Here is a 72,089-nt window from a genome sequence, read left to right as displayed (position 1 = left end):
TTGTTTATTTTTGCTTTTATTTCCAATATTCTGGGAGGTGGGTCATAGAGGATCCTGCTGTGATGTATGTCGGAGAGTGTTTTGCCTACGTTCTCCTCTAGGAGTTTTATAGTTTCTGGTCTTACGTTTAGATCTTTAATCCATTTTGAGTTTATTTTTGTGTATGGTGTTAGAAAGTGTTGTAGTTTCATTCTTTTACAAGTGGTTGACCAGTTTTCCCAGCACCACTTTGTTAAAGAGATTGTCTTTTCTCCATTGTATATTCTTGCCTCCTTTGTCAAAGATAAGGTGTCCATACGTGCGTGGATTTATCTCTGGGCTTTCTATTTTGTTCCCTTGATCTATGTTTCTGTCCTTGTGCCAGTACCATACTGTCTTGATGACTGTGGCTTTGTAGTAGAGCCTGAAGTCAGGCAGGTTGATTCCTCCAGTTCCAATCTTCTTTCTCAAGATTGCTTTGGCTATTCGAGGCTTTTTGTATTTCCATACAAATTGTGAAATTATTTGTTCTAGCTCTGTGAAGAATACCGTTGGTAGCTTGATAGGGATTGCATTGAATCTATAAATTGCTTTGGGTAGTATACTCATTTTCACTATATTGATTCTTCCAATCCATGAACATGGTATATTTCTCCATCTATTAGTGTCCTCTTTGATTTCTTTCACCAGTGTTATATGGTTTTCTATATATAGGTCTTTAGTTTGTTTAGGTAGATATATTCCTAAGTATTTTATTCCTTTCGTTGCAATGGTGAATGGAATTGTTTCCTTAATTTCTCTTTCTATTTTCTCATTATTAGTGTATAGGAATGCAAGGATTTCTGTGTGTTGATTTTATATCCTGCAACTTTACTATAGTCATTGATTAGTTCTAGTAATTTTCTGGTGGAGTCTTTAGGGTTTTCTATGTAGAGGATCATGTCATCTGCAAACAGTGAGAGTTTTACTTCTTCTTTTCCAATTTGGATTCCTTTTATTTCTTTTTCTGCTCTGATTGCTGTGGCCAAAACTTCCAAAACTATGTTGAATAGTAGTGGTGAAAGTGGGCACCCTTGTCTTGTTCCTGACTTTAGGGGAAATGCTTTCAATTTTTCACCATTGAGGATAATGTTTGCTGTGGGTTTGTCATATATAGCTTTTATTATGTTGAAGTATGTTCCTTCTATTCCTGCTTTCTGGAGAGTTTTTATCATAAATGGATGTTGAATTTTGTCAAAGGCTTTCTCTGCATCTATTTAGATAATCATATGGCTTTTATTTTTCAATTTGTTAATGTGGTGTATTATATTGATTGATTTACAGATATTGAAGAATCCTTGCATCCCTGGGATAAAGCCCACTTGGTCATGGTGTATGATCTTTTTAATGTGTTATTGGATTCTGATTGCTAGAATTTTGTTAAGGATTTTTGCATCTATGTTCATCCGTGATATTGGCCTGTAGTTTTCTTTTTTTGTGGGATCTTTGTCAGGTTTTGGTATTAGGGTGATGGTGGCCTCATAGAATGAGTTTGGAAGTTTACCTTCCTCTGCAGTTTTCTGGAAGACTTTGAGTAGGATAGGTGTTAGCTCTTCTCTAAATTTTTGGTAGAATTCAGCTGTGAAGCCGTCTGGACCTGGGCTTTTGTTTGCTGGAAGATTTCTGATTACAGTTTCAATTTCCGTGCTTGTGATGGGTGTGTTAAGATTTTCTATTTCTTCCTGGTCCAGTTTTGGAAAGTTGTACTTTTCTAAGAATTTGTCCATTTCTTCCACATTGTCCATTTTATTGGTATATAATTGCTGATAGTAGTCTCTTATGATCCTTTGTATTTCTGTGTTGCCTGTTGTGATCCCTCCATTTTCATTTCTAATTTTATTGATTTGATTTTTCTCCTGTTGTTTCTTGATGAGTCTGGCTAATGGTTTGTCAATTTTATTTATCATTTCAAAGAACCAGCTTTTGGCTTTGTTGATTTTTGCTCTGGTCTCTTTTGTTTCTTTTGCATTTATCTCTGCCCTAATTTTTAAGATTTCTTTCCTTCTACTAACCCTGGGGTTCTTCATTTCTTCCTTTTCTAGTTGCTTTAGGCGTAGAGTTAGGTTATTTATTTGACCTTTTTCTTGTTTCTTGAGGTATGCCTGTATTGTTATGAACTTTCTCCTTAACTGCTTTTACAGTGTCCCACAGGTTTGGGGTTGTTGTGTTTTCATTTTCATTCATTTCTATGCAAACTTTGATTTCTGTTTTGATTTCTTCTGTGATTTGTTGGTTTTTCAGCAGTGTGTTGTTCAGCCTCCATATGTTGGAATTTTAAATAGTTTTTCTCCTGTAATTGAGATCTAATCTTACTGCATTGTGGTCAGAAAAGATGCTTGGAATGATTTCAATTTTTTTGAATTTACCAAGGCTGGATTTATGGCCCAGGATGTGATCTATCCTGGAGAAGGTTCCGTGTGCACTTGAGAAAAAGGTGACATTCATTGTTTTGGGGTGAAATGTCCTATAGATATCAGTTAGGTCTAACTGGTCTATTGTATCGTTTAAAGTTTGTGTTTCTTTGTTAATTTTCTGTTTTGTTGATCTATCCATAGGTGTGAGTGGAGTATTAAAGTCTCCCATTATTATTGTGTTGTTGTTAACTTCCCCTTTCATACTTGTTAGCATTCGTGTTACATATTGCGGCACTCCTATGTTGGGTGCATATATATTTATAATTGTTATATCTTCTTCTTGGATTGATCCTTTGATCATTATGTAGTGACCTTCTTTGTCTCTTTTCACAGCCTTTGTTTTAAAGTCTATTTTATCTGATATGAGTATTGCTACTCCTGCTTTCTTTTGGTCTCTATTTGCATGAAAAATCTTTTACCAGCCCTTCACTTTCAGTCCGTATGTGTCCCCTGTTTTGAGGTGGGTCTCTTGTAGAGAACATATATAGGGGTCTTGTTTTTGTGTTCATTCAGCCAGTCTTTGTCTTTTGGTTGGGGCATTCAACCCATTTACATTTAAGATAATTATTGATAAGTATGATCCCGTTGCCATTTACTTTATTGTTTTGGGTTCGAGTTTATACACCCTTTTTGTGTTTCCTGTCTAGAGAATATCCTTTAATATTTGTTGGAGAGCTGGTTTGGTGGTGCTGAATTCTCTCAGCTTTTGCTTGTCTGTAAAGCTTTTGATATCTCCTTCATATTTGAATGAGATCCTTGCTTGGTACAGTAATCTGGGCTGTAGGTTATTTTCTTTCATCACTTTAAGTATGTCTTGCCATTCCCTCCTGGCTTGAAGAGTTTCTATTGAAAGATCAGCTGTTATCCTTATGGGAATTCCCTTGTGTGTTATTTGTTGTTTTTCCCTTGCTGCTTTTAATATTTGTTCTTTGTGTTTGATCTTTGTTAATTTGATTAATATGTGTCTTGGGGTGTTTCACCTTGGGCTTATCCTGTTTGGGACTCTCTGGGTTTCTTGAACTTGAGTGATTATTTCCTTCCCCATTTTAGGGAAGTTTTCCACTATTATCTCCTCAAGTATTTTCTCATGGTCTTTCTTTTTGTCTTCTTCTTCTGGGACTCCTATGATTCGAATGTTGTAGCGTTTAATATTGTCCTGGAGGTCTCTGAGATTGTCCTCATTTCTTTTAATTCGTTTTTCTTTTTTCCTCTCTGACTCATTTATTTGTACCATTCTATCTTCTAATTCACTAATCTTATCTTCTGCCTCTGTTATTCTACTATTTGTCGCCTCCAGAGTGTTTTTGATCTCATTTATTGCATTATTCATTATATATTGACTCTTTTTTATTTCTTCTAGGTCCTTGTTAAACCTTTCTTGCATCTTCTCAATCCTTGTCTCCAGGTTATTTATCTGTGATTCCATTTTGATTTCAAGATTTTGGATCAATTTCACTATCATTATTCAAATTCTTTATCAGGTAGATTCCCTATCTCTTCCTCTTTTGTTTTGTTTGGTGGGCATTTATCCTGCTCCTTTACCTGCTGGGTATTCCTCTGTCTCTTCATCTTGTTTATATTGCTGAGTTTGGGGTGTCCTTTCTGTATTCTGGCAGTTTGTGGAGTTCTCTTTATTGTGGAGTTTCCTCACTGTGTGTGGGTTTGTACAGGTGGCTTGTCAAGGTTTCTCGGTTAGGGAAGATTGTGTCCGTGTTCTGGTGGCTGGAGCTGGATTTCTTCTCTCTGGAGTGCAATGAAGTGTCCAGTAATGAGTTGTGAGATGTCTATGATTTTATAGTAACTTTGGGCAGCCTGTATATTGGAGCTCAGGGCTGTGTTCCTGTGTTGCTTGGTATGTCTTGCCCTGGAACTTGTTGGCCCTTGTGTGGTGCTTGGTTTCAGTGTAGGTATGGAGACGTTTGATGAGCTCCTGTCAATTAATGTTCCCTGGAGTCAGGAGTTCCCTGGAGTCAGGGTTTGTATTTAAGCCTCCTGCTTCCGGTTTTCAGTCTTATTTTTACAGTAGTCTCAAAACTTCTCCTTCTATACAGCACCATTGATAAAACATCTAGGTTAAAGATGAAAAGTTTTTCCACGGTGAGGGACATCCAGAGAGTTTCACAGAGTTACATGGAGAAGTGAGAGGGAGGCGGGAGTTAGAGGTGACCCAAATGAGATGAAGTGGAATCAATAGAGGAGACAGCAGGCTAGCCAGTAATCACTTCCTTATGTGCACTCCACAACTGGACCATTCAGAGATGTTCACGGAGTTATACCAAGAAGAGAAGAGGGAGGAAGGAGACAGAGGTGGCCAGGAGGATAAAAGGGGAGAATGAAAAGGAAAGAGACAGATCCAGCCAGTAATCAGTTCCCTAAGTGTTCTCCACCCTCTGGAACACACAGAAATTCACAGAGTTGGGTAGAACAGAGAGCGGTTAGGGATGGGACACAGGTGATCTGGTGGAGAAAAAGGAGAGTCCAAAGGGAGAGAGAGCAGTCAAGCCAGTAATCTCACTCCCAAGTAAAAATGGGTACCGAAGATTGGGTTCTTAAAGGTAGAAAATTAATAACAAATAACAAAAAGCAAAAGTTAAAAATCTAGAGTGGAGTTTGGAATTTCAAAAATACAATGTTAAAGAAAAGAAGAAGAAAAAGAAAGAGAGAAAAAAAGTCATAAAAAGTATAAAAAAATATAGGTACAATATTGATAACAAATACCAGAAAGCAAAAATTAAAAATCTAGAGTAGAGTTTGGAATTTCAGAAATACAATGTTAAAGAAAAGAAGAAAAAAAAAAGAAAGAGAAAAAAAAACATAGTCACAAAAATTATAAAAAAAAAATATATATATATATGAAGTTTGCTTTTAAAAAAAATAGGGTCTTTTTTTTTTTTGCAAAGTAATAGTAGGTTATAAAAGTGAAAATTAAAGGGGTAATAGAGGACTTAAAATTTTTCAAAAGAATTAAAGAAAGAAGGAAAGAAAGAAAGATCATAAAAATAGTAAAAATATATCTAGGACTTTCTCTGGTGTTGTTGTGGGTATTGTGGGGTCAGTTCATTTTTGGCTAGTTCCTTGGTCCGGCTTATATTTCTCAAGATCTATCGGTCCCTTCCTATGTAGTTGGTACTAACGACAGGGTTTTAATCTATTGCACCTGTCGCTTCCAAGGCGGTTCCCTCTGTTTTAGCTTCTGTTTGCTGGTCTCTTCAGTGTCTGATTTCTGCCCTGACACAAAGAGGGTGGTGGTGGTCACTTTTTTTTTTTTTTTTCTAGGCTCACTTGTTCAGTCGCGTTGTGGGGAAGGAGGGACGTTGCAAACAGATAACACTGGCGTGTGCTCACAGTGCCTCAGCCACACTGGGCCTGCCCCCACTCATGGTGCGTGTAACCTCCCTGCCCACACTACTCTAGGTTGCTCTGCTGGGAACCATGAGGCTGGCCCTGGGCTGCATGCACCTCCCAGGTCTAAGCCGCTCAGGTTCAGGCACTCGGGTAGTCCTCAGAGGCTCAGACTCGGTTGGGCCTGTGTTTTGTGCCCTTTCCAGGTCCGAGCAGCTCAGGTGATGAGGTGTTTGGCGAGCGCAGCCACTGCAACTTATCGCCTTCCCACCGCTTGGTTTTCTGGGTGTACAACCGGCGCACCTTCTCAGGCAGACGTTGACCATCCAGAACCCCAAGAAGTCTTAGTTAGCAAAGAAGCCTGCTTACAGTTTTGTAGATAATGTCTCTCTGGGGTTGTGATTGCCCCCTTCTGGCTCTGGCTGCCTGTCACTCGAGGGGGATTGTCTGCAGCCAGCTATCTCTATTCAGTCCTTTGTTCTGTGCGCTGCTGGCGGTGTCTTAGGTTAGGGCTGGCTTTTCACGTGGTAGTTATCCCACAGTCTGGTTTGTAGCCCAAGTTATTTCGCTCAGTTAGCGCTCGGGGCATTCAGGTAAGATCCTTACTCTAAGTGATGCAGCCCGTACCTCCCTGCCCAGCCCCGGCTTGCTAGTGGCGGGTGCAGGCGTCTGCGCTGCTCCTCTGCTGGGGGAGTTACCATTGGGCTCGTAATCTGTGGGTTTTAATTGTTTATTTATTTTTCCTCCCTGTTATGTTGCCTTTTGTGCTTCCAAGGCTTGGCACAGACTTGGCAGTGAGAGTGTTTCCTGGTGTTTGGAAACTTCTCTCTTTTTAAGACTCCCTTCCTGGGACAGAGCTCCATCTCTCCCTCTTTTGTCTCTTTTTTTGTATTTTATACTTTTTTCCTACCTCCTTTCGAAGACAATGGGCTGCTTTTCTGGGTGCCTGATGTCCTCTGCCAGCATTCAGAAGTTGTTTTGTGGAATTTACTCAGCGTTTAAATGTTCTTTTGATGAATTTGTGGGGGAGGAAGTGGTCTCCCCGTCCTATTCCTCTGCCATCTTAGCTCCCCAAGCTAGGTATAGATAATATTAAAGAAAACTTCATTTGAGCCCACATGTTGTAACAAAAAAGGTTACAAATGTCTATTCAGTTTGACATTATAATAAGAGATTTAAAATAAAGTAATACATAAAATAAAGTTTTAACCATTGGGGAATTCAAAGAACAATTATTTTGAAAAAAATTATAGAATTCAGGATTTATAAAATAATAAAGATAACTTTAGGTTTCAACAATGTTTTTAAATTATTTTCAAGGATTGAGTTACCAATTTTTATCAAATATACAAATATACTTGAAGTATACCTTGTTTTACTCTTGAGAAATTCAAACTCAAATCTTACCTATTTCATGTTATACAAGATTTCATCACCAAAATGTCATATCTGTACAATTAGAAATTGTATTTTATAAAGCACTGGAAATAATTTTATTCAGGTAATGAGTGAAATACTAAATGATTTTATTCATAAAATGATAAAGATTACAGTTCTATTCTTTTGTATATTAATCTTTTTCTCTCTTTGAAGATTGACAATTTTATTTTTTTTTAATTTAATTTTATTTTTAAACTTTACAATATTGTATTAGTTTTGCCAAATATCGAAATGAATCTGCCACAGGTATACCTGTGTTCCCCATCCTGAACCCTCCTCCCTCCTCCCTCCCCATACCATCCCTCTGGGTCGTCCCAGTGCACCAGCCCCAAGCATCCAGTATCGTGCATTGAACCTGGACTGGTGACTCGTTTCATACATGATATTATACATGTTTCAATGCCATTCTCCCAAATCTCCACACCCTCTCCCTCTCCCATAGAGTCCATAAGACTGATCTATACATCAGTGTCTCTTTTGCTGTCTCGTACACAGGGTTATTGTTACCATCTTTCTAAATTCCATATATACGTGTTAGTATACTGTATTGGTGTTTTTCTTTCTGGCTTACTTCACTCTGTATAATAGGTTCCAGTTTCATCATCTCATTAGAACTGATTCAAATGTATTCTTTTTGATGGCTGAGTAATACTCCATTGTGTATATGTACCACAGCTTTCTTATCCATTCATCTGCTGATGGACATCTAGGTTGCTTCCACGTCCTGGCTATTATAAACAGTGCTGCGATGAACATTGGGGTACACGTGTCTCTTTCCCTTCTGGTTTCCTCAGTGTGTATGCCCAGCAGTGGGATTGTTGGATCATAAGGCAGTTCTATTTCCAGTTTTTTAAGGAATCTCCACACTGTTCTCCATAGTGGCTGTACTAGTTTGCATTCCCACCAACAGTGTAAGAAGGTTCCCTTTTCTCCACACCCTCTCCAAGATTGACAATTTTAAATTAAAAGTGTCTGTTCCTTTACTCAATTTCAGAATCAAATAATGAACACTATATTAAGTAAACAAGCATTTTCTAAGATCTATATTGCTTTCAAGTAGGAAAAATAGGGCTATTTTTCTAGATCATGTAATAACTATTTTCCTAGATCTCAGTCCTTATGTTAGGTAGGTAGAATAGGGAAAAGGAGTCCAAAATGGCGGTGGCTAAAAGACAAGGAAGGTCCGAGGACCAGAGTGAAAACTTCAGGAAGAACAAACAGCACTCCTGGCTAAGCCCAATTTGCATAGAGCAGGCCCAGGTGGAGGAAAAAACATATAAAAGGAGGAGCCAAAGCGCTTTCTCTCGGACTCTCTCTCCCACGTGCATGCGCGTGCGCGCTCTTTCTCTCTCTTTCTCCCTCCCCATGCACTCCTCCACTCCCTTCTCTTCCAGTCTTGGATTCTCCTGCTATCTTCTAAATAAAATAGAGCTGTAACACTGATTTGCCTAAGAGCTGTAACAAGGTTTGTCCAAGACCCGAGAGCTGTGATGCGCCGAGGGCTTTAATGTCCGTTGCTTCAAATCTTTGTTGTGACGAGACAAAGAACCGAGGAACATACACTCATGTGACATCTATGGTGCCGTGACTCGGATTTAACCTGGCTGAAATAACCTCTTCATGGAAGAGGCCAAGCACAACAGGAGCCCAACTCAGCGAAGCTCCAGCGCTAGAAGTGGAAGGCGAAGAAACTCAGTGCAGGGGAAGGCCCATCGTGCTGGAAACCAGGACAGCAAAAAACGAACTCAGCAGAAAGTTCACGTGGCCCAGTCTCAGATTCCAGAAGACCTCTGGTTAAGGTAAGAGATCCTCGCTCCTATGGTTGGAGGGACCTTTACAATCTCTCGTTTCTTGTTTCTTCAAACCTCCCGCAAAAAGGCGGGCAGCAGGGGCACAATTGAGGGACTCTGGAGAGGCTACTCCTCAGCATGTCCCAAAGGCGCTATCTGCTGAGCCCCAATAGCTGTTACACAAGTCGGTGGGGGTTCTTCTGTCCTTTCTCTTCTCTGTGCCAAAGATTAGACCAATGAAACTGTGAGCACCGGTCAGATATTTAGCAAATTTTCCGGCGGGCTATGAAGGGGATTCGTTGGCATGTTTTTCCCACTGCTTTTTCCTCCTGTCCTTCAGCTCTCTCCCGGGACTCAAGCCCGGCCAAAACTAGTGAAACTCAGGCTCTGATGTCTCATTGCAAAAATTCATTGAGAGACAAAGCGATGAGGTAGATTTGTTAGGATCCAGAGAGAAGCCACCCTTCAGGGTGTGAACCACTGCTGAGGGCAAGGGCTGCAACCCTGGTATTAGGCCTAGCTAGGTTTTGTGAGGGGATGGAATTCATATGCTAATGAGTGAGAGGCTCATCCCAGCCATTGGGGAACCACCCTCTCCTCCCTCTTTTACTTTGTGCCTTGGAGCTGTCTTGCCACCTCTGGGTGTGTCTGTTGGCTTATAGATTGGGGATTAAGGTTTACTTGAAGTTGACTTGTCATCTTGGACCCAATTGATTTTAATTGGTTTATGTCGTTCTTCGAAAGTTTATGCTCTGCCCCCTTCCCTCCTGTTTCATGCTCTTTTCCTGAGCCCCACCCAGACCCACAAGGTCTCTACAATCTTCTGGAGAGACAACCAGAAAATAGCTGGCCTTGGGAGGGAAATACTCTATAATATCCAACCCCTAATCCTACCCAATACTGATCACACTGGAGATCTTGGGGACGCCCAAATTCCAGTCTGGGGGGTCCCAGGAGGTCATCACGCCTTGACCTGCCTAGGGATCGGTCTTCAAAAGGTTGTCACGCCTCAACCTGTTCGGGGACCCTTTAGTCCCAGGGGTCCCAGGAGGTCGTCATGCTTCGACCTGCCCAGGGACCCAATCCTCGGGAGGCCGTCACGCCTCAACCTGCCTGGGGATTCGATCTCTAGGAGGCTGTCATGCCTCAGTCTGCCTGGGGATCTGCACCCTGACCCGGGGACGCCTGGCTCTCAGGTTGCAACAGTTCTGGGTAGGATGAACTTACATCATACCTATTCCCGTCCACAGTGGGCAAAACAAACCTCTTAATTCTACCCAGCACTGGTCACACTGGAGATCTTGGGGACGCCCAAACTCCAGTCCGGGGGGTCCCAGGAGGTCATCACGCCTTAACCTGCCTAGGGATCGGTCTTCGAAAGGTTGTCACGCCTCAACCTGTTCAGGGATCCTTTAGTCCCAGGGGTCCCAGGAGGTCGTCCAGGCCTCGACCTGCCCAGGGACCCAATCCTCAGGAGGCTGTCATGCCTCAACCTGCCCGGGGATTTGATCTCTAGGAGGCTGTCACGCCTCAGTCTGCCTGGGGATCTGCACCCTGACCCAGGGATGACTGGCTCTCAGATTGCAACCGTTCTGGGTAGGATAAGCTTCAGGAAGACTCACCCCTAAGGAAGTCCACCAATGGAAACATAAAGAAGCCTATTACTTGTGGGACTGTGCCCAGTCTCAGCAATAACTCAGGAGCCCAATAAGAACCCCATTGCCTTTCTGGAGAGGCTAAAAGAGGCACTCCAAAAGTTTACCAACCTGGACTTAGACTCTTACGAGGGACGGGTGATTTTAAAGGACAAATTCCTGTCCCAATGTGCATCAGATATCAAAATTAAGTTATAGCAGCTACAACAGCAGGACCCTGCTGCCTCTTTAGATGAGATGGTCCAGACAGCCACCAATACCTTTTATAACAGAGAACAGGAGAGGGAGGCCAAGGCCCAGGAGAAGGAGAGAAAGAAAGAGACAAGGCATGCCCAGATGCTGGCCACCCTCCAGAGAAGCCCTATGGCAAACCCCGGGTCCTTGAGGGACAAGGCATGAGACAGATGCCTGATCTGTAGACAGGCGGGGCATTGGGCCAAAGAGTGTCCAAACCGTGACAAGTCTCCTAGAATGGCTTGCCACAAATGCCATCAATTGGGACATTGGGCGGCACTCTGCCCTCGGGACCCAAGAGCCTCAAGGTCAAGCACCAAGCCTACCTTTATGATGGTTCAAGAGGACTGAAGCGGCCCGCTCCAGCCAGCCCACCTGTCACAGATAACCATCACGGGGCTGGAGCTGAGGGTGCAACTGGATGTGGCAGGTAGGTCCGAGAATTTCTTGGTTGACACAGGGGCTACCTACTCTGTCTTGATCTCCTACTCCGGAACCTTCTCCTCCCAAACCTGTACCATTTAGGGTGCTACAGGAAAAGCAACTACTAAAAGATTCACCTGAGCACTTCTTTGTTGCTGGGATGGACAAATATTTTCCCACCAGTTTCTGGTGGTCCCTGAGTGTCCTACCCCTTTATTGGGAAGAGATATAACTAAACTGGGGACCACCCTTGTGATGGGAAGTTTTTCAGCCCCTAGAGCTCTACAGCTCCTGGTTACTACTGAAGAACCCATTACACCTTCAATAGAGAGGGACTAAAAACTATGGGAAGACAAAATTAACCCCCAGGTGTGGGACCAGGGGATTCCTGGGCAAGCCCACCAAGCTGAACCGGTCTCATTGTCCTCCGAGATCCCACTCGGTTTCCTAACTGGAAACAATATCCTCTCAAAAGAGAGGCTCAGGAAGGACTACAGCCTTTAATAAATAAATTCCTTACTTGTTGGCTATTGGTCCCTACCAGTTCGCCATGTAACACCCCAATCCTCTCAGTAAAGAAAAAAGATGGAACCTGGCGAATGGTTCAAGATCTCCGGATTATAAATGAAGCTGTAGTCCCCCTCCATCCCACAGTACCCAATCCCTATGTAATCTTGGGAGAAATCCCACCCAGTGCTAAATGGTTTAGTCTTGGATCTCAAAGATGCATTTTTTTGCATACCACTGGGTAAAGAATCCCAATACCTTTTTGCCTTTGAGTGGGAGGCCCCAGGAGAAAAACACCAACAGATGACTTGGACAGTATTACCTCAGGGGTTCAGAGATAGCCCCCACCTGTTTGGACAGGCCCTTAGCCGGGATCTCCTAGATCTGGACCTGGGACCTAATGGGAAAATATTATAATACATAGATGACCTACTAATCTGCTCTCCAGATGAGAAAAGTGCCCAACAACATGCAATTCAGGTTCTAAACTTCTTGGCAGAAAGGGGATATAAAGTCTCCCGTGCTAAGGCACAGATGGTCGAGACAAAGGTCACTTACCTGGGAGTTCAGATTACACACGGGTCCAGGAGGCTGTCCTCTGATCGGGTACAAGGAATTCTCCAGTTGCCCTCCCCCATGACTCGAAAACAATTGCGAGCTTTCCTGAGGCTAACTGGTTATTGTAGAATCTGGATACCCAATTATGGTCTAATTGCCCAGCCCTTAAATGAAAGCTTAAAGGGACGAGATGATTCAATCCCACTGATGTGGAGAACTCCTCAAAGGGAGGCAGAGGCTACACTAAAACAGGCCTTAACTCAGGCACCTGCCTTGAGGTTGCCAGACCCAGAAAAAGCATTCCAACTTTATGTCCATGAAAGAGAGGGAATAGCCTTGGGAGTGTTAACTCAAAGGTTGGGATCTGAGCCCCAGCCTGTAGCTTACTTATCCAAGAGGCTCGATCCAACTTCCCAAGGTTGGCGCCCCTGCCTTCGAAATCTTGCAGCTATTGCAATCATGATAGAAGATGCTTTAAAACTCTCCTTTGGGGGCAAACTAACTATTTTTACCAGCCACCAAGTAAAACAACTCCTAAATGGGAGAAGCCACTTATGGATGTCTGATCAAAGAATCTTCAGATATCAAGTAATGCTGATGGAAAATCCAGGCCTCACTATATCCCCTTGTGAGGTTCGTAACCCAGCCACCCTCCTACCTACCCCCGAGGGCTCTCTCCCATTTCACTCTTGTCTAGAAACCTTGGACCACTGGACAAAACCCCGAGAGGGATTGTCAGAAGATCCTCTGACCAATCCTGAGGAAATCTGGTACACTGATGGAAGCAGCTTTGTCTTGGATGGAAAAAGAGCTGTGTATGCAGTAGTCTCCAATTTTGAGACCATAGAGGCTAAGCCTCTGCCACCAGGTACTTCAGCCCAATTAGCTCAGCTCATAGCCCTGACTCGAGCTTTAGAGCTGGGAAAAGGAAAAAGAATAGCCATTTACACTGACTCCAAGTATGCCTTTCTGGTGCTACATGCACATGCGGCTGTTTCGAAAGAAAGGGGCCACTTGACCACCCAAGGGTCCCCAATCAAATATGGTGATCAGATTCTTCAACTCTTGGAGGCAGTCCATCTGCCTACTGAGGTTTCAGTCTCCCACTGTAAAGGATACCAAAAAGGGAACACGGAAGTGGCACGAGGGAACCAAGCAGCTGATCAGGCAGCTAGGAGAGCAGCATTACAGAACCATGACCTAATAGGGATTGCCACCTTAGTTCCACAGACTAATTTGCCAGAAACTCCTTCATATACTGAAGGTGAGACTCTTAAAGCTAAGAGCGAGGGCTTTCAAGAAGATCATATGGGGTGGTTCCAAAAGGAGGGACTCCTTTTTCTGCCTGGAAACCTCCAATGGAAGTTGGTTAACTCCTTACATGCCACTACTCATTTAGGAGAAAAGGCCCTCCAAAGATTACTAGAAAGGTCCTTCAGAGGAACAGGCCTCCAAACAACTATAAGACAGGTGGTCTCCTCTTGTCCCACTTGCCAATTAAACAAACCCCAAGGAGCTCGAAGACCCCAGCTGGCCCAGCCCATCCAAAGACGTGGGGCCTACCCAGGAGAGGACTGACAGATGGACTTCACCCAGATGCCAGTTTCTCAAGGGTATAAATACCTATTAGTTATGATAGATACATTCACAGGATGGATTGAAGGCTTTCCCACCTGGACTGAGGAGGCTGAGGAGGTGGTAAAAAAATTGCTCCATGAAATCATTCCAAGATTTGGCCTGCCCAGGTCATTACAAAGTGACAATGGGACATCATTTACTTCTAAGGTCACCCAAGGAGTCTCGAAAGCATTGGGCATTACTTATTATCTCCATTGTGCCTGGAGGCCTCAATCTTCAGGAAAAGTAGAAAGAGCCAATCAATTCTTAAAATTAGCGATAAAAAAGATAACCCAGGAGACCTCCCTGGGATGGAAGGAGGCTTTACCAATAGCTCTCCTCCACACCTGCATTGCCCCTAAGGAACAGGTTGGTCTTAGTCCTTATGAGATGCTATGTGGGAGACCTTTTGTTTATGTCAATGACCTCTTCCTAGATCCAGAGGTTCAGACCCTCCAGTCTTATACCATGGCCATTGGGCAATTCCAACAGGATATACGCTTGTGGGGTATGAACCAGGACCCAAAAGATTCTAAAGAGTCACCACTATGTGCTCCAGGAACTCAAGTCCTAATTAAAGTCTGGAAAGATGGGTCCCCAAAGGCTCAACTCCAGCCCACATGGAAGGGCCCCTACCCTGTAATACTTTCTACCCCCACAGCAGTCAAGGTACCAGGACATGACTCCTGGATTCACTACTCACGAGTCAAGCCATGGAAGAAAACAGAAGAGGACACTCAATACACCTGTGAGCCCCTGGGAGATCTCAGATACCTATTCAGAACTACCAATGAGTGTCATTCTAATGAACACCCCCAAAATCTGGTTTCTGGGGATAAGATTTCTCAGAATAACTCTAAGGAGTCAACACAGCTTGACAGAGACTGTACTCCAAGACAGACAGGAGATAGATCTTCTGATTCCTGAACAAGGAGGGACTTGATTTATCCTGGCAATGTGAATTTAAAATTGACCAATGTCCCTACTAGTCCTTGTTATGCTATATTGATGATGCTTATGATTATTCCATGTACTGTCAATTGTCTAACCTGTTTTGTCTCTGCCCAGGTCAACCAGCTACAACATGCAGTGCCAGTTCAACAAAGATATAAAACTACAGCTGACCACGGAAAATATCACACACCCTTGGACACCGCTATAAGGACTCTGAGGATTGAGACTAGCAAGAGGGGGAGGCCCAATACCCCTCGCCACCCCAGTTCAGCAGGAAGTAGCCAGAAAGACCTCGATGCCCCTATTCCCAAAGAATTGAGCCCCCCATCTCTTGAGGGGGGAATGTTAGGTAGGTAGAATAGGGAAAAGGAGTCCAAAATGGCGGTGGCTAAAAGACAAGGAAGGTCCGAGGACCAGAGTGAAAACTTCAGGAAGAACAAACAGCACTCCTGGCTAAGCCCAATTTGCATAGGGCAGGCCCAGGTGGAGGAAGAAACATATAAAAGGAGGAGCCAAAGCGCTTTCTCTCGGACTCTCTCTCCCGCGTGCATGCGCGCGCGCGCTCTCTCTCTCTTTCTCTCTCTCTCTCTCTTTCTCCCTCCCCACGCACTCCACCACTCCCTTCTCTTCCAGTCTTGGATTCTCCTGCTATCTTCTAAATAAAATAGAGCTGTAACACTGATTTGCCTAAGAGCTGTAACACAGTTTGTCCAAGACCAGAGAGCTGTGATGCGCCGAGGGCTTTAATGTCCGTTGCTCCAAATCTTTGTTGTGACGAGACAAAGAACCGAGGAACATACACTCGTGTGACACTTAGATCCTAGATCATGCAATATCAGTGGGAAAGAAAAACAGTATATGAAAGGAATGAGCGAAATTGCAACACTGTGTGCTCCAAAGTCATGGGTGCTCTCCCTGTTAGTTCTACAGAGTGGAGGTGATAATATTATTAAATTATTGGCAGAAAATTCATGGAGAATTCACATCTAAGAGTCTTGGATTTTTGTAACACTGTGATGATTGTTTTAATATCTTATTTAATTCCCACATTAACCATGTGATACCAAATCAAAGTAAATTAGAGAGCAGTTTTTCATACTGTTAAAGCAAAGAGTGAAATTTAGAAGAACAAAATTTAGCTTTTAATAAAAACAATAATAGCTAGCTTTCAAATAGATTTTCTATGAATGCCCAAACAACTTTAAGTTTCTTTACATGTATCAAATGAATTAATTCATATAGCAATCCTAACTGTTGGTACAACTGTTAGTCAGTTTTGCAGCCAAGTGATCTATGGCACATGGAGATTAAGCAGTTTGTTACACAGCTGGCAAGTGAAGCCGTGATTCGATTGCAGGCCATCTTGTCAGGTGCTGGAGTCCAGCTCCAGCAGCCAGGGATTCAACCTGAAAAGATGGACGGTGTTGGCGAATGAGACAGCCTCTCAGTTTTCTTTTGAACTGCCCATTTATTTCAAGTTTAAGATTCTTTTTTATACTTTTACAAAAACATTAGGTCAGAGGTTTGACATTTTCAGTTCCCACTCTCCCAGATTTATTACCTCCATAAATCATTGTTGCTCTTCAAACAGAGTTCCTGCTTCAGTGATTCTCTCGGAATCAGCCTTATTATTTATTATTTACCTCCTCTAATGTGCCCTATAGTTAACTTGTGATTACATTGTAACCCATGCTACATGAGTTCCCTGGTGGATTTCCCTGGTGGCTCAGAGGTTAAAGCTTCTGCCTGCAATGTGGGAGACCTGGGTTTGATCCCTGGGTTAGGAAGAGCCCCTGGAGAAGGAAATGGCAACCCACTCCAGTATTCCTGCCTGGAGAATCCCATGGACGGAGGAGCCTGGTGGGCTACAGTCCACGGGGTCGCAAAGAGTCGGACACAACTGAACGACTTCACTCACTCACTCACTCATGCTACATTCCTCAGTTTACTACTTATCTTCCTAAATCCTGTTTGCTGGTGACATCCTGAGCTCACTATCTCTTAAAAAGGCTTCTAGCTATAGTGTCTCTAAAATTCCTAACTTCTATAAGCTATAGTAAAATATGCTAACTTTACAACATTCCTTAAATCTTTAACTTCTAATTATTTTAATTATTTTTAAGCCCTAAATTCATTAAACTCCTTTGCCATAAACATTTTCCTCACAAATAGGCTTCAGATAGCAATCCCTCCCATGGCCTCAAGCTGTGGCCTCTGTGATCATCCTGGAACACTCTTTTGTAAAAGTCCTTAAACAAATGTCAGTGATTAACTTCATGAATTATTCTCTGAGCACAGCTGCAGAAGGCTTTGTGCCTTCTCATGCTCCTTTCAAGAACAATAAGAACCTTAATATTCTTTTTCAGTCAACTCAGCCGAGAAGAGGAAAAGACAAATCAGAATTACAAGGCCTAACTCCTTCATCCCGGGACCGTGCCTGCAGAATGAGGACAGGGGTCTGGGGCTGTGCCTCCATTTTGTCAGTAATGCCTAATGCGGCTCCCAACAGTCAGGATTGTATTTTTCGTCCATGACACTATGTTTAGACTATGCTTGCATGGAAAAACTTGAAACATAAAGGGTAGGGAAATGAGAAGCAGGGCTGGGACTCATGCTGAGTCAAGTGATGTCTGGAGTGCAATATTTAAGGAGGCATCAATTTAATAATGGTGCAATGCAGAGTTAGCCCTGAAACTGAGTGCATGCTCTGAGATTCTGTACTAGAGGAGTCTCATTCCTTATTTAGGTAACACCGTATCCTACTTCTGGCTCTGATGAAAGGAAAAAAAATGGAAAAAAGTAATCATCAGTGAGAAACTCATTAACTCTACAAAAAATAATTTTTCTAGGGAGTGTGTTACAACCCTGGCAACTAAAGATTTAAGAACATTATACCATATTAATAATTATAGGAGCATAATTTATGTATAAACATATTAAAAGTAATAGGTAATTTTATCAACAACATAATGTTTAATTATCTCAAGAAAGCAAACAGAAAATTTAAATAATTACTTAATATAACAGGTGATAAATAATGGAGTTAGGATTCAAACTTAAGTATGATTTAAAAAATAAACTCAAAATGGATTAAAGATCTCAATGTAAGACCAGAAACTATAAAACTCCTAGAGGAGAACACAGGCAAAACACTCTCCGACATACATCACAGCAGGATCCTCTATGACCCACCTCCCAGAATATTGGAAATAAAAGCAAAAATAAACAAATGGGACCTAATTAAACTTAAAAGCTTCTGCACAACAAAGGAAACTATTAGCAAGGTGAAAAGGCAGCCTTCAGAATGGGAGAAAATAATAACAAATGAAGCAACTGACAAACAACTAATCTCAAAAATATACAAGCAACTCCTACAGCTCAACTCCAGAAAAATAAATGACCCAATCAAAAAATGGGCCAAAGAACTAATAGACATTTCTCCAAAGAAGACATACAGATGGCTAACAAACACATGAAAAGATGCTCTAAAGCACTTATTATCAGAGAAATGCAAATCAAAATCACTATGAGGTACCATTTCATGCCAGTCAGAATGGCTGCAATCCATAAGTCTACAAGCAATAAATACTGGAGAGGGTGTGGAGAGAAGGGAACTCTCTTGCACTGTTGGTGGGAATGCAAACTAGTACAGCCACTATGGAGAACAGTGTGGAGATTCCTTAAAAAACTGGAAATAGAACTGCCTTATGATCCAGCAATCCCACTGCTGGGCATACACACTGAGGAAACCAGAAGGGAAAGAGACATGTGTACCCTAATGTTCATCGCAGCACTGTTTATAATAGCCAGGACATGGAAGCAACCTAGATGTCCATCAGCAGATGAATGGATAAGAAAGCTGTGGTACATATACACAATGGAGTATTACTCAGCCATCAAAAAGAATACATTTGAATCAGTTCTAATGAGATGGATGAAACTGGAACCTATTATACAGAGTGAAGTAAGCCAGAAAGAAAAACACCAATACAGTATACTAACGCATATATATGGAATTTAGAAAGATGGAAACAATAACCCTGTGTACAAGACAGCAAAAGAGACACCGATGTATAGATCAGTCTTATGGACTCTGTGGGAGAGGGAGAGGGTGGGGAGATTTGGGAAAATAGCATTGAAACATGTATAATATCATGTATGAAACGAGTCACCAGTCCAGGTTCGATGCACGGTACTGGATGCTTGGGGCTGGTGCACTGGGATGACCCAGAGGGAGGGGAGGGGAGGGAGGAGGGTGGAGGGTTCAGGATGGGGAACGCAGGTATACCTGTGGCGGATTCATTTCGATAAAACTAATACAATATTTTAAAGTTTAAAAATAAAATAAAATAAAAAAAAAGCACTGATTTGCAATCACAATACCAATGTGCAAATGATCAATGTATCCATCTTTGCTAAATCTCAATATCCTAGCTCAAGAAAAGTGAGTTTAGAAACTGTTATCTGAATTATTATTATTTTCGAGGGACAACAAAGACATCAGAGATGCATACAGAACACAGGGTAAAGCATGACAGGAAGTTACACAGCTAGTGAACACATTCCAGGTGACCCCTGTTTTCCCAAAGTGACCCTCTTAATTGCTTCTATCTGTATCTATTCCCACACAACTTTTCCGGAATGAAATTCTCTGATAGCCCCCACATAGTATCTTACTGAAATATATGTATTTTATTCCCCTATGTACAATCCAATATTCTCTAATTTTTTGCAAACCGCCTAATAATGTGAATTGTATATAACAACATGTATGATCAAGATCATCAAGTGAAGGAAGGGAAATGAAGAATTTAAATACGTAGCTGAAAATATATAAGGAAGATAATTTCTGTTATATTAATAGTTCTACTGAAGTACATAAAGTCGTAGAGAAATACAATAAAATTGTCAAAAAAATGTAAATATTTAAGGGAATTCCCTAGCAGCCCAATGGTTAGGACTCTGTACTTTCACTGCCATCAGCCTGAGGTTCAGTGTCTGGTTGGGGTACTGCTGCTGCTGCTGCTAAGTCGCTTCAGTCCTGTCCGACTCTGTGCGAGCCCATAGATGGCAGCCCACCAGGCTCCCCAGTCCCTGGGATTCTCCAGGCAAGAACACTGGAGTGGGTTGCCATTTCCTTCTCCAATGCATGAAAGTGAAAAGTGAAAGTGAAGTCGCTCAGTCATGCCCAACTCTTAGCGACCCCATGGACTGCAGCCTACCAGGCTCCTCCATCCATGGGATTTTCCAGGCAAGAGTACTGGAGCAGGGTGCCATTGCCTTCTCTGGATTGGGGTACTAAGATCCCGCAAACCATGAAACATGGCCACAAAATGATGTAAATATTTAAAACTGAGATCATATGGCAAAGTTGTGGTTCTATTTTCAATAACTATCAATTTGTCCAAAGCCTGTGCCAATCAGGGCATTTGGGGCTTCCCTGGTGGCTCAGGTAGTAAAGAATCCACCTGCAGTGCAGGAGACTGGGTTTGATCCCTGGGTAGGAAAGATCTCCTGGAGAAGGGAATGACAACCCACTCCAGTATTCTTGCCTATGAAATCCCATGGACAGAGGAGCCTGGCGGGCTACAGTCCATGGGATCAGAGAGTCAGACATGACTGAATAACTAACACTTTAACTTTTTTGACATTGGACTGTATTCGGAAAGAATGCCCTAAAAGATATTTCAAGGAAGAGTGTATGGTGATAACACATGGATTATAAACTGAGAAAGGGGAAATGCATACATAATAAAATTCTTAAATTAGAAACAATTGCATTGATCATGGAAATCAATCTGGATATCCTGATACAATTTATAAAACAGGCACTGACCCTTGATGGTAAAAATAAAAAGCAGATAATACATTTACCCTTTTTCACAGATGGATCACCAAGAAAAAGCACCAGAAGGTAATCTCACTAAACTGATGGAGTTTGTTCTCCTGGACTTTGCTGATGTTCCTCATCTCCAGGGGTTTTTATGTGGACGGTTCTTACTCATCTATATAATTATCTTGATGGGCAATGGCATCATATTTCTGATAACAAAACTAGACCCTGGTCTCCAGACCCCCATGTATTTTTTCCTTGGCAATTTTTCCCTTTTGGAAATCTGCTATGTGTCTGTTACACTCCCCAGAATGCTCACGAGTCTTTGGACACAAAGAAGAACAATTTCTTTAGTTGCGTGTGTCACATAAATGTGCTTCATTCTTATACTTGGGGCCACTGAGTGCTTCCTTCTGGCCGTGATGGAATTTGTAGCCCTCTGCGCTATCCTCTGGTCATAAACTACAGGGTGTTTATCCAGCTAGTGCCTGGCTCCTGGATCAGTGGAATCCCAATCCAAATAGGCCAGATAGGCTAGATTTTCTTTCTGCCCTTTTGTGGTTCTAACCTCATCAACCACTTCTTCTGTGACATCTCTCCCATACTCAAGCTGGCCTGTGGGGACACTTTTCTGAATGAAGTGTTGGTCTCCACAGTTGCTGTGCTGTTTGTTTTGGTTCCATTTCTGTTGATACTTGCCTCTTATGGCAAAATCATCTCCACAGTCTTTAAATTGCCATCAGCCATAGGTCAGGGCAAAGCCTTTTCTACCTGCTCCTCTCATCTTATGGTTGTGGCATTGTTCTTTGGATCAGGCCTTATCACATATTTAAGACCCAAGACCCAAGGCTCAGCAGGAACCGACTAAGTACTTTCCCTCTTCTACACGATTGTGATGCCTCTGTTTAATCCCATGATATACAGTCTAAGGAACAAGGATGTCATGATGGCACTGAGACAGTGGATGCAAATACCTTAGTTCCTTGAAAAACTAACTATTTCAGAAGTTGATTTCTTATATATTTATTATAAATTTTCAATATTTATCTTAAGCTCAATTTATCTGTCTATAAAGTGGTCAGTCAGTCAGTTCAGGCGCTCAGTCATGTCTGACTCTTTGTGATCCCATGATCTCCTTCAGAATGGACTGGTTGTATCTCCTTGCAGTCCAAGGGACTCTCAAGAGTCTTCTCCAACATCACAGTTCAAAAGCATCAGTTCTTCAGCACTCAGTCTTCTTCACAGTCCAACTCTCACATCAATACATGACCACTGGAAAAACCATAGCCTTGACTAGACGGAACTTTGTTGGCAAAGTAATGTCTCTGCTTTTGAATATGCTATCTAGGTTGGTCATAACTTTTCTTCCAAGGAGTAAGCATCTTTTAATTTCATGGCTGCAGTAACCATCTGCAGTGATTTTGGAGCCCCCAAAATAAAGTGTGACACCATTTCCACTGTTTCCCCATCTATTTCCCATGAAGTGATGGGACCAGATGCCATGATCTTTGTTTTCTGAATGTTCAGCTTTAGGCCAACTTTTTCACTCTTCTCTTTCACTTTCATCAAGAGGGTCTTCAGTTCCTCTTCACATTCTGCCATAAGGGTGGTGTCATCTGCATATCTGAGGTTATTGACATTTCTCCCAGCAATCTTGATTCCAGCTTGTGTTTCTTCCAGTCCAGCGTTTCTCATGATGTACTCTGCATAGAAGTTAAATAAGCAGGGTGACAATATACAGCCTTGAGATACTCCTTTTCCTATTTGGAACCAGTCTGTTGTTCCATGTCCAGTTCTAACTGTTGCTTCCTGAACTGCATACAGATTTCTCAAGAGGCAGGTCAGGTGTTCTGGTATTCCCATCTCTTTCAGAATTTTCCACAGTTTCTTGTGATCCACACAGTCAAAGGCTTTGACATAGTCAATAAAGCAGAAATAGATGTTTTTCTGGAACTCTCTTGATTTTTCCATGATCCAGCGGATGTTGACAATTTGGTCTCTGGTTCCTCTGCCTTTTCTAAAACCAGCTTGAACATCAGGAAGTTCATGGTTCACATATTGCTGAAGCCTGGCTTGGGGAATTTTGAGCATTACTTTACTAGCGTGTGAGATGAGTGCAATTATGCGGTAGTTTGAGCATTCTTTGGCATTGCCTTTCTTTGGGATTGGAATGAAAACTGACCTTCCTGTGCTGTGGCCACTGCTGAGTTTTCCAAATTTGCTGGCATACTGAGTGCAGCACTTTCACAGCATCATCTTTCAGGATTTGGAATAGTTCAACTGGAATTCCATCACCTCCACTAGCTTTGTTCGTAGTGATGCTTTCTAAGGCCCACTTGACTTCACATTCCAGGATATCTGGCTCTAGGTGAGTGATCACACCATCGTGATTATCTGGGTCATGGAGATTTTTTGGTACAGCTCTTCTGTGTATTCTTGCCACCTCTTCTTAATATCTTCTGCTTCTGTTAGGTCCATACCATTTCTGTCTTTTATCGAGCCCATCTTTGCATGAAATGTTCCCTTGGCATCGCTAATTTTCTCGAAGAGATCTCTAGTCTTTCCCATTCTGTTGTTTTCCTCTATTTCTTTGAACTGATCTCTGAGGAAGGCTTTCTTATCTCTTCTTGCTATTCTTTGGAACTCTGCATTCAGTGCTTATACCTTTCCTTTTCTCCTTTGCTTTTTGCTTCTCTTCTTTTCACAGCTATTTGTAAGGCCTCCCCAGACAGCCATTTTGCTTTTTTGCATTTCTTTTCCATGGCGATGGTCTTGATCCCTGTCTCCTGTACAATGTCATGAACCTCATTCCATAGTTCATCAGGCACTCTATCTATCAGATCTAGGCCCTTAAATCTATTTCTCACTTCCACTGTATAATCATAAGGGGTTTGATTTAGGTCATACCTGAATGGTCTAGTGGTTTTCCCTACTTTCTTCAATTTCAGTCTGAATTTGGCAATAAGGAGTTCATGATCTGAGCCACCATCAGCTCCTGGTCTTATTTTTGGTGACCATATAGAGCTTCTCGATCTTTGGCTGCAAACAATAAAATTAATCTGATTTTGGTGTTGACCACCTGGTGATATCCACATGTAGAGTCTTCTCTTGTGTTGTTGGAAGAGGGTGTTTGTTATGACCAGTCCATTTTCTTGGCAAAACTCTATTAGTCTTTGCTCTGCTTCATTCCATATTTCAAGGCCAAATTTGCCTGTTATTCCAGGTGTTTCTTGACTTCCTACTTTTGCATTCCAGTCCCCTATAATGAAAAGGACATCTTTTTTTGCATGTTAGTTCTAAAAGGTCTTGTAGGTCTTCATAGAACCATTCAACTTCAGCTTCTTCAGCATTACTGGTTGGTGCATAGAGTTGGATTACTGTGGTGTTGAATGTTTTGCCTTGGAAACGAACAGAGAGCATTCTGTCGTTTTTGAGATTGCATCCAAGTACTGCATTTCGGACTCTTTTGTTGACCATGATGGCTACTCCATTTCTTCTGAGGGATTCCTGCCCTCAGTAGTAGATATAATCGTCATCTGAGTTAAATTCACCCATTCCAGTCCATCTTAGTTTGCTGTTTCCCTAGAATGTTGACCTTCACTCTTGCCATCTCTTGTTTTACCACTTCCAATTTTCCTTGATTCAAAAAAGTGGTACTTATTACCAAAATAAAAATTACTTGTAACACTGAGAATCCTTTCTGTCTCAAGTTATACAGTTGTGTATGGGTCAACAAATAGCAAATCATTCACTTGGAATTCTATAACCTTATTGTGAAATGTTCTCTGTGCTTGTAGTAAGAACTTTAGACAAGAATTGCTATAATAGGCCCAGTAGTAATACAGATTCAGTTATATCACTTATTTGAAAGTATATTATTCAGTTCCATAGAGTTGTCACAGAAATTTTAAAAACTAAGTTAGTAATGGGCATTAATTAACATGTTATTATAGTTTGGCCTAGCAATTATTCTGCAGAGAAATAATTTCTTAGAGTGAAAAGTAGCTCTCATTGGGAATGTAGTTTAATAAATGATGTTGTACAATGATATTAGTAATTATTAGGCATCATTTATGTGTATATCAGGTTAAATCCATAATATGATTTGTTGAGTTGATAAAACAAAAGATATTATTGAAATCTTTACATATAATAAGATGAGCTTGGAAAAAGCAATGGGAATATTCACAAGTCTTGGTTTTTTAAAATATATTTTCCTAGAGACGATAGTGGGGATAGGAAAATTAGGGGGAAAGACAAAGGATTTAAATTTTTGTAAAAGTAAGTATCTGCTATAAAAGCACAAGTATTGTACACCTTAAACCTTACATACATACACATATTAGAAATGGTCAATACAAAAGTAATCATCATTGTTAATTATGGAAATCTCAGAGTAAATCATTCTATTTGCTTTATTGAAATTGTGCAGTTTATGACAATAAGCTTGTGCTATTCAGGTAATCAAAATAACAAACAATAAATTTGTATTCATTCTGGACAAGGAAAATCACAATTATTAGTTGTATGTGCTATTTCTGTAGTTATATAATTTTCAAAATTCCATGTATATATATTAATCCTTCATATAGACATGCAACAGATCATTGCAGAAGTATGACTTGTCACCAGTACTCAAAGTTAAAAAATATGATGAAGCTTGAACAGTTGCTTTTAAAGTTTATTCCCATAAATATATATGTCAGTTTTGTTCACATTTATATGGAGCTGGCTATATCCAGATGGATAGGGAGGTGCAGTACCACTTTCTCCTTGGGAGAAAGCAACCACATGACATGTGACCAATTCTGATAATAAAGTGAAGAAGGAAAAACCAACTCTTATTGAGAACCAAGTAAACAATAAATCACCAAGATTCTCAGATAATACAGCCATCATAATCTATTAAAATCTAATGGAAACGATTGAATACAGGAGGTTAAAAGAAAGAGAACTATAATAACAGCAACAACAAAATTCCAGGAAATTTTCTAGGCAGAAGTTGGATAAATCCTGAAACTATCATATGTTGAAAAGATTGAGACATAAATTAAGAAATCCTCTCTTTTTTCTCTCCGTCCTGCCTAATTTAAAAAAAAAAAACTTTTTTAGAGAGAAGAGATAACTAATGGGGGAGGAGGACAATGTTTAAAAATATTGATATATCAAATTGTGACTGGATCTCTCTCCTTTTATAGAGAAGGGCAAATAAGAGTGATATCTTGGAGCATTATGACTTTTTTGGGTAGATACTGAAGTTCCACAAGCTAAAAATGTCAGTGCACAGCTTCAGAAATTATTTTCTCTTTGATTTTGAAATTAACAAATCCTATCTAAACTAGTTATCACATTCAGTGGTAATAGCTTGCTAAAAATCTGTATCTGTATCACTTATTTTTAAAACACAGTGAATGTGTGCAAATACTACCACTGCTTTGTAAATTATAAATATCTTTATTAGCAAGATAATCTTTTGTTACTACTTTGCATTGTACTATTCCCAGATTAAGTCACTTATAATTCTGAGAAACTAAGCACATACAATTTTATTATTTAGAAACACAAAAACAGATATTCATTTATGTAGGTATACATGCTTGTCTGTGTGTGTCTGTGTGTGTACTTTAGGGGAATATTGCTCTTGTGGACTGAAGTCAACTGACAACAAAGGATAGGAAGGTCAATAATAGTGCAAAATCTTTCCAAGATTAATAGCCTGATTCGGCGAAAGTGAAAAGTGAATATGTCTTCATTGTGCATCTGGATTGTATTAATAGCTATGGATTATTTGCTAGAAAAGAATATTCAGGGAATAACAATAGACATGTTCTCTTTCTTTCCTTCTTTTAAAGGTATCTGCATATTTATATTTATATAGGTATCATACATATAAATGTTTCTTGGAATAGTGTTTTGCTATATGTATCCTTTATATTGATATACTATTTCTTTAGCTGTGACATGAAAGCATGTAAGCTTATTTCACCATCATATAATTAGTACAGAGAACATATATGGAAATAGAATAATAGAATTGGAAGATAAAGAGAAGGTGAACAGATGGTTTAAGGGAAGATTTGGAAAAAATATAAATTATGAAACAAACTTTAAGTGAGATGATTGAAGTTTCATAAAGGAAGATGATTGAGCTTTGACATAATAAGCTTTACACACAAAAGATATACATATTTATATATGTACATTTATATTTTGTGTTTAAAGAATTTAGATAGATGATAGATACATTGATAAATACAGTGTGTATATGTCCATGCAATAATGGATGCGAAATTTTCTCGGTGGATTCATTTAAGCAATTATATTTAGAATGATTATGAAACTAAGCCATGCCGTGTGGGGCTACCCAAAAGGGGAGGATCATGGTGGAGAGGTCTGACAGAATGTGGTCCACTGGAGAAGGGAATTTCAGTATTCTTGCCTTGAGAACCCCATGAACAGTATGAAAAGGCAAAATGATAGGATACTGAAAGAGGAACTCTCCAGGTCAGTAGGTGCCCAATATGCTACTGGAGATCAGTGTAGAAACAACTCCAGAAAGAATGAAGGGATGGAGCCAAAGCAAAAACAATACCCAGTTGTGGATGTGACTGGTGATAGAAGCAAGGTCCGATGCTGTAAAGAACAATATTGCATAGGAACCTGGAATGTCAGGTCCATGAATCAAGGCAAATTGGAAATGGTCAAACAGGAGATGGCAAGCGTGAATGTCGACATTCTAGGAATCAGCGAACTAAAAGGGACTGGAATGGGTGAATTAAACTCAGATGACCATTATATCTACTACTGTGGGCAGGAATCCCTTAGAAGAAATGGAGTAGCCATCATGGTCAACAAAAGAGTCGGAAATGCAGTACTTGAATGCAATCTCAAAAGCGACAGAATGATCTCTGTTCGTTTTCAAGGCAAAACATTCAGTATCATGGTAATCCAAGTCTATGACTCAACCAGTAATGCTGAACAAGCTGAAGTTGAACGGTTCTATGAAGACCTACAAGACCTTTTGGAACTAACACCCCCAAAAGATGTCCTTTTCATTATAGGGGACTGGAATGCAAAAGTAGGAAGTCAAGAAACACCTGGAGTAACAGGCAAATTTGGCCTTGGACTACGGAATGGAGCAGGGCAAAGGTTAATAGAGTTTTGCCAAGAGAATGCACTGGTCATGGCAAACACACTCTTCCAACAACACAAGAGAAGACTCTACACATGGACATGACCAGATGGTCAACACCAAAATCAGATTAATTATATTCTTTGCAGCCAAAGAACGAGAAGCTCTATATGGTCAGCAAAAACAAGACTGGGAGCTGACGGTGGCTCAGATCATGAGCCAAATTCAAAGTTATTGCCAAATTCAGACTTAAATTGAAGAAAGTGGGGGAAACCACTAGACCATTCAGGTATAGTGAAAGTGAAAGTGAAGTCGCTCAGTCGTGTCTGACTCTTTGCAACCCTGTGGACTGTAGCCTGCCAGGCTCCTTTGTCCATGGGATTCTCCAGGCAAGAATACAGGAGTGGATTGCCATTTCCTTCTCCAGAGGATCTTCCCCAACCCAGGGATCAAACCCTGGTCTCCTGCATTGCAGGCAGATGCTTTATCCTCTGAGCCACCATGATTGTACAGTGGAAATGAGAAATAGATTTAAGGGACTAGGTCTGATAGACAGAGTGCCTAATGAACTATGGATGGAGGTTTGTAAAATTGTACAGGAGACAGGGATCAAGACCATCTCCATGGAAAAGAAATGCAAAAAAGCAAAACAGCTGTCTGGGGAGGCCTTACAAATAGCTGTAAAGAAGAGAAGTGAAAAGTAAAGGAGACAAAGAAAGATATCAGCATCCAATGCAGAGTTCCTAAGAATAGCAAGAAGAGATAAGAAAGCCTTCCTCAGTGATCAATGCAAAGAAATAGAGGAAAACAACAGAATGGGAAAGACTAGAGATCTCTTCGAGAAAATTAGAGATACCAAGGAACATTTCATGCAAAGATGGGCTCGATAAAAGACAGAAATGGTATGGACCTAACAGAAGCAGAAGATATTAAGAAGAGGTGGCAAGAATACACAGAAGAACTGTACAAAAGAGATCTTCATGACCCAGATAATCACGATGGTGTGATCACTCACCTAGAGCCAGATTACCTGGAATGTGAAGTCAAGTGGGTCTTAAAAGCATCACTACGAACAAAGCTAGTGGAGGTGATGGAATTCCAGCTGAGCTATTTCAAATCCTGAAAGATGATGCTGTGAAAGTGCTGCACTCAATATGCCAGCAAATTTGGAAAACTCCGTAGTGGCCACAGCACTGGAAAAGGTCAGTTTTCATTCCAATCCCAAAGAAAGGCAATGCCAAAGAATGCTCAAACTACCACACAACTGCACTCATCTCACACGCTAGTAAATTAATGCTCAAAATTCTCCAAGCCAGACTTCAGCAATATGTGAACCGTGAACTTCCAGATGTTCAAGCTGGTTTTAGAAAAGGCAGAGGAACCAGATATCAAATTGCCAACATCTGCTGGATCATCGAAAAAACAAGAGAGTTCCAGAAAACATCTATTTCTGCTTTATTGACTATGTCAAAGCCTTTGACTGTATGGATCACAAGAAACTGTGGAAAATTCTGAAAGAGATGGGAATACCAGAACACCTGACCTGCCTCTTGAGAAATCTGTATGCAGGTCAGGAAGCAACAGTTAGAACTGGACATGGAACAACAGACTGGTTCCAAATAGGAAAAGGAGTACGTCAAGGCTGTGTATTGTCACTCTGCTTATTTAACTTATATGCAGAGTACATCATGAGAAACGCTGGAATGGAAGAAGCACAAGCTGGAATCAAGATTGCCAGGAGAAATATTAATAACCTCAGATATGCAGATGACACCACCCTTATGGCAGAAAGGGAAGAGGAACTCAAAAGCCTCTTGATGAAGGTGAAAGAGGAGAGTGAAAAAGTTGGCTTAAAGCTCAACATTCAGGAAACGAAGATCATGGCATCTGGTCCCATCACTTCATGGCAAATAGATGGGGAAACAGTGTCAGACTTTATTTTGGGGGGCTCCAAAATCACTGCAGATTGTGACTGCAGCCATGAAATTAAAAGATGCTTACTCCTTGGAAGAAAAGTTATGACCAACCTAGATAGCATATTCAAAAGCAGACACATTACTTTGCCAACAAAGGTCCGTCTAGTCAAGGCTATGGTTTTTCCAGTGGTCATGTATGGATGTGAGAGTTGGACTGTGAAGAAAGCTGAGCACCGAAGAATTGATGCTTTTGAACTGTGATGTTGGAGAAGACTCTTGAGAGTCCCTTGGACTGCAAGGAGATCCAACCAGTCCATTCTGAAGGAGATCAGCCCTGGGTGTTCTTTGGAAGGAATGATGCTAAAGCTGAAACTGCAGTACTTTGGCTACCTCATGTGAAGAGTTGACTCATTGGAAAAGACTCTGATGCTGGGAAGGATTGGGGGCAGGAGGAGAAGGGGACGACAGAGGATGAGATGGCTGGATGGCATCACTGACTATGGACACCAGTCTGAGTGAACTCCGGGAGTTGGTGATGGACAGGGAGGCCTGGCGTGCTGCATTTCATGGGGTCGCAAAGAGTCGGACACGACTGAGTGACTGAACTGAACTGAACTGAACTGAAAATCTTATTTAGAGCAACATCGTTGATTCTACCTCTCCTTTAGAAGTTACCTTTTAATTCTTTTAAATTCAATTTTGCTTAAATACCTGCCTATTCTCCCTTGCACAGTTCTACCCCGAATTGGCAGAAGCAGAGAGACGTGCACCAAAGAGTCTCAGGGCCCCTCTCTCCTCACTGCCAGGAAACACTTGTTCAGGACACTGCTATAAAGGAGTTCAGCTAAGCCAGGCCCTTCTACATATCTTTCAGGAAAATATGCACTTCTTGTTCCTGATATGTAACGTTTGCTGTGACTCAAAATTCCCCCAAGTGATTTCCCTCATGAAGAAATAACTGAAGCTAAGGTATCTATTAGATACCCTACATGGGACTGTGGGAAAGGCAGCCCCTCTCCGCCCTCCAGAGGACTTGTTGATTTACCGGGAAGGCTGAGTCCCATATGTCTCCTCCACTCTCTGTGGCACAAGGCCCTAGAGAGAATCCGTTTCCTTCCTCTTTAGAGGCTCAAAACAGGCAATTAAATATAATTATTGTTTTCTGATGCAATTTATATTTCTTGAAAACATGAGGAAAAATCAATAGCAGACTTAGAAACGTTGTATACGAAAGTAAGTCAAAAGTTTAACTGTCACCTTCTCACTAAGCCCCATTATCATTTCCAGAGACTCCAAAACTGTTGCATAATGACATCACAGCAAAAGTTACAGAGAAGGCAATGGCAACCCACTCCAGCACTCTTGCCTGGAAAATCCCATGGACGGAGGAGCCTGGTAGGCTGCAGTCCATGGGGTCACTAAGAGTCGGGCAGGACTGAGCGACTTCACTTTCACTTTTCACTTTCATGCATTGGAGAAGGAAATGGCAACCCACTCCAGTGTTCTTGCCTGGAGAGTCCCAGGGACAGGGGAGCCTGGTGAGCTGCCATCTCTGGGGTATCATAGAGTTGGACACAACTGAAGTGACTTAGCAGCAGCAGCAGCAGCAAAAGTTATCTAGATTGCACAGTAAACATTTCTCTTTTTAAAATATATTGTTTTATGCTTTTAACTTCTTTTAGATTTACCAAGGTATAATTGACAAACAGAATTTATATATATGTAAGGTATAAATTTGATGTTTCGATATATGTGTGTGTGTGTGTGTGTGTGTGTGTGTGTGTGTGTATATATATATATATGGTAGATTTGTTTAAAATCACATACAATGACACAGAAAAAATATGCAATAAAACTAGTGTTTTTCTTATTGCTTGCCTGTTTGCTTCTCAATTCATATATTTCTCAGCTAAATATTACCTAATGACCTAAAAAATTCAAAGGAAGCTAACAAAGAAACACTGAATTATAAGCTGTTGATGTTAGAATTATAAATTATAATTTTCTGTATGACAAAAATATCCTAAACAACTTCTAATTCCTGTAATTTGAAAGATAGTTCAGCTTAGAATGTATATTCCATCCAAAAACTCTAAAGGAATTAAACAAGTTACTGGAGTGGAACAGAATCTCAGAATATGCTCAGGCTCCCCTGTCCTTGGGATTATCCAGACAAGAACACTGGAATGGGTTGCCATTCCCTTCTCTAGGGGATCTTCTCCACTCAGAGATCTAAGCTGGGTCTCCCCATTGCAGGGAGACCCTTTACCATCTGAGCCACCAAGGACAACAAAGAGGTGAATATGAAATTAACAGAAATGCTTCTTGTTGCTCATTTATGAAATCAAAACTTAGAAATAGAGTGAAAATCTCAAAGAAATATCAAAGTTATGGTATACATTTATATACAGGACTTCCCTGGTGGCTCAGATGGTAGAGAATCTGCCTGCAATGTGGGAGGTCCAGGTTCCATCCCTGAGTTGTGAAGAATATTATAATATTAAAAATATTTTTAATATTTATAATATAATATCATTTAATATATAATTATATTATATATAATATATATGTATATATATAATATATATAATTATATAATATATATAACATGTATATGTCATATATATAATATACATATATATAATATCTATTATACATATAATATATAATATCTATATATAATACATATAAATATATAATAAATTATGAATATATAAATATATATAGTTATAAAAGTATATTTATAAATATAAACATTTATAAATATATAAATATATAAAATATGTGTATTTAAATATATAAATATATATACATAAACATAAATATATAATTATATTTAAAAATACATAATATATTAATATATTTCATATAAATTTTGTATTTTAATACATATTTAATGTATTATAATATATTAATATTATACCTTATATATTATTATATTATATATTATTATAATATATTATATATTAATATACATAATATATAAATATAATATATAATATATATAAATATAAACATGATAGGTATTATGTTATTATATGTATTATGTATGTATTATGTATATGTACATTATATGTATTATTATATGTATTATACTATATATATAATATGTATACAATATATATGTATATATGTATATATTATAATATATTATATATTATATATATTATATGATAAATAATGTATAATATATATAATAAATTATTTATATACTATTATAATATATTATATTATTATAATAATATATAATTATAAATATAATATATAATATAATTACATTATATTATAATATATATAATAATATATATTATATATATTACATATTATACTATATTTTATATATATTATATTATATTTTGTTATATATTATATATATTATATATAATATATATGTAACATATATTATATAATGTAATATATATAATATGTATAATATATATATGATACATAATATATAATATATATATAATATTATATACTATGATATAATTATAATTATATATATACTTATATATAGTATATATAATATATATAATAAATATAAATAAATATAACTATTATGTATAATTTAATAAAATATAATATATAATATATAATATATAATGCTATATATTATAAACATACTTATATAATATATATTTTTATATATTTATATATTAATATAATTAACATGATATAATCTTTAATATAATAATATATATAATATACTATATATATTATATATATAAAATAATGTTAATCATGTCTTAATAAAAACAATAATTCTTATTTAATGCTGGAAATATTTGAATATCATCATGTTGGATACAGAATGAGATCTCAAGAAATAACAAAGCAACATAACAGTCTTAGTTAAGCATAGTGGTATTTGTATTTTTAGTCAGTCCTTCATTCACATATTCACTCATTTATTCATTTGATAAATGCTCATGAGAATTCATTTATATCATTTAGCCACAGGGTATATACCTTTCATATAATAAGAAATATAGTAGGATAATGTTTCATTTATCTTTGGAAACAGCTACAGTACATGTGGAACTATAAAGGACTATCAAACCATGTTATGGTCGGTGAACAGTTTGGCCATTTAAAGAATTTCTTATATTTTGTTATAAGAAATATAAGAATTTCTTATATTTTGATATCAATTTAAATCTTTACTTTCTTGAACATGCTGCTGCTGCTAAGTCACTTCAGTCTTGTCCGACTCTGTGAGACCCCATAGATGGCAGCCCACCAGGCTCCCCATCCCTGGGATTATCCAGGCAAGAACACTGGAGTGGGTTCAGTTGGGCACAGGGAGCACGCCACGCCTCCCTGTCCATCAACAACTCCCGGAATTCACTCAGACTCACGTCCATCGAGTCAGTGATGCCATCCAGCCATCTCACTCTCTGTCGTCCCCTTCTCCTCCGGCCCCCAATCTCTCCCAGCATCAGAGTCCTTTCCAATGAGTCAACTCTTTGCATGAGGTGGCCAAAGTACTGGAGTTTCAGCTTTAGCATCATTCCTTCCAAAGAAATCCTATGGCTGATCTCCTTCAGAATGGACTGGTTGGATCTCCTTGCAGTCCAAGGGACTCTCAAGAGTCTTCTCCAACACCACAGTTCAAAAGCATCAATTCTTTGGCGCTCAGCCTTCTTCACAGTCCAACTCTCACATCCATACATGACCACAGGAAAAACCATAGCCTTGACTAAATGAACCTTTGTTGGAAAAGTAGTGTCTCTGCTTTTGAATATGCTATCTAGGTTGGTCATAACTTTCCTTCCAAGGAGTAAGCGTCTTTTAATTTCATGGCTGCAGTCACCATCTGCAGTGATTTTGGAGCCCCCCAAAATAAAGTCTGACACTGTTTCCACTGTTTCCCCATCTATTTCCCATGAAGTGATGGGACCAGATGCCATGATCTTCGTTTTCTGAGTGTTGAGTTTAAGCCAACTTTTTCACTCTCCACTTTCACTTTCATCAAGAGGCTTTTTAGTTCCTCTTCCCTTTCTGCCATAAGGGTGGTGTCATCTGCATATCTGAGGTTATTGATATTTCTCCTGGCAATCTTGATTCCAGCTTGTGTTTCTTCCAGTCCAGCATTTCTCATGATGTACTCTGCACATAAGTTAAATAAACAGGGTGACAATATACAGCCTTGATGAATTCCTTTTCCTATTTGGAAACAGTCTGTTGTTCCATGTCCAGTTCTAACTGTTGCTTCCTGACCTGCATACAGATTTCTCAAGAGGCAGATCAGGTGGTCTGGTATTCCAATCTTTTTCAGAATTTTCCACAGTTCATTGTGATCCACACAGTCAAAGGCTTTGGCATAGTCAATAAAGCAGAAATACATGTTCTGGAACTCTCTTGCTTTTTTGATGATCCAGCAGATGTTGGCAATTTGATGTCTGGTTCCTCTGCCTTTTCTAAAACCAGCTTGAACATCTGGAAGTTCATGGTTCACATATTGCTGAAGTCTGGCTTGCAGAATTTTGAGCATTACTTTACTAGCGTGTGAGATGAGTGCAGTTGTGTGGTAGTTTGAGCATTCTTTGGCATTGCCTTTCTTTGGGATTGGAATGAAAACTGCCCTTTTCCAGTCCTGTGGCCACTGCTGAGTTTTCCAAATTTGCTGGCATATTGAGTGCAGCACTTTCACAGCATCATCTTTCAGGATTTGGAATAGTTCAACTGGAATTCCATCACTTCCACTCGCTTTGCTCGTAGTGACGCTTTCTAAGGCCCACTTGACTTCACATTCCAGAATGTCTGGCTCTAGGTCAGTGATCACACCCTCGTGATTATCTGGGTCATGAAGATCTTTTTTGTACAGTTCTTCTGTGTATTCTTGCCATCTCTTCTTAATATCTTCTGCTTCTGTTATGTCCATACGATTTCTGTCCTTTATCGAGCCCATCTTTGCATGAAATGTTCCTTTGGTATCTCTGATTTTCTTGAAGAGATCCCTAGTCTTTCCCATTCTGTTGTTTTCCTCTATTTCTTTGCATTGATCACTGAAGAAGGCTTTCTTATCTCTTCTTGCTATTCTTTGGAACTCTGCATTCAGACGCTTTTATCTTTTCTTTTCTCCTTTGATTTTCACTTCTCTTCTTTTCACAGCTATTTGTAAGGCCTCCCCAGACAGCCATTTTGCTTTTTTGCATTTCTTTTCCATGGGGATGGTCTTGATCCCTGTCTCCTATACAATGTCACGAACCTCATTCCATAGTTCATCAGGCACTCTATCTATCAGATCTAGGTCCTTAAATCTATTTCTCACTTCCAGTGTATAATCATAAGGGATTTGATTTAGGTCATACCTACTTTTTTCAATTTCAGTCTGAATTTGGCAATAAGGAGTTCATGGTCTGAGCCACAGTCAGCTCCTGGTCTTGTTTTTGCTGACTGTATAGAGCTTCTCCATCTTTGGCTGCAAATAATATAATCAATCTGATTTCGGTGTTGACCATCTGGTGATGTCCACGTATAGAGTCTTCTCTTGTGTTGTTGGAAGAGGGTGTTTGTTATGACCAGTGCATTTTCTTGGCAAAACTCTATTAGTCTTTGCCCTGCTTCATTCCATATTCCAAGGCCAAATTTGCCTGTTACTCCAGGTGTTTCTTGACTTCCTACTTTTGCATTCCAGTCCCCTATAATGAAAAGGACATCTTTTTTGGGTGTTAGTTCTAAAAGGTCTTGTAGGTCTTCGTAGGTCTTCATAGGTCTTGTAGGTCTTCATTCAACTTCAGCTTCTTCAGCATTACTGGTTGGGGCATAGACTTGGATTACTGTGATATTGCATGGTTTGCCCTGGAAACGAACAGAGATCATTCTGTCGTTTTTGAGATTGCATCCAAGTACTGCATTTTGGACTCTTTTGTTGACCATGATGGCCACTCCATTTCTTTTGAGGGATTCCTGCCCACAGTAGTAGATATAATGGTCATCTGAGTTAAATTCACCCATTCCAGTCCATTTCAGTTCGCTGATTCCTAGAATGTCAACATTCACTCTTGCCATCTCTTGTTTGACCACTTCCAATTTGCCTTGATTCATGGACCTGACATTCCAAGTTCCTATGCAATACTGCTCTTTACAGCATCAGACGTTTCTTCTATCACCAGTCACATCCACAGCTGGGTATTCTTTTTGCTTTGGCTCTATTCCTTCATTCTTTCTGGAGTTATTTCTCCACTGGTCTCCAGTAGCATATTGGGCACCTACTGACCTGGGGAGTTTCTCTTTCAGTATCCTATCATTTTGCCTTTTCATACTGTTCATGGGGTTTTCAAGGCAAGAATACTGAAGTGGTTTGCCATTACCTTCTCCAGTGGACCACATTCTGTCAGATCTCTCCACCATGACCCGCCCGTCTTGGGTTGCCCCACGGGCATGGCTTAGTTTCATTGAGTTAGACAAGGCTGTGGTCCTAATGTGATTAGATTGACTAGTTTTCTGTGAGTATGGTTTCTGTTTGTTTGCCCTCTGATGCCCTCTTGCAACACCTACCGTCTTACTTGGGTTTCTCTTACCTCGGGCGTGGGGTATCTCTTCACGGCTGCTCCAGCAAAGCGCAGCCATTGCTCCTTACCTTGGACGAGGGGTATCTCCTCACCACTCCCCTTCCTGACTTTCAACGTGGGATAGCCATCTAGGCCCACCTGCGCCCGCGCAGCCACGGCTCCTTGGACGTCGGGTTGGTCCTCCTGGCCACCGCCCCTGGCCTTGGGCATGGGGTTGCTCCTCCCTGCCGCCGCCCTTGGCCTTGGGCATGGGGTATCTCCTCCCGGCCACCGCCCCTGACCTCGGATATGGGGTAGCTCCTCTTGGCAGTTCCTGCGCCGTCGCAGTCTGGTACTCTCGGCCGCTGCCCCTGACCTCGTACCTGGGATAACTCCTCTTGGGTGCCGCCCTTCGGGCATGGGGTCCTCCTGGCTTCTGCCCCTGACCTCAGATGTGGGGTGGCTCCTCTCGGCGGTGCTTAGCGTGCCCGTCGCAGCCGCCTGCGCTTTAGCGCGCCCGTCGCAGCCTACAAGGCATATATTATTACACAAGGCATCTCTTATTTATAAGGGGTGCTTTAAGTTCCTCTACTGAAGATGGTGATCAAAACAATCCAGAATATTCCCACCTAAACCAGTATCACTGTGAACCACTCCTACCACAAAATGATTGTTTTCCTGACACAGTGAAAGTCTGAACCATCAGATTTAATGACACCAACAATATAAAGAAAACCACAAATGTAACCAGTTCCAGTTGGTGCTGGTTCTCCTTTCATGGAGTACGATGGTAAGAAATTCTGGGTAGCTATCTGGTTTTTCCACAGTCAGAAATTTCTATTTTGTGAAGTTACTTTACTTTAAAGGCAAAAATCTCCCCCCAAAAAATACTCTGCTGCTGCTGCTAAGTCACTTCAGTTGTGTCTGACTCTGTGTTACCCCATAGATGGCAGCCCACCAGGCTCCCCCATCCCTGGGATTCTCCAGGCAAGAACGCTAGAGTGGGTTGCCATTTCCTTCTCCAGAAAATACTGCAAAATAAACTCTCCTTATAAATACAGTTGTCCCCAATGTTCTGTTTTTTTTTTTTTTCTGTATATGTTTCTGCACATGGATCAGATCAGATCAGTCGCTCAGTCATGTCTGATTCTTTGAGACCCCATGAATCGCAGCATGCCAGGCCTCCCTGTCCATCACCAACTCCCAGAGCTCACCCAGACTTACGTCCATCAAGTCAGTGATGCCATCCAGCCATCTCATCCTCTGTCGTCCCCTTCTCCTCCTGCCCCCAATCCCTCCCAGCATCAGAATTTTTCTAATGAGTCAACTCTTCGCATGAGGTGGCCAAAGTACTGGAGTTTCAGCTTTAGCATCATTCCTTCCAAAGAAATCCCAGGGCTGATCTCCTTCAGAATGGACTGGTTGGATCTCCTTGCAGTCCAAGGGACTCTCAAGAGTCTTCTCCAACACCACAGTTCAAAAGCATCAATTCTTCAGCGCTCAGCCTTCTTCACAATCCAGCTCTCACATCCATACATGACCACAGGAAAAACCATAGCCTTGACTAGACGAACCTTTGTTGGAAAAGTAGTGTCTCTGCTTTTGAATATGCTATCTAGGTTGGTCATAACTTTCCTTCCAAGGAGTAAGCGTCTTTTAATTTCATGGCTGCAGTCACCATCTGTAGTGATTTGGGAGCCCAGAAAAATAAAGTCTGACACTGTTTCCACTGTTTCCCCATCTATTTCCCATGAAGTGGTGGGACCGGATGCCATGATCTTTGTTTTCTGAATGTTGAGCTTTAAGCCAACTTTTTCACTCTCCACTTTCACTTTCATCAAGAGGCTTTTGAGTTCCTCTTCACTTTCTGCTATAAGGGTGGTGTCATCTGCATATCTGAGGTTATTGGTATTTCTCCCGGCAATCTTGATTCCAGCCTGCACATGGATATACCAGCTTAAAATAAAACATTCATGCCTTCATATGTATCTGCAGATAGACATGTACATAAGTACATGGAATATGTGTATGAGATCCAGTTATACATACACCAGTGAAGTCTGACATGGTTACAACCTGTTGAAGACATTGTTCTCCCTGGTGTTTCCTTGTTTCCTCCACATGGTTCTTGGTTGAGAGCAGGTTGGCAGGAAGGATGAGGGAAATGAAAGCTCTGTATACCTCTAAACAGTTCCATTTTTTCCAAGTTTTCCATCATGTAGTGACCACCAGGTAACAAAACACTCATGCTTACCTCTCCAGTTCATTAATGCGTCACACACCTGTGCCCACAATGGGCACCAGATGCCAGCACTGCGTTCACCACAGCTGTGTATTTCACCTGTGGACTGGGTGATGCTTCATGGGAAATACCTGCCCATGAAGGTTCTGGCCTCACAGGGACATCATGTGGACATGTGCTTTAAAAGTACCGAATCTAAGAATAGACATACAGGTGGAACACACTGTCCTCAAAGGAGAGGTTGAGGAAGAGGGTCAGAAAAGCCCAGGAGCAACCAAATCAGGTCCCATTTAAACACAGAGGCTTAAATACCCGGCAGACCATAGGCAAGAACAGAAACCAAGGAAGAAAACGGCCACACTGAGACTTTCCTAGATTCAATCAAGCACATTGAAGAGAGAATCGCTTTCTTACTACATGAATCAATGTTACTTAATGCCAAGCCCCAGCAAAAGTCATTTCACACAGCTCCCCCCAGACTGTACTTCCCCAGAGCACATGCCCTGGTCGGTTCTCCTCATGCCAGTTGCCTGCCACCTTTTTAAGAGAAAGTGGTACTAGGAGAAAGATACCATGTCCTGATGCTCAGTGAAGGAAACTGTGGCAGACAGAGAAACAGAGACAGAATGAAATCACATCCCACTTCACCACAACACAGAATGTGTGACTTGGGCAGATGGTATGGACTCTCTCTGCCAAGTTTCCTTATCTGTAAAATAGAGCAATAATAGCAGCTACTGAGAGTTTTCACATCAAGAGTAAATGCATCAGCATACCACAAAATGTTCCTCTTAAATTACCTTCTGCCTAAGCATTGATTATATTTCAAAAGAAGGAATCTGAAAGACTGCACATACAACATGTTTTGAATCACAATTTTTAAAACTATGAGACCATGCATTTATTCAATACATTTCTACAAAGTATAAATTTAAACAAATCCAGACTTATGTAAATTCAGTGCCCCCGTATCAAACTTCCTCAGAGGACATGGAGGCAATGAGCCCAGATGTGGACATTGACAAGAACTGTGCATGTGTCATTTTCACACAGAAAACCTCCTGTTACTCACATTCTCATACAGAGCTTCAAAGGTCTTCAGGTCAAGCACAGAATTGTCCAAGTTCACCACAGCTGTGTGAAAAAGACAAAACAGAAAGTATAAATTGCCATAAAACATCTGTGAAAAGTGTCTGACCACCTCAAACAATAGTGACCATCCACAGAGCAGATTTCATGTCCTGAAGGCAGCAGGTGAAGCTCTGCCTTCACTGCAGCTTCTCCTCTCATCGACAAAGACTGAGCTGAGCTGGGAATTTCAATGCGGCAGGTGTCAAGTGTCACAGCTTTCACACACTCCACAAACACAAAATCCCAAGAATAGGCCTCCACAGCTAGAGAGAAACCCACAGTCTGTCTCTTTCATGACTCACCTGAATAAATTTGAAAAATCTGCTTATTACCAGAAAAATAGACAACTCACTCATGTTACTGCCACATCCTAGTTCTATGCCAGTAAGTGCACATATCTGCCAATTTATCTAAAGACATTTGGCAACGACTATATCTAATCACTAAATTGATAGACTTAATATGGAAACAGGTGCATTTCCTGTTACAACCCTTTAAATTGTAATAATCAAAGGATAATTCTCCACTTGAAATCAAAGCTCCACCTGAAGCTTTCTGCACACTCATGCCAGTATTCTGTTTCACAGTTTGCATGGATTGCCAGTGATCAAGGATGTTAAGAGCCCTGACAATAAAAAGTTCTTTAATTAAAAAAATCTTACAAGCCATGAGACAAGTGAGTGTATCTTGATTGATTAACTCAGTTAGAGGACTGTTGCAGTTTCAGAAGTGGTGAAAGCACCGGATACTCAAAGTATTAAAGGTAGAGGGGACTGGGAGAAGCAGAGGCCATAGTCTCTTCCACCAGAGTCAAGCTGTGCGCTTAGTCCTGCTGGGCCAAGAGGATGTGACTCCAGCTGGGCTTTCCCTCCCCCATACAGCTGGCTATGAGTAGTTAAAGCTCAGAAACAACAGGGGATGGATTAGAACAGAGGCAGTGCCATCTTATATTTGAAAAGCTTGTATCTTTTTAGAAGCAATTTTTTATGCATTAAAGTCACATTAGAGAGACTTCCCTGTTGGTCCAGTGGTAAAGAATCCACCTGCCAATGCAGGAGACATGGGTTTGATCCTTGATCCAGGAACTAAAGTCTCACATGCCACGGGGCAACTAAGCTGCAGCTACTGAGTCCATGCACCACAACTAGAGAGTCTGTGAGCTGCAATACGAGATCCTGAATGATGCAGAGAAGATTCTGTGTGTCACACCTGAGACCTGGGGCAGTCAACTTAATTAGTTAAAAGAAATCACATCAGAGAAATCCTAATGTCCTCCATGATTATTGGTTATTTTATTCCTCTGGACAATGAGCCATCAAACTAACCCTTACATACGAATATATATATATATATATATATATATATATATATATATATATAAACAGAGAAAACAGAAAACCTTCATAACTGAACAAATGACCAAGCATGACTTAATATACACCTAAACCAGCCCACCACATTTTATACATATTAACAAGATGTTGAGTAGACCACAAAATTATTCCAAGTTGATCATGATAAATATGTGTGCTCTTTAGATTTTTGTACATTTAAATATTTTGGAAGAAGTTTTTGTGAGACCCAAGTTTTTAGTCAAAACCATCTGTAATACAAAGAAAGGAACATGCCAAGTTTCAGTGTGTAAACTCTGATTTTCTCTGTCATAGGTTATAAGTTCACAACTGTTTTTTTTTAATCCATTAATAGTTTAATGCATGAGATGAGGAAATAAGTTTGTGTTATGACATTGTTTGACATTTTTGTTGCGACTTAATAGTCATAAATAGTTCATGTACCTTGAGAAGACAGGATATAACTATACATTATACATTCTTTTCTGTTTATATATTCTAAATCCTTATTTGTATTTTTCTTCTTGATCTCTTTTGACCAAAGTGGTTTAAAGTTACTCTTATCAATGTGCTTGTCTCTCCTTGTAAGTACTATGTAGTTTCTTTCTTACATAGTTGCATCTGTATTTTGAGGGACAAAATTAAAATCTATTATAATTTCATTGTGAATGGTAGCTGTTAGCATTAAGAATATGTTTTCATTGTTTTGTTGTTGTTCACATAATGTTCCTGGCCTGAATTTTAAGTTGTCACATGTCAAGATCATAACCCTTGCTTTTCGGATTTGCATGTGTTGGGCCTAATTTCACTTCTCTTCATACTTTAGCCTTTCTGAAATATTTTGTTATAGCTAAATTTTATTTAGAAGCAGAAGATATTAAGAAGAGGTGGCAAGAATATACAGAAGAACTATACAAAAAAGATCTTCATGACCCAGATAATCATGATGGTATGATCACTCACCTAGAGGCAGACATCCTGGAATGAAAAAGTCAAGTGGGCCTTAGGAAGCATCAGTATGAACAAAGCTAGTGCCAGGTGATGGAACTGCAGTTGAACTAGTTCAAATCCTAAAAGATGATGCTGTGAAAGTGTTGCACTCAATAGGCCAGCAAATTTGGAAAACTCAGCAGTGGCCAAAGGACTGGAAAAGGTCAGTTTTCATTCCAATCCCAAAGAAAGGCAATGCCAAAGAATGCTCAAACTACCGCACAATTGCAGTTGTCTCACATGCTAGCAAAGTAATGCTCAAAATTCTGCAAGCCAGACTTCAACAGTACATGAACCATGAACTTCCAGATGTTCAAGCTGGATTTAGAAAAGACAGAGGAACCAGAGATCAAACTGCCAACATCCACTTGATAATCAAACAAAGCAAGAGAGTTCCAGAAAAGCACCTGCTTCTGCATTACTGACTATGCCAAAGCCTTTGACTGTGTGGATCACAATACACTGTGGAAAATTCTTTAAGAGATGGGAACGCCTGACCACCTGACCTGCCTTTTGAGAAATCTGTATGCAGGTCAGTACGCAACAGTTAGAACTGGACATGGAACAACAGACTGATTCCAAAAAGGGAAATGAGCACATCAAGGATGTATATTGTCACCCTACTTATTTAACTTATATACAGAGTACATCATGAGAAATGCTCAGCTGGATGAAGCACAAGCTGGAATCAAGATTGTTGGAAGAAACAACAATAACCTCAGATATGCAGATGACACCACCCTTATGGCAGAGAGCGAAGAAGAACTAAAGAGCCTCTTGATGAAAGTGAAAAAGGAGAGTGAAAAAGTTGGCTTAAAACTCAACATTCAGAAAACTAAGCTCATGGCATCAGGTTCCATCATTTCATGTCAAATAGATGGAGAAACAGTGGAAAGAGTGACAGACTATTTTGGGGGCTCCAAAATTACTGCAGATGGTGACTGCAGCCAGGAAGTTATAAGGTGATTGCTCCTTTGAAGAAAAGTTATGACCAACCTAGACAGCATATTAAAAAGCAGAGACATTACTTTGCCAACAAAGGCCCGTCTAGTCAAAGCTATGGTTTCCAGTGGTCATGTATGGATGTGAGAGTTGGACAATGCAGAAAGCTGAGCACCGAAGAATTGATGCTTTTGAACTGTGGTGTTGAGAGTTTCTTGGACTGAAAGGAGATCAAACCAGTTAATCTTAAAGGAAATCAGTTCTGAATAGTCACTGGAAGGACTGATGCTGAAGCTGAAGCTCCAATACTGTGGCCACCTGATACAAAAAAACTGACTCATTAGAAAAGACCCTGATGGTAGGAGGACAAGGGGAAGACAGAGGATGAGATGGTTGGATGGCAATGCCAAACCAATGGACATGAGTTTGAGTAAGTCAGGGGAGAAGTCCGCCTGGCTCTCCCGACCAGCAGGCAGGTCAGACCAAAATGGAGACGCAGCGCAGGGCTTTCAGGGCGCCTGGCAGCAGCTTCCTCTGTCCACAACCATACCACTCTGAACAGGCCCGATCTCGTCTGATCTCAGAAGCTAAGCAGGGTCTGGCCTGGTTAGTACTTGAGTGTGAGACCGCTTGGGAATACTGGGTGCTGTCGTCTTTTTGCCCCCCTCTCCTTTTGCCCCCAGGCCCCAGGCATGGTTAGCACTGCAAAACCCACCTGCCCCTGACCCCTGGCACCCCACCACGCTCAGAGCTGTCGCCTGACTTTAGGTTGGCCAGCCGGCTGGCCAGCCAGCCAGTCAACCGGCGGGCCTGGAAGGCACCAGTATCCCTACTATTGGGTCCCTGAAACCCCAGCCCCTCCCTGGGTGGGTGGCAGGGTCTCCAACTCCCGCGGCACACCTGGGTTGCCCTTGCACAGCCTGGGAGCCCCTCCACATTCAGCTCCCAGGAACCCAGATGACCACCTGGTCTCTGTCTGAGACTCCCTGGGCAAGCAGGGCACAGACTAATAGAGTTTTGCCAAGAAAATGCACTGGTCATAAGAAACACCCTTTTCCAACAACACAAGAGATGACTCTATACATGGACACCACCAGATGGTCGACACCAAAATCAGATTGATTATATTCTTTGCAGCCGAAGATGGAGAAGCTCTATACAGTCAGCAAAAACAAGACCAGGAGCTGACTGTGGTTCAGATCATGAACTCCTTATTGCCAAATTCAGACTGAAATTGAAGAAAGTAGGGAAAACCACTAGACCATTCAGGTATGACCTAAATCAAATCCCTTATGATTATACAGTGGAAGTGAGAAATAGATTTAAGGGCCTAGATCTGATAGGTTTGTGACATTGTACAGGAGACAGGGATCAAGACAATCTCCATGGAAAAGAAATGCAGAAAAACAAAATGGTTGTCTGGGGAGGCCTTACAAATAGCTGTGAAAAGAAGAGAAGTGAAAAGCAAAGGAGAAAAGGAAAGATATAAGCATCTGAATGCAGAGTTCCAAAGAATATCAAGAAGAGATAAGAAAGACTTCTTCAGCGATCAATGCAAAGAAATAGAGGAAAACAACAGAATGGGAAAGACTAGGGATCTCTTCAAGAAAATCAGAGATACCAAAGGAACATTTCACGCAAAGATGGGCTCAATAAAGGACAGAAATGGTATGGACTTAACAGAAGCAGAAGATACTAAGAAGAGATGGCAAGAATACACAGAAGAGTTGTACAAAAAAGATCTTCACGACCCAGATAATCACAATGGTGTGATCACTGACCTAGAGCCAGACATCCTGGAATGTGAAGTCAAGTGGGCCTTAGAAAGAATCACTACAAACAAAGCTAGTGGAGGTGATAGAATTCCAGTTGAGCTATTACAAATCCTGAAAGATGATGCTGTGAAAGTGCTGCACTCAATATGCCAGCACATTTGGAAAACTCAGCAGTGGCCACAGCACTGGAAAAGGTCAGTTTTCATTCCAATCCCAAAGAAAGGCAATGCCAAAGAATGCTCAAACTACCAAACAACTGCACTCATCTCACATGCTAGTAAAGTAATGCTCAAAATTCTACAAGCCAGACTTCAGCAATATGTGAACTGTGAACTTCCTGATGTTCAAGCTGGTTTTAGAAAAGGCAGAGGAACCAGAGATCAAATTGCCAACATCCACAAGATCATGGAAAAAGCAAGAGAGTTACAGAAAACATCTATTTCTGCTTTATTGACTATGCCAAAGCCTTTGACTGTGTGGATCACAAGAAACTGTGGAAAATTCTGAAAGAGATGGGAATACCAGAACACCTGATCTGCCTCTTGAGAAATTTGTATGCAGGTCAGGAAGCAATAGTTACAACTGGACGTGGAACAACAGACTGGTTCCAAATAGGAAAAGGAGTACGTCAAGGCTGTATATTGTCACCCTGCTTATTTAACTTATATGCAGAGAACATCATGAGACACGCTGGAATGGAAGAAGCACAAGCTGGAATCAAGGTTGCTGGGAGAAATATCGATAACCTCAGATATGCAGATGACACCACTCTTATGGCAGAAAGGGAAGAGGATGCACTGATCACCTGGCTGATCATGCACTGATCACGTGGCTATCATGCAATGATCACGTGGCTATCATGCACTGATCACGTGGCTGATCATGCACTGATACCGTGACTGAGCATGGACTGATCACATGACTATCATGTAGTGATCACGTGACTTAATGGCGCTGATCATGTGACTGATCATGCGCTGATCATGTTTCCTATCATACACTGATCATGTGCCTCTGGAGGCAATAAACAAAGAGCTGAGTAGGCACGAATCAAACAGTCAGCAAGCAATAATCATGGAACTCAGCTGTGAGGAATCATGCTGCTCAGCTGGCAATAATCAAGCAGCTGAGCAGCCAGGAATTACGCAGCACAGCTGGCAATTGTCAAGCAGATGACAGGCAGGAATCGTGTAGCTCAGCTGGCAATTGTCAAGCAGATGAGCAGACAGTAATCACGCAGCTCAGCAGGCCCTGATCACGTGACTGAGCATGCACTGTTCACGTGGCTGATCACACACTGCTCACGTAACTGATCCTGCACTGATCACGTGGCTGATCATACACTGTTCACGTGTCTGAACATGCACTGATCACGTGGCTGATCATACACTGCTCACGTAGCTGATCATGCACTGATCATGTGTCTATCATGCAGTGCTCACGTGGTTGATCCTGCAATGATCACGTAGCTAACATGTACTGGTCAAGTGACTGATCATGCAATGGTAACGTAATTGATCATGCACTGATCACGTGACTGATCATGCACTGATCACGTGACTGATCATGCACTGATCACGTAGCTATCATGCACTGCATACGTGGCTGATCATACAAAGTTCACATAGCTACCATGTACTGGTCACGTGACTGATCATGCACTGATCACGTGTCTGATCATACACTGATCACCTGACTGATCATGCACTGTTCATGTGACTGATCATGCACTGACCACGTGGCTATCAGGCACTGCTCACGTGGCTGATCATACAATGATCACGTAGCTACCATGTACTGGTCACGTGAGTGATCATGCACTGATCAGGTAATTGATCATGCAATGATCAGGTGACTTATCATGAACTGTTCACGTGACTGATCATGCACTGATCACGTGACTGATCATGCACTGATCACGTGACTGATAATGCACTGATCACGTGACTGATCATGCACTGATCACGTGACTGATCATGCACTGATCACGTGGCTATCATGCACTGATCACTTGGCTGGTCATACACTGATCACGTGCCTGGTCATGCACAGATCACGTGACTGATCATGCAATGATCATGTAGCTACCATGTACCGTTCATGTGACTGATCATACACCAATCAGGTGACTGATCATGCACTGATCACGTGGCTGTCATGCACTGATCACCTGCCTGGTCATGCACAGATCACGTGACTAATCATGAACTGATCACGTAGCTATCATGCACTGATCACCTGGCTGATCATGCACTGATCACGTGGCCTTCATGCAATGATCACGTGTCTATCATGCACTGATCACGTGGCTGATCATGCACTGATACCGTGACGGAGCATGGACTGATCACATGACTATCATGTAGTGATCACGTGACTTAATGGCGCTGATCATGTGACTGATCATGCGCTGATCATGTTTCCTATCATACACTGATCATGTGCCTCTGGAAGCAATAAACAAAGAGCTGAGTAGGCACGAATCAAACAGTCAGCAGGCAATAATCATGGAACTCAGCTGTGAGGATTCATGCTGCTCAGCTGGCAATAATCAAGCAGCTGAGCAGGCAGGAATTACGCTGCACAGCTGGCAATTATCAAGCAGATGACAGGCAGGAATCCTGCAGCTCAGCTGGCAATTGTCAAGCAGAAGAGCAGACAGTAATCACGCAGCTCAGCAGGCCATGATCACGTGACTGAGCATGCACTGTTCACGTGGCTGATCATACACTGATCACGTGATTGATCATGCACTGATCACTTGGATATCATGCAATGATCACGTGGCTAATCATACACTGTTCACGTGTCTGACCATGCACTGATCACGTGGCTGATCATACACTGCTCACGTAACTGATCCTGCACTGATCACGTGGCTATCATGCACTGATCACGTGGCTGAACGTGCAATGTTCACGTGGCTGATCACACAACTGTCACGTGACTGATCATGCACTGATCACGTGGAACTCATGCACTGATCACGTGGCTGATCATACAATGTTCACATAGCTACCATGTACTGGTCACATGACTGATCATGCACTGATCACGTAATTGATCATGCACTGATCACGTGGCTGATCATACACTGATAACCTGACTGATCATGCACTGTTCACCTGACTGATCATGCACTGATCACGTGGCTATCATGCACTGATCACGTGGCTGATCATACACTGATCACGTGCCTGGTCATGCACAGATCACGTGACTAATCATGAAGTGATCACGTGGCTATCATGTAGTGATCAAGTGACTTAATGGCGCTGATCATGTGACTGATCATGCGCTGATCATGTTTGCTATCATACACTGATCATGTGCCTCTGGAGGCAATAAACAAAGAGCTGAGTAGGCACGAATCAAACAGTCAGCAGGCAATAATCATGGAACTCAGCTGTGAGGAATCATGCTGCTCAGCTGGCAATAATCAAGCAGCTGAGCAGGCAGGAATTACGCAGCACAGCTGGCAATTGTCAAGCAGATGACAGGCAGGAATCGTGCAGCTCAGCTGGCAATTGTCAAGCAGATGAGCAGACAGTAATCACGCAGCTCAGCAGGCCCTGATCATGTGACTGAGCATGTACCGTTCACGTGACTGATCATACACCCCTCAGGTGACTGATCATGCACTGATCACGTGGCTATCATGCACTGATCACCTGCCTGGTCATACATAGATCACGTGACTAATCATGAACTGATCACGTAGCTATCATGCACTGATCACCTGGCTGATCATGCACTGATCACGTGGCTATCATGGACTGATCACGTGGCTGATCATGCAATGATCCCGTAGCTACCATGTACTGGTCAAGTGACTGATCTTGCACTGATCACGTAATTGATCATGCACTGTTCACGTGGCTGATCATGCACTGATTACGTGACTGATCATGCACTGATCAGGGGACTGATCGTGCACTGAGCATGTGGCTATCTTGCACTGCTCCCGTGGCTGATCATGCAATGATCCCGCAGCTACCATATACTGGTCACATGACTGATCATGCACTAATCACGTAATTGATCATGCATTGATCACCTGGCTTATCATGCATTGATCATGTGACTGATCATGTGCTGATCATGTTTGGTGTCATACACTGATCATGTGCCTCTGGAGGCAATGAACAAAGAGCTGAGTAGGCACGAATCAAACAGTCAGCAGGCAATAATCATGGAACTCAGCTGTGAGGAATCATGCTGCTCAGCTGGCAATAATCAAGCAGCTGAGCAGGCAGGAATTACGCAGCACAGCTGGCAATTGTCAAGCAGATGACAGGCAGGAATCGTGCAGCTCAGCTGGCAATTGTCAAGCAGATGAGCAGACAGTAATCACGCAGCTCAGCAGGCCCTGATCACGTGACTGAGCATGCACTGCTCACGTGGCTGATCATACACTGATCACGTGATTGATCATGCACTGATCACTTGGATATCATGCAATGATCACGTGGCTAATCATACACTGTTCACGGGTCTGACCATGCACTGATCACGTGACTGATCATGCACTGCTCACGTAGCTATCATGCACTGCATACGTGGCTGATCATACAAAGTTCACATAGCTACCATGTACTGGTCACGTGACTGATCATGCACTGATCACGTGTCTGATCATACACTGATCACCTGACTGATCATGCACTGTTCATGTGACTGATCATGCACTGACCACGTGGCTATCAGGCACTGCTCACGTGGCTGATCATACAATGATCACGTAGCTACCATGTACTGGTCACGTGAGTGATCATGCACTGATCAGGTAATTGATCATGCAATGATCAGGTGACTTATCATGCACTGTTCACGTGACTGATCATGCACTGATCACGTGACTGATCATGCACTGATCACGTGACTGATAATGCACTGATCACGTGACTGATCATGCACTGATCACGTGACTGATCATGCACTGATCACGTGGCTATCATGCACTGATCACTTGGCTGGTCATACACTGATCACGTGCCTGGTCATGCACAGATCACGTGACTGATCATGCAATGATCATGTAGCTACCATGTACCGTTCATGTGACTGATCATACACCCATCAGGTGACTGATCATGCACTGATCACGTGGCTGTCATGCACTGATCACCTGCCTGGTCATGCACAGATCACGTGACTAATCATGAACTGATCACGTAGCTATCATGCACTGATCACCTGGCTGATCATGCACTGATCACGTGGCCTTCATGCAATGATCACGTGTCTATCATGCACTGATCACGTGGCTGATCATGCACTGATACCGTGACGGAGCATGGACTGATCACATGACTATCATGTAGTGATCATGTGACTTAATGGCGCTGATCATGTGACTGATCATGCTCTGATCATGTTTCCTATCATACACTGATCATGTGCCTCTGGAAGCAATAAACAAAGAGCTGAGTAGGCACGAATCAAACAGTCAGCAGGCAATAATCATGGAACTCAGCTGTGAGGAATCATGCTGCTCAGCTGGCAATAATCAAGCAGCTGAGCAGGCAGGAATTACGCAGCACAGCTGGCAATTGTCAAGCAGATGACAGGCAGGAATCCTGCAGCTCAGCTGGCAATTGTCAAGCAGAAGAGCAGACAGTAATCACGCAGCTCAGCAGGCCATGATCACGTGACTGAGCATGCACTGTTCACGTGGCTGATCATGCAATGATCCCATAGCTACCATGTACTGGTCACGTGGGTGATCATGCACTGATCACGTGACTGATCATGCACTGATCACGTGACTGATCATGCACTGATTACGTGGCTATCATGCACTGCTCCCGTGGCTGATCATGCAATGATCACGCAGCTACCATGTACTCGTCACATGACTGATCATGCACTGATCACGTAATTGATCATGCACTGATCACCTGGCTTATCATGCATTGATCATGTGACTGATCATGTGCTGATCATGTTTGGTGTCATACACTGATCATGTGCCTCTGGAGCCATTGAACAAAGAGCTGAGTAGGCAGGAATCAATCAGCAGGCAATAATCATGGAACTCAGCTCTGAGAAATCATGCTGCTCAGCTGGCAATAATCAAGTAGATGAGCAGGCAGGAATTACGCAGCACAGCTGGCAATTGTCAAGCAGATGACAGGCAGGAATCGTGCAGCTCAGCTGGCAATTGTCAAGCAGATGAGCAGACAGTAATCACGCACCTCAGCAGGACCTGATCACGTGACTGAGCATGCACTGTTCACGTGGCTGATCACACACCTATTACTTGACTGATCGTGCACTGATCACGTAGCTCTCATGCACTGATCACGTGATTGCACATGCACTGATCACGTAATTGTATGCACTGATCACGTGGCTATCATGCACTGATGACATGGCTGATCATGCACTGATCACGTGACTGATCATGCACTGATCACGTAGCTATCTTGCACTGGTCACTTGGCTGATCATACACTCATCACAGGAGTGATCGTGCACTGATCACGGCGCTATCATGCATTGATTACATGACTCCACATGCACTGATCACGTGGATGATCATACACTGATTACGTGACTGATCATGCACTGATCACGTGACTGACCATGCACTGATCACGTGACTGATCATGCACTGATCAGTTGGCTATCATGCACTGATTACTTGGCTGATCATACACTGATCACGTGACTGATAATGCACTCATCATCTGGCTATCATCCACTCATTACCTGGCTATCGTCCACTGATCACGTGGTTGATCATACACTGATCACGAGACTGATCATGCACTGATCACGTCTATATCATGCACTGATCACATGACTGCCCATGCACTGATCACATGGATGATCATACACTGTTCATGTGACAGATCATGCAGTGATCAAGTGGCTATCATGCACTGATCAAGTGGCTGATGATACTCTGCTCCCGAAATTGATCATGCACTGATCACGTGGCTATCATGCACTTCTCAAGTGGCTGATCATGCAATGATCACGTAGCTACCATGTACTGGTCACGTGAGTGATCATGCGCTGATCACGTAATTGATCATGCACTGATCAGGTGACTTATCATGCACTGTTCACGTGACTGATCATGCACTTATCACGTGACTGATCATGCACTGATCACGTGGCTATCATGCACTGATCAGTTGGCTGGTCATACACTGATCACGTGCCTGGTCATGCACAGATCACGTGACTGATCATGCAATGATCATGTAGCTACCATGTACCGTTCACGTGACTGATCATACACCCATCAGGTGACTGATCATGCACTGATCACGTGGCTATCATGCACTGATACCGTGACTGAGCATGGACTGATCACATGACTATCATGTAGTGATCAAGTGACTTAATGGCGCTGATCATGTGACTGATCATGCGCTGATCATGTTTGCTATCATACACTGATCATGTGCCTCTGGAGGCAATAAACAAAGAGCTGAGTAGGCACGAATCAAACAGTCAGCAGGCAATAATCATGGAACTCAGCTGTGAGGAATCATGCTGCTCAGCTGGCAATAATCAAGCAGCTGAGCAGGCAGGAATTACGCAGCACAGCTGGCAATTGTCAAGCAGATGACAGGCAGGAATCGTGCAGCTCAGCTGGCAATTGTCAAGCAGATGAGCAGACAGTAATCACGCAGCTCAGCAGGCCCTGATCATGTGACTGAGCATGTACCGTTCACGTGACTGATCATACACCCCTCAGGTGACTGATCATGCACTGATCACGTGGCTATCATGCACTGATCACCTGCCTGGTCATACATAGATCACGTGACTAATCATGAACTGATCACGTAGCTATCATGCACTGATCACCTGGCTGATCATGCACTGATCACGTGGCTATCATGGACTGATCACGTGGCTGATCATGCAATGATCCCGTAGCTACCATGTACTGGTCAAGTGACTGATCTTGCACTGATCACGTAATTGATCATGCACTGTTCACGTGGCTGATCATGCACTGATTACGTGACTGATCATGCACTGATCAGGGGACTGATCGTGCACTGAGCATGTGGCTATCTTGCACTGCTCCCGTGGCTGATCATGCAATGATCCCGCAGCTACCATATACTGGTCACATGACTGATCATGCACTAATCACGTAATTGATCATGCATTGATCACCTGGCTTATCATGCATTGATCATGTGACTGATCATGTGCTGATCATGTTTGGTGTCATACACTGATCATGTGCCTCTGGAGGCAATGAACAAAGAGCTGAGTAGGCACGAATCAAACAGTCAGCAGGCAATAATCATGGAACTCAGGTGTGAGGAATCATGCTGCTCAGCTGGCAATAATCAAGCAGCTGAGCAGGCAGGAATTACGCAGCACAGCTGGCAATTGTCAAGCAGATGACAGGCAGGAATCGTGCAGCTCAGCTGGCAATTGTCAAGCAGATGAGCAGACAGTAATCACGCACCTCAGCAGGACCTGATCACGTGACTGAGCATGCACTGTTCACGTGGCTGATCACACACCTATTACTTGACTGATCGTGCACTGATCACGTAGCTCTCATGCACTGATCACGTGATTGCACATGCACTGATCACGTAATTGTATGCACTGATCACGTGGCTATCATGCACTGATGACGTGGCTGATCATGCACTGATCACGTGACTGATCATGCACTGATCACGTAGCTATCTTGCACTGGTCACTTGGCTGATCATACACTCATCACAGGAGTGATCGTGCACTGATCACGGCGCTATCATGCATTGATTACATGACTCCACATGCACTGATCACGTGGATGATCATACACTGATTACGTGACTGATCATGCACTGATCACGTGACTGACCATGCACTGATCACGTGACTGATCATGCACTGATCAGTTGGCTATCATGCACTGATTACTTGGCTGATCATACACTGATCACGTGACTGATAATGCACTCATCATCTGGCTATCATCCACTCATTACCTGGCTATCGTCCACTGATCACGTGGTTGATCATACACTGATCACGAGACTGATCATGCACTGATCACGTCTATATCATGCACTGATCACATGACTGCCCATGCACTGATCACATGGATGATCATACACTGTTCATGTGACAGATCATGCAGTGATCAAGTGGCTATCATGCACTGATCAAGTGGCTGATGATACTCTGCTCCCGAAATTGATCATGCACTGATCACGTGGCTATCATGCACTTCTCAAGTGGCTGATCATGCAATGATCACGTAGCTACCATGTACTGGTCACGTGAGTGATCATGCGCTGATCACGTAATTGATCATGCACTGATCAGGTGACTTATCATGCACTGTTCACGTGACTGATCATGCACTTATCACGTGACTGATCATGCACTGATCACGTGGCTATCATGCACTGATCAGTTGGCTGGTCATACACTGATCACGTGCCTGGTCATGCACAGATCACGTGACTGATCATGCAATGATCATGTAGCTACCATGTACCGTTCACGTGACTGATCATACACCCATCAGGTGACTGATCATGCACTGATCACGTGGCTATCATGCACTGATACCGTGACTGAGCATGGACTGATCACATGACTATCATGTAGTGATCAAGTGACTTAATGGCGCTGATCATGTGACTGATCATGCGCTGATCATGTTTGCTATCATACACTGATCATGTGCCTCTGGAGGCAATAAACAAAGAGCTGAGTAGGCACGAATCAAACAGTCAGCAGGCAATAATCATGGAACTCAGCTGTGAGGAATCATGCTGCTCAGCTGGCAATAATCAAGCAGCTGAGCAGGCAGGAATTACGCAGCACAGCTGGCAATTGTCAAGCAGATGACAGGCAGGAATCGTGCAGCTCAGCTGGCAATTGTCAAGCAGATGAGCAGACAGTAATCACGCAGCTCAGCAGGCCCTGATCATGTGACTGAGCATGTACCGTTCACGTGACTGATCATACACCCCTCAGGTGACTGATCATGCACTGATCACGTGGCTATCATGCACTGATCACCTGCCTGGTCATACATAGATCACGTGACTAATCATGAACTGATCACGTAGCTATCATGCACTGATCACCTGGCTGATCATGCACTGATCACGTGGCTATCATGGACTGATCACGTGGCTGATCATGCAATGATCCCGTAGCTACCATGTACTGGTCAAGTGACTGATCTTGCACTGATCACGTAATTGATCATGCACTGTTCACGTGGCTGATCATGCACTGATTACGTGACTGATCATGCACTGATCAGGGGACTGATCGTGCACTGAGCATGTGGCTATCTTGCACTGCTCCCGTGGCTGATCATGCAATGATCCCGCAGCTACCATATACTGGTCACATGACTGATCATGCACTGATCACGTAATTGATCATGCATTGATCACCTGGCTTATCATGCATTGATCATGTGACTGATCATGTGCTGATCATGTTTGGTGTCATACACTGATCATGTGCCTCTGGAGGCAATGAACAAAGAGCTGAGTAGGCACGAATCAAACAGTCAGCAGGCAATAATCATGGAACTCAGCTGTGAGGAATCATGCTGCTCAGCTGGCAATAATCAAGCAGCTGAGCAGGCAGGAATTACGCAGCACAGCTGGCAATTGTCAAGCAGATGACAGGCAGGAATCGTGCAGCTCAGCTGGCAATTGTCAAGCAGATGAGCAGACAGTAATCACGCACCTCAGCAGGACCTGATCACGTGACTGAGCATGCACTGTTCACGTGGCTGATCACACACCTATTACTTGACTGATCGTGCACTGATCACGTAGCTCTCATGCACTGATCACGTGATTGCACATGCACTGATCACGTAATTGTATGCACTGATCACGTGGCTATCATGCACTGATGACGTGGCTGATCATGCACTGATCACGTGACTGATCATGCACTGATCACGTAGCTATCTTGCACTGGTCACTTGGCTGATCATACACTCATCACAGGAGTGATCGTGCACTGATCACGGCGCTATCATGCATTGATTACATGACTCCACATGCACTGATCACGTGGATGATCATACACTGATTACGTGACTGATCATGCACTGATCACGTGACTGACCATGCACTGATCACGTGACTGATCATGCACTGATCAGTTGGCTATCATGCACTGATTACTTGGCTGATCATACACTGATCACGTGACTGATAATGCACTCATCATCTGGCTATCATCCACTCATTACCTGGCTATCGTCCACTGATCACGTGGTTGATCATACACTGATCACGAGACTGATCATGCACTGATCACGTCTATATCATGCACTGATCACATGACTGCCCATGCACTGATCACATGGATGATCATACACTGTTCATGTGACAGATCATGCAGTGATCAAGTGGCTATCATGCACTGATCAAGTGGCTGATGATACTCTGCTCCCGAAATTGATCATGCACTGATCACGTGGCTATCATGCACTTCTCAAGTGGCTGATCATGCAATGATCACGTAGCTACCATGTACTGGTCACGTGAGTGATCATGCGCTGATCACGTAATTGATCATGCACTGATCAGGTGACTTATCATGCACTGTTCACGTGACTGATCATGCACTTATCACGTGACTGATCATGCACTGATCACGTGGCTATCATGCACTGATCAGTTGGCTGGTCATACACTGATCACGTGCCTGGTCATGCACAGATCACGTGACTGATCATGCAATGATCATGTAGCTACCATGTACCGTTCACGTGACTGATCATACACCCATCAGGTGACTGATCATGCACTGATCACGTGGCTATCATGCACTGATGCTGTGACTGAGCATGGACTGATCAAATGACTATCATGTAGTGATCAAGTGACTTAATGGCGCTGATCATGTGACTGATCATGCGCTGATCATGTTTGCTATCATACACTGATCATGTGCCTCTGGAGGCAATAAACAAAGAGCTGAGTAGGCACGAATCAAACAGTCAGCAGGCAATAATCATGGAACTCAGCTGTGAGGAATCATGCTGCTCAGCTGGCAATAATCAAGCAGCTGAGCAGGCAGGAATTACGCAGCACAGCTGGCAATTGTCAAGCAGATGACAGGCAGGAATCGTGCAGCTCAGCTGGCAATTGTCAAGCAGATGAGCAGACAGTAATCACGCAGCTCAGCAGGCCCTGATCATGTGACTGAGCATGTACCGTTCACGTGACTGATCATACACCCCTCAGGTGACTGATCATGCACTGATCACGTGGCTATCATGCACTGATCACCTGCCTGGTCATACATAGATCACGTGACTAATCATGAACTGATCACGTAGCTATCATGCACTGATCACCTGGCTGATCATGCACTGATCACGTGGCTATCATGGACTGATCACGTGGCTGATCATGCAATGATCCCGTAGCTACCATGTACTGGTCAAGTGACTGATCTTGCACTGATCACGTAATTGATCATGCACTGTTCACGTGGCTGATCATGCACTGATTACGTGACTGATCATGCACTGATCAGGGGACTGATCGTGCACTGAGCATGTGGCTATCTTGCACTGCTCCCGTGGCTGATCATGCAATGATCCCGCAGCTACCATATACTGGTCACATGACTGATCATGCACTAATCACGTAATTGATCATGCATTGATCACCTGGCTTATCATGCATTGATCATGTGACTGATCATGTGCTGATCATGTTTGGTGTCATACACTGATCATGTGCCTCTGGAGGCAATGAACAAAGAGCTGAGTAGGCACGAATCAAACAGTCAGCAGGCAATAATCATGGAACTCAGCTGTGAGGAATCATGCTGCTCAGCTGGCAATAATCAAGCAGCTGAGCAGGCAGGAATTACGCAGCACAGCTGGCAATTGTCAAGCAGATGACAGGCAGGAATCGTGCAGCTCAGCTGGCAATTGTCAAGCAGATGAGCAGACAGTAATCACGCACCTCAGCAGGACCTGATCACGTGACTGAGCATGCACTGTTCACGTGGCTGATCACACACCTATTACTTGACTGATCGTGCACTGATCACGTAGCTCTCATGCACTGATCACGTGATTGCACATGCACTGATCACGTAATTGTATGCACTGATCACGTGGCTATCATGCACTGATGACGTGGCTGATCATGCACTGATCACGTGACTGATCATGCACTGATCACGTAGCTATCTTGCACTGGTCACTTGGCTGATCATACACTCATCACAGGAGTGATCGTGCACTGATCACGGCGCTATCATGCATTGATTACATGACTCCACATGCACTGATCACGTGGATGATCATACACTGATTACGTGACTGATCATGCACTGATCACGTGACTGACCATGCACTGATCACGTGACTGATCATGCACTGATCAGTTGGCTATCATGCACTGATTACTTGGCTGATCATACACTGATCACGTGACTGATAATGCACTCATCATCTGGCTATCATCCACTCATTACCTGGCTATCGTCCACTGATCACGTGGTTGATCATACACTGATCACGAGACTGATCATGCACTGATCACGTCTATATCATGCACTGATCACATGACTGCCCATGCACTGATCACATGGATGATCATACACTGTTCATGTGACAGATCATGCAGTGATCAAGTGGCTATCATGCACTGATCAAGTGGCTGATGATACTCTGCTCCCGAAATTGATCATGCACTGATCACGTGGCTATCATGCACTTCTCAAGTGGCTGATCATGCAATGATCACGTAGCTACCATGTACTGGTCACGTGAGTGATCATGCGCTGATCACGTAATTGATCATGCACTGATCAGGTGACTTATCATGCACTGTTCACGTGACTGATCATGCACTTATCACGTGACTGATCATGCACTGATCACGTGGCTATCATGCACTGATCAGTTGGCTGGTCATACACTGATCACGTGCCTGGTCATGCACAGATCACGTGACTGATCATGCAATGATCATGTAGCTACCATGTACCGTTCACGTGACTGATCATACACCCATCAGGTGACTGATCATGCACTGATCACGTGGCTATCATGCACTGATACCGTGACTGAGCATGGACTGATCACATGACTATCATGTAGTGATCAAGTGACTTAATGGCGCTGATCATGTGACTGATCATGCGCTGATCATGTTTGCTATCATACACTGATCATGTGCCTCTGGAGGCAATAAACAAAGAGCTGAGTAGGCACGAATCAAACAGTCAGCAGGCAATAATCATGGAACTCAGCTGTGAGGAATCATGCTGCTCAGCTGGCAATAATCAAGCAGCTGAGCAGGCAGGAATTACGCAGCACAGCTGGCAATTGTCAAGCAGATGACAGGCAGGAATCGTGCAGCTCAGCTGGCAATTGTCAAGCAGATGAGCAGACAGTAATCACGCAGCTCAGCAGGCCCTGATCATGTGACTGAGCATGTACCGTTCACGTGACTGATCATACACCCCTCAGGTGACTGATCATGCACTGATCACGTGGCTATCATGCACTGATCACCTGCCTGGTCATACATAGATCACGTGACTAATCATGAACTGATCACGTAGCTATCATGCACTGATCACCTGGCTGATCATGCACTGATCACGTGGCTATCATGGACTGATCACGTGGCTGATCATGCAATGATCCCGTAGCTACCATGTACTGGTCAAGTGACTGATCTTGCACTGATCACGTAATTGATCATGCACTGTTCACGTGGCTGATCATGCACTGATTACGTGACTGATCATGCACTGATCAGGGGACTGATCGTGCACTGAGCATGTGGCTATCTTGCACTGCTCCCGTGGCTGATCATGCAATGATCCCGCAGCTACCATATACTGGTCACATGACTGATCATGCACTGATCACGTAATTGATCATGCATTGATCACCTGGCTTATCATGCATTGATCATGTGACTGATCATGTGCTGATCATGTTTGGTGTCATACACTGATCATGTGCCTCTGGAGGCAATGAACAAAGAGCTGAGTAGGCACGAATCAAACAGTCAGCAGGCAATAATCATGGAACTCAGCTGTGAGGAATCATGCTGCTCAGCTGGCAATAATCAAGCAGCTGAGCAGGCAGGAATTACGCAGCACAGCTGGCAATTGTCAAGCAGATGACAGGCAGGAATCATGCAGCTCAGCTGGCAATTGTCAAGCAGATGAGCAGACAGTAATCACGCAGCTCAGCAGGCCCTGATCACGTGACTGAGCATGCACTGCTCACGTGGCTGATCATACACTGATCACGTGATTGATCATGCACTGATCACTTGGATATCATGCAATGATCACGTGGCTAATCATACACTGTTCACGGGTCTGACCATGCACTGATCACGTGGCTGATCATACACTGCTCACGTAACTGATCATGCACTGATCACGTGGCTATCATGCACTGATCACGTGTCTGAACATGCAATGTTCACGTGGCTGATCACACACCTGTCACGTGACTGATCATGCACTGATCACGTGGAACTCATGCACTAATCACGTGGCTGATCATACAATGTTCACATAGCTACCATGTACTGGTGACGTGACTGATCATGCACTGACCACGTAATTGATCAGGCACTGATCACGTGGCTGATCATATACTGATCACGTGACTGATTATGCACTGTTCACCTGACTGATCATGCACTGATGACGTGGCTATCATGCACTGATCACGTGGCTGATCATACACTGATCACGTGCCTGGTCATGCACAGATCACGTGACTAATCATGAAGTGATCACGTGGCTATCATGCACTGATCACGTGGATATCATGCACTGATCACGTGGCTGATCACACACGTATCACGTGACTGATCATGCACTGATCACGTGGCTATCATGCACTGATCACGTGGCTGATCATGCAATGATCCCATAGCTACCATGTACTGGTCACGTGACTGATTATGCACTGATCACGTAATTGATCATGCACTGATCACGTGGGTGATCATGCACTGATCACGTGACTGATCATGCACTGATCACGTGACTGATCATGTACTGATCACGTGGCTATCAGGCACTGCTCCCGTGTCTGATCATGCAATGATCACGCAGCTACCATGTACCGTTCACGTGACTGATCATACACCCATCAGGTGACTGATCATGCACTGATCACGTGGCTATCGTGCACTGTTCACGTGGCTGATCATACACTGATCACCTGCCTGGTCATGAACAGATCACGTGACTAATCATGAACTGATCACGTAGCTATCATGCACTGATGACCTGGCTGATCATGCACTGATCACGTGGCTATCATGCAATGATCACGTGGCTATCATGCACTGATCACGTGGCTGATCATGCACTGATACCTTGACTGAGCATGGACTTATCACATGACTATCATGTAGTGATCACGTGACTTAATGGGGCTGATCATGTGACTGATCATGCGCTGATCCTGTTTGCTATCATACACTGATCATGTGCCTCTGGAGGCACTAAACATAGAGCTGAGTAGGCACGAATCAAACAGTTAGCAGGCAATAATCATGGAACTCAGCTGTGAGGAATCATGCTGCTCAGCTGGCAATAATCAAGCAGCTGACCAGGCAGGAATTGTGCAGCTCAGCTGGCAGTTGTCAAGCAGATGAGCAGACAGTAATCACGCAGCTGAGCAGGCCCTGATCACATGACTGAGCATGCACTGTTCACGTGGCTGATCATACACTGATCACGTGATTGATCATGCACTGATCACTTGGATATCATGCACTGATCACCTGGCTGATCATACACTGTTCACGTGTCTGACCATGCACTGCTCACGTGGCTGATCATACACTGCTCACGTAACTGATCATGCACTGATCACGTGGCTGATCATACACTGATCACGTTGCTGAACATTCACTGTTCACGTGGCTGATCACACAACTGTCACGTGGCTGCTCATGCAATGATCATGTAGCTACCATGTACCGGTCACGTGACTGATCATACACCCATCAGGTGACTGATCATGCACTCATCACGTGGCTATCATGCACTGTTCACGTGGCTGAACATACACTGATCACCTGCCTGGTCATGCACAGATCACGTGACTAATCATGAACTGATCACGTAGCTATCATGCACTGATCACGTGGCTATCATGCAATGATCACGTGGCTATTATGCACTGATCACGTGGCTGATCACAAACGTATCACGTGACTGATCATGGACTGATCACGTGGCTATCATGCACTGAACACGTGGCTGATCATGCAATGATCACGTAGCTACCATGTACTGGTCACGTGACTGATTATGCACTGATCACGTAATTGATTATGCACTGATCACGTGGCTGATCATGCACTGATCACGTGACTGATCATGCACTGATCACGAGGCTGATCATGCACTGATCACATGGCTATCATGCACTGCTCACGTGGCTGATCATGCAATGATCACGCAGCTACGATGTAACAGTCACATGACTGATCATGCACTGATCACGTAATTGATCATGCACTGATCACCTGGCTTATCATGCATTGATCATGTGACTGATGATGTGCTGATCATGTTTGGTGTCATACACTGATCATGTGCCTCTGAGGGCAATGAACAAAGAGCTGAGTAGGCAGGAATCAGTCAGCAGGCAATAATCATGGAACTTAGTTCTGAGAAATCATGCTGCTAAGCTGGCAATAATCAAGCAGCTGAGCAGGCAGGAATTACGCAGCACAGGTGGCAATTGTCAAGGAGATGACAGGCAGGAATCGTGCAGCTCAGCTTGCAATTGTCAAGCAATTGAGCAGACAGTAATCATGCAGCTCAGCAGGCCCTGATCACGTGACTGAGCATGCACTGTTCACGTGGCTGATCATACACTGATCACGTGATTGATCATGCACTGATCACTTGGATATCATGCACTGATCACGTGGCTGATCATACACTGTTCACGTGTCTGACCATGCACTGCTCATGTGGCTGATCATACACTGCTCACGTAACTGATCATGCACTGATCATGTGGCTATCATGCACTGATTTCGTGGCTGAACATGCACTATTCACATGGCTGATCATACACTGCTCACGTAAATGATCATGCACTGATGACGTGGCTGATCATGCACTGATCATGTGACTGATCATGCACTGATCACGTAGCTATCTTGCACTGATTACTTGGCTGCTCATACACTAATTACGGGACTGATCATGTACTGATCACAGCGCTATCATGCATTGATTACATGATTCCACATACACTGATCCCGTGGATGATCATAGACTGATCACGTGACTGATCATGCACTGATCACGTGACTGACCATGCACTGATCATGTGACTGATCATGCACTGATGAGTTGGCTATCATGCACTGATTACTTGGCTGATCATACACTGATCACGTGACTGATAATGCACTGATCATCTGGCTATCATGCACTCATTACCTGGCTATCGTGTACTGATCACGTGGTTGATCATACACTGATCACGAGACTGATCATGCACTGATCACGTCTGCATCATGCACTGATCACATGACTGCCCATGCACTGATCACTTGGATGATCATACACTGATCATTTGACAGATCATGCAGTGATAACGTGGCTATCATGCACTGATCAAGTGGCTGATCATACTCTGCTCCCGAAACTGATCATGCACTGATCACGTGGCTATCATGGACTGCTCACGTGGCTGATCTTGCAATGATCACGTAGCTACCATGTACTGGTCACGTGACTGATCATGCACTGATCACGTAATTGATCATGCACCGATCACGTGGCTGATCATGCACTGATCACGTGACTGATCATGCACTGATCACGTGGCTGATCATGCACTGATCACGTGGCTATCATGCACTGATCACGTGGCTATCATGCACTGATCACGTGGCTATCATGTACTGATCACATGGCTGAACATGCAATGATCTTGTAGCTACCATGTACTGGTCACGTGACTGATCATGCACTGATCACGTAATTGATCATGCACAGATCGCGTGGCTGATCATGCACTGAGCACGTGACTGATCATGCACTGCTCACGTGGCTATCATGCACTGCTCACTTGGCTGATCATGCCATGATCACGCAGCTACGATGTACTAGTCACATGACTGATCATGCACTGATCACGTAATTGATCATGCACTGGTCACCTGGCTTATCATGCATTCATCATGTGACTGATCATGTGCTGATCATGTTTGCTATCGTACACTGATCATGTGCCTCTGGAGGCAATGAACAAAGAGCTGCGTAGCCACAAATCAAACAGTCAGCAGGCAATAATCATGGAACTCAGCTGTGAGGAATCATGCTGCTCAGCTGGCAATAATCAAGCAGCTGAGCAGGCCGGAATTACGCAGCACAGCTGGCAATTGTCAAGCAGATGACAGGCAGGAATCATGCAGCTCAGCTGGCAATTGTCAAGCAGATGAGAAGACAGTAATCATGCAGCTCAGCAGGCCCTGATCACGTGACTGAGCATGCACTGTTCACGTGGCTGATCATACACTGATCACGTGATTGATCATGCACTGATCACTTGGATATCATGCAATGATCACGTGGCTGATCATAAACTGTTCACGTGTCTGACCATGCACTGATCACGTGGCTGGTCATACACTGCTCACGTAACTGATCGAGCACTGATCACGTGGCTATCATGCACTGATCACGTGACTGATCATGCACTGATCACGTGGAACTCATGCACTGATCACGTGGCTGATCATACTCTGCTCACGTAACTGATCATGCACACATCACGTGGCTATCATGCACTGCTCACGTGGCTGGTCATGCAATGATCACGTAGCTAGCATATACTGGTAACGTGAGCTGATCATGCGCAGATCACGTAAATGATCATGCACTGTTCACGTGACTGATCATGTACTGATCACGTGACTGATCATGCACTGATCACGTGGCTATCATGCTCTGCTCACGTGGCTGTCATGCAATGATCACGGAGCAACCATGTACTGGTCACGTGACTGATCATGCACTGATCACGTAATTGATCCTGCACTGATCACGTGGCTGATCATACACTGATCACGTGCCTGGTCATGCACAGATCACGTGATTAATCATGAAGTAATCTGGTGGCTATCATGCACTGATCACGTGGATATCATGCACTGATCACGTGGCTGATCATGCACTGATCACGTGGCTATCATGCACTGATCACGTGGCTGATCATGCACTCATCACGTGGCTATCATGCACTGCTCACGTGGCTGATCATGCAATGATCACGCAGCTACGATGTACTAGTCACATGACGGATCATGCACTGATCACGTGGCTATCATGCACTGATCACGTGACTGATCATGCACTGATCACGTGGAAATCATGCACTGATCACGTGGCTGATCATACTCTGCTCACGTAACTGATCATGCACACATCACATGGCTATCATGCACTGCTCACGTGGCTGGTCATGCAATGATCACGTAGCTACCATATACTGGTTACGTGACTGATCATGCACTGATCACGTGGCTATCATGCACTGATCACAGGACTGATCATGCACTGATCAGTTGGCTATCATGCACTGATTACTTGGCTGATCATACACTGATCACGTGACTGATAATGCACTCATCATCTGGCTATCATCCACTCATTACCTGGCTATCGTCCACTGATCACGTGGTTGATCATACACTGATCACGAGACTGATCATGCACTGATCACGTCTATATCATGCACTGATCACATGACTGCCCATGCACTGATCACATGGATGATCATACACTGTTCATGTGACAGATCATGCAGTGATCAAGTGGCTATCATGCACTGATCAAGTGGCTGATGATACTCTGCTCCCGAAATTGATCATGCACTGATCACGTGGCTATCATGCACTTCTCAAGTGGCTGATCATGCAATGATCACGTAGCTACCATGTACTGGTCACGTGAGTGATCATGCGCTGATCACGTAATTGATCATGCACTGATCAGGTGACTTATCATGCACTGTTCACGTGACTGATCATGCACTTATCACGTGACTGATCATGCACTGATCACGTGGCTATCATGCACTGATCAGTTGGCTGGTCATACACTGATCACGTGCCTGGTCATGCACAGATCACGTGACTGATCATGCAATGATCATGTAGCTACCATGTACCGTTCACGTGACTGATCATACACCCATCAGGTGACTGATCATGCACTGATCACGTGGCTATCATGCACTGATACCGTGACTGAGCATGGACTGATCACATGACTATCATGTAGTGATCAAGTGACTTAATGGCGCTGATCATGTGACTGATCATGCGCTGATCATGTTTGCTATCATACACTGATCATGTGCCTCTGGAGGCAATAAACAAAGAGCTGAGTAGGCACGAATCAAACAGTCAGCAGGCATAATCATGGAACTCAGCTGTGAGGAATCATGCTGCTCAGCTGGCAATAATCAAGCAGCTGAGCAGGCAGGAATTACGCAGCACAGCTGGCAATTGTCAAGCAGATGACAGGCAGGAATCGTGCAGCTCAGCTGGCAATTGTCAAGCAGATGAGCAGACAGTAATCACGCAGCTCAGCAGGCCCTGATCATGTGACTGAGCATGTACCGTTCACGTGACTGATCATACACCCCTCAGGTGACTGATCATGCACTGATCACGTGGCTATCATGCACTGATCACCTGCCTGGTCATACATAGATCACGTGACTAATCATGAACTGATCATGTAGCTATCATGCACTGATCACCTGGCTGATCATGCACTGATCACGTGGCTATCATGGACTGATCACGTGGCTGATCATGCAATGATCCCGTAGCTACCATGTACTGGTCAAGTGACTGATCTTGCACTGATCACGTAATTGATCATGCACTGTTCACGTGGCTGATCATGCACTGATTACGTGACTGATCATGCACTGATCAGGGGACTGATCGTGCACTGAGCATGTGGCTATCTTGCACTGCTCCCGTGGCTGATCATGCAATGATCCCGCAGCTACCATATACTGGTCACATGACTGATCATGCACTGATCACGTAATTGATCATGCATTGATCACCTGGCTTATCATGCATTGATCATGTGACTGATCATGTGCTGATCATGTTTGGTGTCATACACTGATCATGTGCCTCTGGAGGCAATGAACAAAGAGCTGAGTAGGCACGAATCAAACAGTCAGCAGGCAATAATCATGGAACTCAGCTGTGAGGAATCATGCTGCTCAGCTGGCAATAATCAAGCAGCTGAGCAGGCAGGAATTACGCAGCACAGCTGGCAATTGTCAAGCAGATGACAGGCAGGAATCGTGCAGCTCAGCTGGCAATTGTCAAGCAGATGAGCAGACAGTAATCACGCACCTCAGCAGGACCTGATCACGTGACTGAGCATGCACTGTTCACGTGGCTGATCACACACCTATTACTTGACTGATCGTGCACTGATCACGTAGCTCTCATGCACTGATCACGTGATTGCACATGCACTGATCACGTAATTGTATGCACTGATCACGTGGCTATCATGCACTGATGACGTGGCTGATCATGCACTGATCACGTGACTGATCATGCACTGATCACGTAGCTATCTTGCACTGGTCACTTGGCTGATCATACACTCATCACAGGAGTGATCGTGCACTGATCACGGCGCTATCATGCATTGATTACATGACTCCACATGCACTGATCACGTGGATGATCATACACTGATTACGTGACTGATCATGCACTGATCACGTGACTGACCATGCACTGATCACGTGACTGATCATGCACTGATCAGTTGGCTATCATGCACTGATTACTTGGCTGATCATACACTGATCACGTGACTGATAATGCACTCATCATCTGGCTATCATCCACTCATTACCTGGCTATCGTCCACTGATCACGTGGTTGATCATACACTGATCACGAGACTGATCATGCACTGATCACGTCTATATCATGCACTGATCACATGACTGCCCATGCACTGATCACATGGATGATCATACACTGTTCATGTGACAGATCATGCAGTGATCAAGTGGCTATCATGCACTGATCAAGTGGCTGATGATACTCTGCTCCCGAAATTGATCATGCACTGATCACGTGGCTATCATGCACTTCTCAAGTGGCTGATCATGCAATGATCACGTAGCTACCATGTACTGGTCACGTGAGTGATCATGCGCTGATCACGTAATTGATCATGCACTGATCAGGTGACTTATCATGCACTGTTCACGTGACTGATCATGCACTTATCACGTGACTGATCATGCACTGATCACGTGGCTATCATGCACTGATCAGTTGGCTGGTCATACACTGATCACGTGCCTGGTCATGCACAGATCACGTGACTGATCATGCAATGATCATGTAGCTACCATGTACCGTTCACGTGACTGATCATACACCCATCAGGTGACTGATCATGCACTGATCACGTGGCTATCATGCACTGATACCGTGACTGAGCATGGACTGATCACATGACTATCATGTAGTGATCAAGTGACTTAATGGCGCTGATCATGTGACTGATCATGCGCTGATCATGTTTGCTATCATACACTGATCATGTGCCTCTGGAGGCAATAAACAAAGAGCTGAGTAGGCACGAATCAAACAGTCAGCAGGCAATAATCATGGAACTCAGCTGTGAGGAATCATGCTGCTCAGCTGGCAATAATCAAGCAGCTGAGCAGGCAGGAATTACGCAGCACAGCTGGCAATTGTCAAGCAGATGACAGGCAGGAATCGTGCAGCTCAGCTGGCAATTGTCAAGTAGATGAGTAGACAGTAATCACGCAGCTCAGCAGGCCCTGATCATGTGACTGAGCATGTACCGTTCACGTGACTGATCATACACCCCTCAGGTGACTGATCATGCACTGATCACGTGGCTATCATGCACTGATCACCTGCCTGGTCATACATAGATCACGTGACTAATCATGAACTGATCACGTAGCTATCATGCACTGATCACCTGGCTGATCATGCACTGATCACGTGGCTATCATGGACTGATCACGTGGCTGATCATGCAATGATCCCGTAGCTACCATGTACTGGTCAAGTGACTGATCTTGCACTGATCACGTAATTGATCATGCACTGTTCACGTGGCTGATCATGCACTGATTACGTGACTGATCATGCACTGATCAGGGGACTGATCGTGCACTGAGCATGTGGCTATCTTGCACTGCTCCCGTGGCTGATCATGCAATGATCCCGCAGCTACCATATACTGGTCACATGACTGATCATGCACTGATCACGTAATTGATCATGCATTGATCACCTGGCTTATCATGCATTGATCATGTGACTGATCATGTGCTGATCATGTTTGGTGTCATACACTGATCATGTGCCTCTGGAGGCAATGAACAAAGAGCTGAGTAGGCACGAATCAAACAGTCAGCAGGCAATAATCATGGAACTCAGGTGTGAGGAATCATGCTGCTCAGCTGGCAATAATCAAGCAGCTGAGCAGGCAGGAATTACGCAGCACAGCTGGCAATTGTCAAGCAGATGACAGGCAGGAATCGTGCAGCTCAGCTGGCAATTGTCAAGCAGATGAGCAGACAGTAATCACGCACCTCAGCAGGACCTGATCACGTGACTGAGCATGCACTGTTCACGTGGCTGATCACACACCTATTACTTGACTGATCGTGCACTGATCACGTAGCTCTCATGCACTGATCACGTGATTGCACATGCACTGATCACGTAATTGTATGCACTGATCACGTGGCTATCATGCACTGATGACGTGGCTGATCATGCACTGATCACGTGACTGATCATGCACTGATCACGTAGCTATCTTGCACTGGTCACTTGGCTGATCATACACTCATCACAGGAGTGATCGTGCACTGATCACGGCGCTATCATGCATTGATTACATGACTCCACATGCACTGATCACGTGGATGATCATACACTGATTACGTGACTGATCATGCACTGATCACGTGACTGACCATGCACTGATCACGTGACTGATCATGCACTGATCAGTTGGCTATCATGCACTGATTACTTGGCTGATCATACACTGATCACGTGACTGATAATGCACTCATCATCTGGCTATCATCCACTCATTACCTGGCTATCGTCCACTGATCACGTGGTTGATCATACACTGATCACGAGACTGATCATGCACTGATCACGTCTATATCATGCACTGATCACATGACTGCCCATGCACTGATCACATGGATGATCATACACTGTTCATGTGACAGATCATGCAGTGATCAAGTGGCTATCATGCACTGATCAAGTGGCTGATGATACTCTGCTCCCGAAATTGATCATGCACTGATCACGTGGCTATCATGCACTTCTCAAGTGGCTGATCATGCAATGATCACGTAGCTACCATGTACTGGTCACGTGAGTGATCATGCGCTGATCACGTAATTGATCATGCACTGATCAGGTGACTTATCATGCACTGTTCACGTGACTGATCATGCACTTATCACGTGACTGATCATGCACTGATCACGTGGCTATCATGCACTGATCAGTTGGCTGGTCATACACTGATCACGTGCCTGGTCATGCACAGATCACGTGACTGATCATGCAATGATCATGTAGCTACCATGTACCGTTCACGTGACTGATCATACACCCATCAGGTGACTGATCATGCACTGATCACGTGGCTATCATGCACTGATACCGTGACTGAGCATGGACTGATCACATGACTATCATGTAGTGATCAAGTGACTTAATGGCGCTGATCATGTGACTGATCATGCGCTGATCATGTTTGCTATCATACACTGATCATGTGCCTCTGGAGGCAATAAACAAAGAGCTGAGTAGGCACGAATCAAACAGTCAGCAGGCAATAATCATGGAACTCAGCTGTGAGGAATCATGCTGCTCAGCTGGCAATAATCAAGCAGCTGAGCAGGCAGGAATTACGCAGCACAGCTGGCAATTGTCAAGCAGATGACAGGCAGGAATCGTGCAGCTCAGCTGGCAATTGTCAAGCAGATGAGCAGACAGTAATCACGCAGCTCAGCAGGCCCTGATCATGTGACTGAGCATGTACCGTTCACGTGACTGATCATACACCCCTCAGGTGACTGATCATGCACTGATCACGTGGCTATCATGCACTGATCACCTGCCTGGTCATACATAGATCACGTGACTAATCATGAACTGATCACGTAGCTATCATGCACTGATCACCTGGCTGATCATGCACTGATCACGTGGCTATCATGGACTGATCACGTGGCTGATCATG

General features: G+C 43.1%; 2 pseudogenes; both read left to right on the top strand.

Annotated features, from left to right (window-relative positions):
- The first annotated feature begins 15,025 nt into the window (after positions 1-15,025).
- Positions 15,026-21,764, top strand: LOC133253355 (olfactory receptor 10AG1-like; annotated as a pseudogene).
- Positions 21,765-44,522: 22,758 nt separating this feature from the next.
- On the top strand, positions 44,523-44,641 carry LOC133253572 (5S ribosomal RNA; annotated as a pseudogene).
- Positions 44,642-72,089: the final 27,448 nt, after the last annotated feature.

The sequence above is a fragment of the Bos javanicus genome, chromosome 8 (genome assembly GCF_032452875.1).
Source record: "Bos javanicus breed banteng chromosome 8, ARS-OSU_banteng_1.0, whole genome shotgun sequence".
Lineage (NCBI taxonomy): Eukaryota > Metazoa > Chordata > Mammalia > Artiodactyla > Bovidae > Bos > Bos javanicus.
This window is presented reverse-complemented; position numbering and strand designations above follow the sequence as displayed.